The following is a 72,089-nucleotide window of genomic DNA, read 5'->3' on the forward strand; positions in this document are numbered from 1 at the left end:
GGAAAAAAATGTAGTCAACGTAGTCCAAGTGATGCCTAGTAGCCCATCAGAGAGCGAAGCGATTGTTCCCATCAAGTGATGCCTAGTAGCCCATCAGAGAGCACGAACCGATTGTTCCAATCAAGGTAATAACTAGAGCCCATGCAAAGAAAAAGAAACACAATTCCTATGATGATTCGGAGAACACAAAAGTTTCTTCTCAAAGAATCAAAAGGAGTAGAAGCAAAAGATATGAGATGAGAAAACAAAAACAACGGGTTGAAAACGAAGAGAAAGCAAAAATTCTAGCCCAGGATAAGTTGAAAGAAACTGGCAGTGAATTCAAGGAAACAACCGTGAAATCTGGAGGATCCATTCTGGTTGATAAAATTTTTGAGCCTATCAATGCTGCCTTGGAAGCCTACCAAGTAGGACTTAAAGCAGGCCAAAACATGGAAAACAAATGGAAAAACTATCCATCCCCAAGCATGGAAGCGGCTAAGCTAGAAGCTTATCAAAATTTGGTAAGAATCACACAGGAAATGCTGGATAAACAGAAACCCAAGCTTGAAAGTATTGCAAAACTGGAAGAGCTTGTGGTAGAAGAAATGAAAGCAAAATCCGATGTGGTGGCAGAACCCCACCTTGAAACAAATGAACCATAGCTCATAGTGTCGAGCAGTGAAGATGCTTTAGATGGAATTCCATTCCTGGAGGAAGACTGGCCAGGACACTTATGGGAAAAGGTAAGGGAGATCAATGATGGGAGCCTAACTTTAAAGTCAGCTCCTATAGAGGAAGTCTAGTTGGATAACCTACCATCTGATATAAACATGGATATACAATCCTTATACGGGGATTGCGGATCAAAGGCTTCAGGGATGTCTAAACCAATGACATTAAAAACATTACCTTCTTACTTGGGAGATAATGAAGATGAATCTATCATTTGCAAAACCACTCAAGTCAAAAGAGCCAAACAGACCCTAACAACATTCATTCAATCATGTCTACACCTATCCAATGCACTCTTACTTTGGGAGAACTATTGAAACTCAGGCCATACTTATGGAATGATTTACAGAAAACCCTAGAGAAGGTGGGTATAACGGGGTTAATCTCTAAGAGCCTAGGAAACTTGAAAAATGAAACGGAAAACAAAGAGATACGATCAGTTCCTATGAACAAGGTCGGAGAATATTATGAAGGGGAAGAAGGAAACACTACCCTCCTAGTGAAATATAATGACATTGAAACCATGGCAATACTGGATAGTGGAGCGGGCATAGCCATAGCAACTAAAACAGTATGGGAATCTTGGGGACAGCCAGCCATTAGACAAACGCGAATGAAATTACATTTGGCTGATGGACACATTGAAATACCATTAGGGCTACTAGAAAAAGTGATAGTCAACTCCTGTGGAATTGAATATCAACACACTTTTGCCATAGTAGACTTTGGAAAAAAACTCAACTATGAAATCATATTGGAAAGACCTTTCATGCGACGGGTACAGCTTATCCAAGATTGGGGAAACGACTATCTGTACTTAAAGCAGGTGGGATCTATAACAAGGGTCAATCTAAAGGACCACACCTATAGAGATGTCTTGAAAACACCCATCCAGGAGTTTGATTTAGTCTCTTTGGCTGAAACTAAACTTCCATCTTGGCTAAACAAAGACACTCCTATTTGGATGTGCGGAGCTTCAGAAAATGGAAGCTTGAGATGAGAGGAATGTATCCTAGAAAGGGACTGTACAGACGAAGCCTACATACCAGAACCCTTCCCAGAGCATTTATTCGAACCATTCGAGTGGACTCAAATCTTAGCGACAATGGATGTATGTGTGAATACGTCTATGCCTACTCAATTTTGCAATGAGGATGGCTACAACATAATTCCCATCCAAATGATGTCCGTCATTAACATTGAAAATAAGGATGAGGAAACAAAGTACTTGATGAAATCTCAACAAGTCTTTTCTGACCTCTATTACGATGCAATTGATGAGTTGGATGAACACTCAGCTCCCTCCGAAGATTCGGGATCCGAAAAAGAACATACGAGAGCTCAACTACTCTTAAGGGGAAGGGAGGAAATTTTTTTTGACTTTACAAACCACAAATCAAGAAGACAAAAATGGTATAGAAGAAAGAGGGACACTAAAATTGTGAGCACGACCTATGCCATCAGTCTCCAGTAAAACACGATTCTTGATGCAGATAGATGCTAATGATTGTGTCAAGGACAAATTAACTGGCAGATATCCTTCAAACGGAGACTCAAAATGTATCAGACATAGAGAAAAACAAGGAAGGGTACTCAAGAAGAACATCAGGATAAAAAACCACTCATGACCAGAGTTGAGCGGAAAAAGAAATATCAAGAGTTGAAAAAAGCTCTAAAGGAGATATACACCACCAAAATGGAAACCACGGAAGAGGATGGGAAGGATGTAATGCATGTTCCATCCCACTACAGAAAGTATACTCTCCAAGATCGGAAAATCATAATCGAACAACCTGTTAGGGAACTACGGAAACAAGGAGAGTCTTACGAAGGACCTGAAAACGCTAAAAGGGTAGACTTGGCTGAACCAGAGCCTAGACCGGCCTACATTGCAAATGACCTAACAGAAGAAGAAGAGAAGATTTTGCTAAGATTGTTAAAGGAATACCGGGATATCTTTGCTTGGTCTTACAAGGATCTCAAGGGTGTTGATCCAAAAATCTGTCAACATACTATACCCATGAGAGATGATGCAAAACCAAGTAGACAGAGACCATACACTTATAACGAAACATTTGCCAGGAAGATCAAACAAGAGATTGAAAAACTAAAGGAATATGAATTCATTTACGAAATTGAACACACTGATTGGGTGTCCCCAATTGTGGTAGTACCTAAGAAGAATGGGAAATTACGAGTGTGCGTAAATCTCAAAAAAGTGAATGCAGCTACCATTAGAGACCACTTTCCTCTTTCGATAACGGAGCACGTTTTAGAACGAGTGGCAGGAAAAGAAGCTTACAGCTTCCTAGATGGTTTTTCGAGATACAATCAACTTTTGGTTGACTCGAAAGATCAGCACAAAACTGATTTTGCAATAGAATGGGGTATATTTGCCTATCGGGTTATGCCATTTGGATTAACTAATGCTCCAACCACATTTCAAAGATTGATGAGCCATGCTTTTAAAGAGTATCTTCGGAAATTCTTGGAAGTATACATGGATGATTCATGCGTACATTCGTCAATCCGAGCTGATAATTTTGAACACCTCAAAAAGGTATTCGAGAAATATAGACTTTACAAGATTTGCTTAAACCCTGAAAAGTGCACATTCATGGGAAGACAAGGCAAAATTCTTGGACATATAGTGTCTAAAAATGGCATAGCTACCGATATTGAAAAGATTCATGTCATTGCTGATTTGCCTAGACCAACAACAGTCAAAGGGGTACAAGACTTCATGGGACATTGTGGATATTACCGACGGTTCATCTACATGTATGCTATAATTGCAAAACCCATGTATAGCTTGATTACGCACTTTGAATGGATTGAGGCATGTGAAGAATCCTTCATGAAGCTTAAGCAAGCCCTCACCTCAGCTCCAATACTGAAAGCACCCGATTGGGCTAAAGATTCCACGAACACGTAGATGCTTCAAACTTTGCTATTGGTTGTATACTAGCCCAACCAGGAGATGGAAAAATTGACTTTCCTATTTCTTATGCTAGCCGACAATTCAGTATAGCAGAAAAGAATTACACCACCACTGAAAGAGAAGTACTAGAAATAATCTATGTCATTAAAAAGTATAGACATTACCTATTGGCCAACAAATTTGTGTTCGTTGTGGACCACCAAGCTTTGTTATATTTGGTCAACAAACCATGCAGCACAGGGAGAATATTGAGATGGTTCATCATTCTTCTCGAATTTGATTTCACTGTGGTTGTTAAAAAAGGCACTACACATCAACGAGCAGATCATTTGTCCAGGATTGTTTCAGGGTAATCACCTAAAGGGGTAGATGATGATCTACCAGATGCCTATTTGTTCTCCATGGAAATGATACCAAGATGGTCGGAAAAAATTGTGTCATTAATGACGATAGCTCAAGTGGATTCACCACTTCCTATCACAGTTGATTTAATCGAGCAATCGGCTACGTATCAATTACAACCTGGGAGGCTATATAAAAGAAATCAAGACGGGATATTGATTTTATGCATTAACCCTGAAGAAAGGGATCAATACCTAAGTCAAGCACATGTTACAATAGTAGGACTTCACTTTGCGGAAGACCAAACTATGCAACGAATCTTAAGACTTGGAGTATTTTGGCCGACTATGAGGATAGATGTTCGATCTTTTGTAAGAGATTGCCCTCAATGTCAGAAACAACAACCCATTCCTCATGTAACATTGTTTCAAATGTCACCTGTTCTTAAGTGGAGTAACTATCTGGTTACTTACTTATCAAGTCAAACATTTCCTGAGGATATGAGTAAACGCTGTCAACGAGCGTTTACTCATATCAAGAGACTATGCTCTTATTGGGAACCAATTATATGGGCAAGGTAAAGATCAACATTTGCGTCTTTGTGCAAATGAAAACGAGTATATTCCGATTATAGAACAAGCACATGCTGGATTAGCTCGAGGTCACTTTTCTAGTGAGACCACCTCAAGAGCAATCTTGATGGTAGGCATATGGTGGCCAACACTTTTTGCAGATGCCAAAGAATATGTTTGAAGGTGTGATGCTTGTCAATGAGCAAAAATGCCAACACGAGTAGACAGCATGCCCTTAAGACCAATGATGGGAGCCAGAGCCTTCACAAAATGGGGTATAGATTTTGTGGGACCAATACAGCCACTTGCTTATAGAACCCAAGCTCAATATATCATTGTAGCTACGGACTATTTGACCAAATGGACAGAGGCTAAAGCAACTCAAAAGAATGATGTCATAACCACTACTGCATTCTTATATGAGTATGTATTTGTAAGGTATGGACTACCAATAGAGATTGTCAGTGATCGAGGAACTCATTTCCTCAACGAGGTAATAGAGTATCTGCTAAATGTGTTTATGGTTATACATAACAAATCAGCTCCCTATCACCCACAAGCAAACGGACAAGCTAAGCATACGAATAAAATTCTTAGCTCAGTACTGACCAAAGTGGTTAGTTCAGGAAGGACCGACTGGGAAATGAATCTCAATGCTGCTCTATGGGCTTATCGAGTTTCATTCAAAACAGCTTTAAATGCTACACCCTTTAACCTTGTTTATGGTCTTGATGCCATACTGCCAATAGAATTTCTATTGCCGACATTAAGGGTAGCACAGAATCTTGAGTGGACTGGACATGAATTGTCAGAAAGACTTGAAGATTTGGTAAAGCTAGACGAGCAAAGGCTAACTGCTGTAGCTCATATCTATGCACAAAAGCGGAAACAAAAACAGTTTTTTGATTCCCGCTTAATCACCAAAATTTTCAAGAAAGGGGACTTATTTCTAGTCTATTCCCTTAAGCAACACATTCCCAAGTTTAAGAAAAAGGGAAATGGACCATTTATCATTGAAGATGTATCTCCAAGTGGAGCAGTAAGATTGTCAACCTTGGATGGTGAACCAATGGCTAATTGGATTAGTGGATGTCGTTTAAAGAAATACAATTTGCCACTAACCAATGAATTGCTAGAGAGAATGCATGCAGCCAAACAAAGGAAGATGAAGCGATAGCAGGTTATTGAGGAAGCCCAAGAGGAAGCTAGACTTTGGGTACTCAAGCGTAAAGCTGCTCTCAAGAATCAACAGATACCGATTCCCATCAACACCTTGGAACTAGATGATCGACAATGGGAATTACCTAAAGATGCAGTTTCAACAGATGACGGTTGGTTAGATGGAATGGATCTCCACATCAAAGTACAGCTCAACAATCATAGCACCAATGCTTTGGTAGACACAGGAGCTAGAGTGAATGCTGTCAGTTATTCCACATACAAGAAAGCAACAAGTCAAGCATTAACCGCAGGAATAACGACAATCAAAGGATGCAACAAGAATCCGACTCCAAAATTGGGAGTGGTCAACTTGAACGTGGTAGTACATGGATGTTCATGTCCGCATCACTTTGTATGCTTGCTAGATGAACACATGAATGAGACTATGATTCTTGGTATTCCTTGGATGCAAACATACAAAGCAGTACCAGATTGGGATACAAATCAGCTAAAGCTATCACTTAAAGGAGGGCAACTCATTGTTCCCATTGCACCAAGCAAAGAGGAATGGAAAAGGTGCAATCAAAGGACCAATCCACGAAGCAAATCTTCTCCATCCCCTCGACAAACAAATGCTACAAGTAGCATGCAAAGAGTCAGGAAAATTTGGGTACCAAAAGCATAACTTGTGGATAAACCAAATCAGATATGGGTGCCTAAAATTTCACCAAACAAACAGAAGACGGTTCCAAGGATTCGAGCACAAAATCGAGCATCTATAAATAGGAACCTAACATGAAAAAATTTTGGGAACAAAAGGAGCACTTATCTTACCCACACAATGCAAAACCAATCAAACAATGGCGAGTTAAGTCTCGACAGACTCTCAACCACCATGCCCCAGGCAAACCGAGCTACCAATGGCGAGAAAAAGCTCGACAACCGTCTACAGTGCTACCAACAGCTCAAGCAATTAGCGTGCTTAAACACCCTGGTGGTACTATCAAGCAGAGAGCACAAAGGCTACATGATTTTCTCTTTGGAAGACACCAGCAGCAAACCTCAACATCGGAAACCCTTGAGTTATTTACTCAAGACCCAACTCTTGTACAACATATTGAGTTGAATTGCATTGATCTTCATATCATGGTAGAGCCAATCACGGCTATGCATAGACACAATTGTTCAACCCATGCACACAGTCGTCCCGGAGAACGCCATCTAGGGGAGGTGGAAGGGTACTACTAAATATTAAGTAATTAGGGACAATGTTTGAAGAGGGAGGAAAAAGTTTCATGTTAACGTGTGATTTTTTGCAAAATTACCTAATAATGCCCTTATAATTCATTAACTGGGGAAAAGTCACTAATAATATCTTCCCAATGAGTGTAAATAGTGTATATTCTATCAAAAAATCATAAAAATAGTCCTTTTTGGGTATTTTTCATCATTTTTGTAGATAGGAAGGCTTAAAAATGGAGAAATCTGACAAAAAACAATAAAGCTTTGTTTTTCAAGGGATTTTCACTTTCCGTTTTTAGAGCATTTTTCTATTTTCTTTGATTTTTTCAATAAAAATGTCAAACATTAATAATAATTAGCAGGAAAGCTGAGATGGAAAAACGGAAGACACGATGGTGATTAGAAAGACGAGGCGGACAAGCACAAAAAATTTCAACAAAATCAGGAGATGGAAGCGGGAAGCCTAAATTAGGTGGCCAGGCCTACTTCTGCAAAATTTTGCAGAATGAGCTATAGGAATTCGATTTGGGAAATTTTTGAGCCTAACATAGATTTCACGGCCTAATAGGACTAACAGGGGAATCTGGGGAAATTTGGTTCGGGAAGTCCGGGTATAGCTAGCTAGGATAGGTTAAAACCACCTCATTTCCACTTGGAGCTTTGCAGAGAGAGCATTTCGGCTTCTTTCATGCGTCATTTCCAGAGCCCACAGTTGACCTTTTTCAGCGCCGTCTCACACGAGACATAAAGGGTAAGTTCCTTACTAATCAATGATCCATTTTGTATGGCCGGTAGCTAGTCTAAAGCCCTAGAAAAAACCCTAGAAGCCGAGCAGTGCACAAAGACCTACGACCTAAAAGTGACCATAGCGGCCTGCCAGCGTGACCAAATCGGATGGGATTTTTGAACCATAGCATGCCCTAACATAATAGAACTATTCCATACCATCAGATGATCATTCAGTTGGGGTCAAGGGGGTCCTCAGTAGAGAATTAGTGTTTTTTGGGAAAGGCCAGAATTCCAACCTGACTCCACAGACGGCCTGCTAATGAGGTTAATATACAATGTATATGATTGGTTTGGAGGAATCCATCAAGTAAAGCCCTCGAAAAGCGGAAAACGGTTCGAAGGTTACAAAGCGTCAAATTCGACATACAAGGCCAAACTGACTCCAAATGAGCCAGAATTGGACAAGTAGCTTCACGATGATGTTACGGACAAGTCCAAAGCCTCAAAGTTGATTGACCAACCCAACAAACAGAGAAGTCACAAAAAACGGTGATTTCACAGTCAACAAAGCACAAAGTGATGCCGGCATGAACAAACTTGACCAAATTGAATTTAGGACTTGTATTAGGTGTATGAAACATGTTTAGGTCAAAATTTATGTAAAATGCAAAGTTTTTGTCACTGTTGTAAATAATCACGATTATTACTTTTGCAACATTTTTGCATGGAAATTGTCAATCCACCTCACCTATCATGTGTACACACCTATTACATGCCAAAAATCAAGTATGAGCCAAAATGACCACCCATTACTTGCAAAATTGCCAAAAAAATGCACAGAAGTCAATGTAAGCCAAAATTTGGGTTATGGACAACTTTTCTTGATTCAAATCACCTTATAGTTCATACCCAAGGTCTATACCATGCCTAGAACCAGTCTATGTCAAAAAATGTCAATTTTGGAAGAAAAATTAATAATCGCGATTATTTACTTTTTGGCCAAAATGGGGCAATTTGGAAAATTTGTCACCATACATCCAAAGTATATGTTGTGATAAGCCCACTAGCCAATTTTGAGTCAATTTGGATTTCAAAATATCAAATTTCCTTCATATCTATTGTTTCAGAGACATAAAGCCAAAATCTAGTACCATTTTCGCCATGTACATCCAAATGAGCCCATATTTCCCTCAGAGCATGTAATTGGCATATACTTCAAGCCTATAAATCCAAGTTTGCAAAAAAGTTGAAATTTTTCCCAGCTGTAAATAATCGCGATTATTTACTTTGGTTGCAAATTTTTGTTTTGACCATACAGTTTTGTTCCTTGCATGATTTTATGCATCTTTGCTTGTTCAAAAATTGATTTGAAGCAATTTGGACCAGATTATCAGCATTTCAGTCTAAAAGGACATTCTGGAGAAAAATCTAACAAGTCCGCTAACTTTGCACTCTATTCACTGAACAGGCGCAATGCAAGCCGCGGAGAAGGCAAAGAAGAAGTTAAACCAAAAGGAGAAACTGCAAGAACTGCCCCCGTATCAACTGGACCCCAAGTCAGTAAAGGCAGCAAAGGCATCTTACCTTTCTAAAGAGCAGTTAGAAGAACACCACACCACAGTCTTCAATGGCAGGTTTAAGAGTGAAGAAGGGTATCCAGTGGAGTTGCAGCTCTTGCCTAAAGAGGTTTATGATGTCGCAGCAAAGCCAGAAACCAAAGAGGCTAACCGCAGGTTGGGACTCCGACACTTCTATGAACAAGAGCCCTGCGGAGTAGACTTTCAAAAAGCTTACGAGCTTCTGTCCACCATCAAGGAAGACGGAATTGCCCAAATCTCAGACAACCAAGGAAATAAGGTAGAGGTTGTAATTACAAAGGAAATAGTGGCAGAGGCACTCAGATTGCCCACTGAAGGGATGACCATGTGGGCAAGAGGTTTATGATATCGCAGCAAAGCCAGAAACCAAAGAGGCTAACCGCAGGTTGGGACTTTGACACTTCTATGAACAAGAGCCCTGCGGAGTAGACTTTCAGAAAGATTACGAGCTTCTGTCCACCATCAAGGAAGACGGAATTGCCCAAATCTCAGACAACCAAGGAAATAAGGTAGAGGTTGTAACTACAAAGGAAATAGTGGCAGAGGCACTCAGATTGCCCATTGAAGGGATGACCATGCGGGCAAGAGATAGGAAATAGCGGGCACGTTTACAAAGGAAACAGTTGCGGCTACATTTTCCGATCTCATCCACAAGCAGGTGGAAGAGCCAGCCCGTATGTACCACCAACATTTCCATTTCTTGGCGAAAAGGCCACCAAGGTACACGACACAAAATCACGCCGTAGCCATCACTTTTACACAAGTTCTGAAGTCAACCACCAGAAAACCTGTGGACCACGCGCAGTATGTGTTGAAGACATTGAAGGCCACCAAGAAGGAGGGAAAGATAACATACTTGGGTGCGCCTGAAGTATCGACTAGAATAGCCTATCATGCAATCGGCATGGCCGACAACCTACCGCCTACCCTGGATCAGAACACATGGATCTTGGCAACTCAACCCTCTCCAAGATCTACAAGATCTGATAAGCGATCATTTAAATCAAGTGATGAATCCGATGACAGTTCATCAGAGCAACATAGTAGTGAAAGCTCTGACAACGAAGAAAAAAGATCTAAGAGGGAAGAGATGAAGAGGAAAGCAGTGGCTGCCCACCAAGAGGAGCCAGCTCAAAAGAAAGCAAGATTTGAAAGAGAAAAATAGGCGTATCAGCGCACTAGACAAGAGCTGGAAAAAGACCTAGAAAAGTGGGTACCCACCGGCTTGACGGGACTTCGAACGAAACATCATTCAAGGAAAGAGGCCGAGGATCCCAAGGATCATATGGAAAGAATGTACCAAGAGGCAGAGGCCTTGAAGCTGAAAGAGGAGGAAGAAGCGGCCAAGAAAGCTGAGGAAGCAGCAACTCAAGAGCAAGGCCAGGCATCTCCCTGACCCACCTCACCGCCGCCGGAACGACAGGACCAACCCATGCCCACTCCACCATCATCACCGCCAGGCCAAGAGACCACTGAAGAGGTCGAGATCGACAAGGAAAAAGAGTCTGATTTCACCCACCAAACAGAAGCTACACAACAAACTGACCACGCCGAGCAACATGAAGAAAAGGAAGCTGAACCAGCACCAGAACAGACAGTCAAGGACACTCACAAGGAAGCGGATGAAACTAATAAAGACCAAGATACAGAAAAAGAGTAAACCATTACACATGAGGAAGAAACCGAGACTGAAAAGGCAGAAAGGCCTATAACTGAAGAAACTGTAAGGGTTGAGACCACACAGCTTGTTTCCACTCAGCCAGCAGTTGCCGAGGTTTCAAAACCTCAGGATGGCCAAGGAAAATCAACCATCTCTATAGAAACACCAGCAATAACAACACACCAAGAAGCGACACAAGAGCCTGCCGGCACATCTCAACTTGCAAGACAGGAGGAGTGGCAGTCCAATGATGAAGTCATTCTACAAGTGAATGAGTATGCAAGGCAGATGCAAATCATGATGGAGAAACTCTGCTCAGCAGCCTTTAACTGCAATACTAAAGCCAAAGAATTAGAAATGGTCATCGATGCTCTTCAAGGCGAGCTCGACGATCGAATGGCTACTATCACTGATCTACAAAGTCAAGTACAAGAGCTAAAGACTGAAGCCGAACGACATCAGATAGCCAGGGACAGCCAACAGAAGGAAATGGAAGAGTTGGGTGACCTCCTGACTAAGTTATCTGATGCATGCAAAGTGAAAGATGAGCAGTTGACAGAGGTGACAAATGAACTTCTTACTACCTCTCTGTCCGCCCATAAGATTCAAGTACATTTAGATGTAGCAAATGCATCTCTGCAGTATTCGGAACAAAGAATTAATGATTAGGCCACTTTCTTGCGGCAATTAAGAGAAAATCTAGCCGTGGCCTCGATCAAGGGAACAGATGAGGTGTATAAAGCACTTGAAAAGAAAAACAAAGAATTAGAACTGGAGTTGAAGCTAGAGCAATCACAACGCAGAGACCTGACGCTCATGCGGGTCCAAAGAGAGGAGGAGCTCCTTAAAGAGATTGCAGAATTCAAAAGAGTGAACCAACTCCTCATAGATGGAAGGCCGGATATATAGGAAGAGGGAGGCACTTCAGAGCCGCCCCAAGTGGAAATCCCCTCGATCTCATTTGCTGACTTTCAGACGCAATCTATAGCAGAGCCGAGTGGAGGATAAGATTTTCAAGTCCAAATCACAGAGGAAGACACAGTGCCGATGGTCCAGCTCTCAAAGGCTGAAGAAGATGCACTAAAGGACAAGATCGCCTTGGAGGTAGATGAGCAGTGGAAGGCAGTTATGGATTGGGAGTTGAGAGTTTTACACTCTATCAATGTCACACAGCTCACTCCCAATCAAATCAATACTCAATGGCACCAACAATCCCTGCCATACCCTCTCATCAAGGTTGAACTCTTACAGGTAAAGGAAATATTATACAAGGATATGCAAGAAGATGGCGCAGATCAAGACCACCCTAAGTGGAGGCTAAGCTGTCTGAACAAGAATCCAAGATATTTGATTCTATTCACAAGAGCACCTGCGGCGACCATACAGAAAGATCCCTCATTTTGTCATGTACCGCGAGTAAGGACGTGGCAGCACACGAAGCATTGCAGAAGAAGAGGCCAACATGGCTAAATTTTCCTAGGCTGCAAGCTCCAAAGAGAGGCCAAGCAACAGAAGAATACATGGTGAAAACCCTAACGGGCGCCATGACATTCTTCAAAAGTCTACCAGATCTCTCCTGCGCAATGCTATACAAAATCTGCCAGATGCTACTTACTTGCATACAGGTCTTCAATGATCTTGAGCAGACAGGAGCCCCATGGCTCTCATTTTTGGAAGGAAACAAAGGCCTCTGCTATGATCTAAGTGGGCAACCCTCGGAAGAAGTTCTTTATGGCTTTTACGCTCGATGCATGTTTCTGCCATCACACAATATGCTAGCTTTTGAGGAAGCATTCTACACTGGCTTTTTCACCTGGCGAATGAAGATATTTGCACCGGTGATAAGCAACCTCACAGCAAGATTTGTAGGATACTCGGTAGTGGAACTAAAAAACAAAGTCACCATGCAGTTTTTGCAAGTGCCAGACAAAGAATGCAAAATCAGATATGAAAAAGCACTGGAAGCCCTGAAAGACCGCCTCGCCCACCGTCAACCCGAAGATTACTTCATCCCATAAAGCTATGTCAAGGGACGACACGGGCGAGGAGGGGGGGAATGTTAGCAGTAAGCTAACACAGACACCATTTTTCGGAGTTCTCCTTGTAAAAATAATTATTATTTTGATAAATCGGGAATATTATAACTCCTGTTTTCTTGATAAACCTTGTAATTAATGAGCTGGGGCTACAAGCTTCCAGATTGTATCATCCATTTGATTCCCAGCTTTGGTAGAACTCTAGATTATTACTTTTGACCACCCAAAAACCTTGGTTAAGGTATAAAAGCCAATTTTTGTAAGTTTTTTATAAGTTTTTGGATAAGAAATACACAGCGTGAACTAACGGCGCTCACTTATCTCCTTCTCGCGCTTCCCACTCCCTCTCCGGTTGTCACATTGCGAATGCGTTTGTTGCATTGCAACCGCAGGTAAGAGCTCTACGCATTGACGTAAGCCATTCACAATATTTTGTAGCTTTTGGCGTCGCCGACCCGCGGCCTAATTTCATCATAATTAGGAATTTACACTTTTAAATTGAAAACTAAGCATAGGCGGGGTATTGGGGCATCATTGCTAAGCATTTAGATACATTCTAAGTCGAAAACGACTAGATCAAAAATCCACTGGCTACTGTTAATAATCGCGATTTTGGAACTTGACCTAAAGTGGGGTTTGAGGCCATAGGCCTGTGTGCTTAGGTCTTATAAACTTGTCCTAGAAGTTTTGTTACGTTTGGATGTCATTTAATGCTGTAACGGATGTGAGTTGCTTGCCGATGAGCGATTGGCTTTTGGTGATTTCAATCACTTGAGTGTAGCCTGAGTTAGATGCGAGTTGTTAGTTGTTTTCCAAGAGATTGACGACCTCTTGTAGCCTCTATGCACTAGTCGAGTCAGCTTCGTCCCATGGTTTGACAAATTAATCGTGGTTCTCGCTAATACTGCAATAAGATAGGATGGTGAGGTTAGACATGCGTCCCACAATTACCTTTGCGTACTATCCATGAACCATTGCCAAATGTGGTGTTGTAGCCCAAATCATCAAGCTGACCAATAGAAATCAAGCTTTTAGTCAACTTGGGCACATGTCTGACATTACATAAAGTAAAGTGCGTGCCATTCCTTAGATGCAATTTGACATTTCCGACACCTTCAATGTCTAGTTCATAAGCATCACCAAGTCTCACTTTGCCACAAGAGTGAGAAGAAGTAGAGAACCACTCTCTATGTGGTGTCACATGGAAACTCGCACCAGAATCTACTATCCAATTATGTGCATACTACGCATCTTCTTTAACAAGAGCCTCGACAGGTAGATCTGCTGTGAAGACCAATACGTCAGAGGTAAGTGGCATAACAACCGCTGGAAGAGTCTCTACAATAGGAGCATTTGAAGACTCTAGCACATTGATCTCCTCTAACTTTGATTTGCCCTTGTTTGAATCATCGGACTTAGAAGTTTCACCGAATTGTTTATCCTTCTTGCTTTGCTACCATTTCCTCCAATCCTTCTTCACATGCCCTTTTTTATTGCAGTGATAGCACCATTACGCATAGGACCCCGAGACTTACTGCGTGAGCCCCCATGTTCCTTGCTTTTGGCACGACTTTGAGTGCGACCCCTTTGTCTATCACTAGCAACATACGCATCACCATCCTTCTTGCCTTCGAGATATTTCCTGCGAATCTCCTCGGTAAACAAACTCCCAAGGTCGTCATTGTACACTAGACCGATACCAGGTGCTGAGTTGCTAATCGCAGTACAAAACGTATCCCAAGATGAGGATAAACTGCATAGCAAGAATGTACATTTGATTTCCTCATCGAAGACCAAACCCTGAGTGGTCAACTGAGTGAAAATGATATTGAACTCATTAATGTGAGTAGAAATAGTGCCCTCTTCCTTCATACGAAGGTCAAACAGCTTCTTCATCAACAAAACCTTATTAGTGGCACTTTTGTTCTCATAACTCGAACACAACTTGTCCCATACATCTCTAGCAGTCCTTTCTCCAACTATAGTAAAGTACACAGATTCGGCCAAACACAAACAGAGGGTAGATGTGGCCTTAGCATCAAGGTTCTCCCACTCAGCATGTGTATACTCTCCCTCTGGGCGCTCCATGATAGGATCCAACTGGCCTTTTTATATAAGAACATCTTGAATCTGCTCTTTCTAGATAGCAAAATTCGTCCCATGAAATTTTCGGATATTGTAAATATCCTTTTCACCACTAGATGACATGGTTGCAAGCTAAAGATAATATGGCGATAAACACTGGTAATTCTGAGAAAAATTTGGCAGAGTTTCCCTAGAAAAACTGATAGAATCTCAAACCAAGACTGTCACAAGAGATCAGTAACGCATCAAAAGAAATGCTCTTAGAGCATAAGACAGGCGCATCAACCATTAACTGTGCATAAAAAGTCAAAAGCTGACCAAGACTGCCAACACGACATCAAATGCACCCAGCCCTCTCTATACATGTCCTATGGCAAGGCCACAAAAAAGGGGTACTGCAGCAACCTGTATCACCGAAAGGATCTCAACATTCGAGAATCCCCCAGCTCATGAAAACCTCACGCTATCGACCCTCACAAAAGATTATGCAGACAAGAAAACAGCCCAGTCTCAGAAAGGGCCTCCGAACCGAGTCTCAAAAACAGTCGGAACTGCCAAAAACAAGCCAAATCGGCTCCACAAAAGGTACAAATGGCAGTTTCTGCAACTCAACGTACATACACTATCAACAATACTGCAAGGTGCAATATACGCGCTCAAACAGGCGCCAAACAAAATGTGCAAGCAATAAACAAATCCCTGCGAGGAGTAAAACCGCTCTCAAAAGAGCTCAAGCACTATCAAAAGTGCCAAAACGATGCATATCCGCATCAAATACTCCCACTGAAATCTATGTTGATGCTAAACACTGCAACCTGTAAGAAACCTGGATGTCCTGCATGTATGCAAGAACCTGTGAGGAGATGGATGCCTGAAAAACCCAAGACAATGTCGATGCCAAAAAGTGCTCATAATCATCCCATAAACACCGTCTCAATAGCACATAATAGCCATAAAATGGCTATATACAATCCCAAAATAGTCTCTGAACAACCTGCACATGTGTCCTGTACCTGTAGCTGTAGCTGAAGCAAAAGTGGAGTTGAAAAAATACAACTCCTAAAGCGTAGCTCTAATGAAGCTTTCAATTGCACGAACAACTTTGAAAGGGGGGTAAAACTCTCTCAGAACGCTGAATTTGCCGATGCCAAAATCAAAAACCTGTTTGCACTTTTGAAAGTGCGCGTGTGCGGACACGAAAACGGCCTGCACAAACCCTGCTCTGATACCAGTTGAAGGTGCCGCGGGAAGCATGTGCGAGAACAGAGAAAGAGAGAGAGAGACATGCTTTGGGTGGAGCGCACAGCAACGCTATCCTGTTTGCAGCTCCTTATTCTATTGTATTAAAGAATAAGTGTATACATGGTTAAGTTAGTAGATGGGTTAGTAGTAAGTGGGATGTTCGGCCAGTTGGCCTGAATCCCAACAGCAACACCTCTTCTTGGTCCTTGATCTCTGGTGGGTCTTCAATAGTTGGTTCTTGAGGTGGATCTCCTTTGTAAGGCTTTAGTAGACTCACATGGAAATCATTGTGTATGAGCCAATGGCTGGGCAACTTGAGTTGATAGGCCATCTCATTGATTGGCTTAAGAATCTGGAAGGGACCATAGTACCTTTTTGCTAGCTTAGCATAGTACTTTTGTTGTCCTATAGGATTCTTGCACGTCGTGTGCCTTAATCGATCCTTGGGAAATTTGAGAGACCCAATCATTTTCTTTGAAGGCTTGGGCTCTTCTGTGCTTGTCAGCAGTAGTCTTTTGCCTTTGCTCTGAGATAGAGATAGCATCCTTAATCTTTTGGAAAGATTCTTGTAGGTCTCGGCTATACTCATCTGCAGCGAAGATCTTCCCGTGTACCTTAAGTAGCTGGGGACTTTTTTATCTTCCCTCAATTACCTCAAAAGGTGCTTTTCCCATGGAAGTATATACAGTGTTATTGTAGGCATACTCCACTAAAGGTAAGTACTTCTCCCATTGGGATCTTTGATCTACTTCCGTTACATAGGCTTTTAGTAGATCAAGGATTGTTAGGTTAGCTATTTCACTTTGGCCATCCGTTTGTGGGTGATAGGCCGAAGAGAAGTTTAGCCTTGTCCCTAAATTCTCAAAGAGACCCTTCCAAAAATCACTGGTCATTCTAGGATCTCTATCCGACACTATGGACATTGGCAAGCCATGGTACTTGAAGATTTGTGAAATGAAGAGGGTTGCCATTTGATGGGCTTTGATAGTCGTTTTGACAGGTATAAAATGAGCTTGTTTACTGAACTTGTCTATTATCGTCCATATTCCCATATTCCCATGGATAGACTTAGGCAATCCAAAGATAAAATCCATGGATATTCTCTCCCATGGTGAATTAGGGATTGGCAAAGGTTGAAGCAATCTAGGTTGCTTCCCTCTATCAAACTTTGTCTTTTGGCATACCACACATTTAGAAACATACTCTTGTATGTTTGCTTTCATGGTAGGCCAATAGAAATATGTTTCAATTCCCTTTAGGGTAGACTGAATCCCTCTATGCCCCTCATAAGGAGGAGCATGAGATTCATACATTCCTTTCTAACGTAGTGAGTTAGTAACACATAGTCTATTGCCATAGAGAAGATAACCATCTTGTAAGGTAAATGGTTCCTCTTTCTTCCCTAATGCAAGGGCTGAAATCACATCTCTAAAATTGGGATCAATAGCATACTCATCTATCATAGAAGATAGATCATTGTGAGTTGCTATGGAAACTGCATTCACTCTCGGCCGTCTTGAGAGTGCATCGGCTACTTGATTATGCTTGCTAGTAATGTGAACAATATGAAAAGGAAATTTTCCCACCTCATTTGTTTGTTGGAGAGCTTGGTCTGCGTCATGAAGTACTTAAGACTTTGGTGATCCGTTCGCAGAATGAAAGGAGTCCCCAATAAATAGTGCTTACATGAGTCTAAGGCATGTAGAACTGCAAGGAGTTCCTTTTCATATATGCCTAGAGCTTTCTCAACGAGGTCAAGCCTTCGACTTTCATAGGCTATGGCGTGCCCTTCTTGGAGAAAAACAGCTCCAAGGCAATCACCACAAGCGTCACATTGGACCTCAAATGGCATTGAGAGATCCAATAGTGTAAGCACAGGTTGAGAGATAAGCTTTTTGAAAGCATTGTTCTCCTTGGCAGACCATGTATATCTAATGTTTTTCTTTGTTAGGTCATGTAATGGTCCTGCAATTTGTGAGAACTTTTCTATGAAGCGTCTATAGTATGTACACATACCTATAAGATAATGTGACCTAAAAACTGAATCTCTTGCAAGAAAAATTCACTTTTCTTTTGATTACATAAAGTTTATTCTCTCTTAAAACTTGAAATATTACCTGGAGGTGTTGCTTGTGTTCATCTCATGAATTAGAGTAGATAATGATATCATCAAAGAACACTCCAGTAAAGGTTCGATGAGGCCTGAATTGGTAGGAAATAAGATGTAGCTAAATAGATTTTTGAGTAGATTACTTAATGGAGAGAGATAGATTTCCCACACAAGAGATTATAGAGTAGAGAGAGAGAGAGAGAGTACACACGATATACGTGGTTCACCCAATGTGGGCTACATCCACGGGAAAGCAACCACTCAATGGCTTTAGCACTTCAAAAGAAGAAGTAGTTTACAAAGGGATTAAACCCTTGATAGAGCTCCCGCCTTGCTTCACTCTCACCACCTCACACTCACCTTGTTGCATCAACTTCACACTATGAAATGTGTGTAGAAATGGCCTCCTTTTATAGGCCAAAAGGGCTGCCCTCTCTTATGAGAGGCAGCCATGTGTAGCCGCCCTTGTGCGAATAAGTCCAAATCGGACCCTCCAATCCGCCCATGTGTGGCCGCCCTTGAGAAGACAAGTCCGCTTTTGAATTGAATTCGGCCATTGACTTCCGACCACCGGCCACCGGCCAACCAACCGGTTGTTTTCTGACCACTTTCCGGCCGCCGTCCGGCCATAATATTCCGGCGAAAAAAAAAGTCTCGGGGGCCTCCGCCCCCGAGGCCTCTAAAGTTTCCCTTGATTCTTGTCCGTGAAAATTTTGGTTTCCGTTGAGTGATTTTCCTTCACGCACGATGGCTTCTCCTCATAATGCGGGCCTTACAAATGTGCGCTTTTACCACAGAAAATTACAAGGCTAAATCACGCTCCATACTTAACAATCTCCCACTTGGAGACTGATCTCCAAACCAAACCTGTGACTGCTTTCCATCCTAGCTTCTTATCCTTGAATGCCGATTGAAGATGAGAAAAAGCTCAACTTCTCCTTGTTGAACACCTTTGTAAACATGTCTACAGGATTTTCACTTGTATGCACCTTTCCTAGCTTTAGTTGTCTCTCTTCCAAAAGAGTGCGTATGAAGTGATATCTCACCCCAATGTGCTTTGTCCTTGAATGAAAGGCTGAGTTCTTTGCAAGATGGATAGCACTTTGACTATCACTGTACAAGACACAATTATCTTGTTTGAATCCAAGCTCTTCTAAGAATCTATGAAGCCATAGAATTTCTTTGCTTGCCTCCATCATTGCTACATACTCTGCTTCAGTGGTAGAAAGTGAAACCACTTTCTGCAGCTTTGAAGCCCAGCTTACTGATGTGCCTCCAACCGTGAACACATAACCAGTAGTGCTCCTTCGAGTATCTTTGTCACCTGCCATATCTGCATCAGCATACCCTTCTAGAAAAATATCAGTTCCTCCAAAATACAAAGCATTTGTTGTTGTCCCTTTTAGATACCTAAGTATCCACTTCACAGCTTGCCAATGCTCTTTACCTGGGTTGTACATGAACCTACTCACAACTCCCAATGCATGTGCAATGCCTGGCCTTGTCCAGACCATAGCATACATTAGAGAACCTACCGCTGCAGCATATGGAACTTTAGACATATAGGCTATCTCCTCTTGTGTCTTTGGACACATATCCTTCGTTAGTTTAAAATGACCAGCCAAAGGTGTAGAAACTGGTTTTGCATTTTGCATTGCAAACCTTTCTAGTACCTTCTTGATGTAATCTTCTTGAGATAGCTTTATTGTCTTCTTCGTCCTGTCCCTTGATATTTTCATACCAAGTATCCTCTTTGCAGCACCTAAATCTTTCATTGAAAAAGATTTGGACAGCTCCTCTTTTAGGTCTTTGATGTCCTACATGTTAGCACTTGCAATCAGCATGTCATCAACATACAACATTAGGATGATGAACTTCCCATCTCCCAAATGGTTCGTGTAGACGCAATGATCTGAGTTGCATCTTTTGAATCCATGATATAACATCCATCGCGATCGAACTTCAAGTACCATTGTCTTGATGCTTGCTTTAATCCGTACAAGCTTTTCTTTAATCTGCAAACCATTTTCTCCTTACCTTTTACTTCATACCCCTTTGGTTGAAGCATGTAAATTTCCTCCTCTAAGTCACCATGAGGGAATGATGTATTTACATCCATTTGCTCAAGATTTAGATCATGAGCAGCCCACAAGGCTTAAGACAAGCCTAATTGAGTTCATTTTTACAACAGGAGAAAATATTTCATTGAAGTCAATACCTTTCTGTTGAGAAAACCCTTTTACCACAAGCCTAGACTTGTACCTTTTCTTCCCACCATTTTCTTCCTTCAGCTTGTACACTCATTTGGTTTGAAGTGCCCGCTTACCTTTAGGCAACTCAACCAACTCCCATGTTTGGTTGCGATGTAGTGAGTCCATCTCCACTTGCTTGCTCTTCGTCCATTCTTCTTTGGATTCATGTTGCATAGCTTCTTCGTATGATTCCAGCTCTCCAGAATCTGAGATCAAGAGATGGTTGAAGGAAGGAACAAACCTTTCTAGAGGTCTACTTGCTCTTGTAGATCTTCGGGGAATAGGTTGAGGCTCCTCATTTGGTTGACGTTGTTGCACATTGTCACCGTTTGCAGTCCTTGAGTCTTCACCGTCTTCAAGCTCCATGTACTCATCACCTATTTCTTTTGTTTGTTTTCTTTCCAAGTAATCTTTGTACATATTTTGTTCGTTAAAAATTACATCCCTACTCCTTAAGATTTTACCATCTTCAGGATTCCATAGGCGATACCCAAAGTCTCCTTCTCCGTAGCCAATGAAGAAACACTTTTTGGACTTTGCATCTAGCTTTGATCTTAGGCTTCTATCTATGTGCATGAAAGCCTCGCACCCAAACACTTTGAGAAGTGCATAATTCACAGGTTTACCTGTCCATGTCTCTTCTAGAACTCCCCCATCCAATGCTGTTGAGGGTGACCGATTGATTAAGTACACAGACATACTTACAACTTCCGCCCAAAGCTCAAGCGGTAGGCCTGCATGTAGCCGCATGCTTCGTGCTTGTTCCATGATTGTCCTGTTCATCCTTTCCGAAATCCCATTTTGTTGAGGTGTCCTTGGGGTTGTCCTTTGCCTCCGAATGCCATTGCTAGCACAAAAGCTTTCAAAAGCTTGGCTGCAATATTCGCCTCGATTGTCGGATCTGAGGCATTTAACCTTGGTACCTGTTTCATTCTCCACAAAGGCTTTCCACCTTTGAAATATGGAAAATACATCGGATTTATTCTTCATGACATAAACCCATGTTTTTCTAGTCACATCGTCTATGAATGTTACATAGTACAATGAGCCACCAAGTGATGGTGTACTTGCAGGACCCCAAACATCATAATGAACCAACTCAAGTTTTTTATTTTTTCTTTCATTTCCTGATTTTTGAAATTTTACCCTCTTTTGTTTACCATAAACACAATCTTCACACAACTCTAAGTCCACTTCTTTCAAACCTGGTAGAAGCTTCTTTGTTTGAAGGATTTGCATTCCTTTGGCACTCATATGTCCAAGTCGGTAGTGCCACACCGCAGTGTCAACTTCTGTAGTTGCTGCACAAGCTGAAGGTTGCGTGCTAACAATACACAAGTAAAGTGTACCGACTTTTTCTCCCTTGGAAACCACCAAATATCTCTTTGAGATCTTCCACCGTTTGTTTCCGAATGCAATGTTGTGACCTTCATCGTCCAATTGTCCTGTAGAGATTAAATTTTTGCGAAGAGAAGGAACATGCCTAACATCTTTAAGCTTCCATTCATTTCCGTTAGTAGTTTTGACAGAAACTGTACCTTTGCGGACAATCTCACAAGCTTCATCATCTCCCAAGTATACATACCCAAAATTACCTTTGGTTTAGTCTTGGAAATGTTGCTTGTGTGGTGTCACATGGAATGAAGCCCCGGAATCTACTATCCAGGAATTAGACACATTGTCTAATGAGAGAATTAGAGCATCTTTCTCTACTTTACCTACCACATTGGCCTCCGATGTTGGCTTGTTGTCTTGAGACTTTGTCTCCTTCTTCTTCTTGGACTAGCAATCCTTCTTGACGTGGTCCTTCTTGCCACAGTTCCAACATTCAAGAACTAATTTTGTGCGTGACTTGCTCCGCCTTGAGCGATCACGACCCTTTTGGTTTTTGAACCTCTCCTTAGGCCTTCCTCTTGTTTCCACTGATAGAGCAGCACTTGATGATTCTCATGTGCTTCTCCTTCGCATTTCCTCGCTTAGGAGAACACCCACAACATCATCAAACTTAAGAGTATTTGTGCCAGAGATAGAATTACTTACAGCCATCACAAGGCTATCCCAACTATCCGGTAGAGATGATAGTATAAGGAGAGCTCGCACTTCGTCATCGAAATTGATTTTCACTGATCGAAGGTGACTTATATTTGTGTTAAATTCATTTAGGTGTTCTGCAATTGAACCATTCTCTGCCATCTTTAGATTGAACAAGCGCTTCATAAGAAATACCTTATTGGATGCCGATGGTTTCTCGTAGAAGTCGTCGAGTGACTTCATCAAGTCCTCCTTGGTCTTCATCTCCAAAATATTGAAGGCCACCGTTGACGCCAAGCTTAACCGGATTGTTCCCAGTGCCTTTCGATCAAGGACAATCCATGCTTGATCTGCCATTGTTGCGGGCTTCTTCACAAGACCGCCTAGTTGCAAATAGAGGTCCTTCTGGTAGAGATAGTCTTCAATCTGCATCTTCCAATGTTGGTAGTTTTTGCCGTTGAACTTCTCAATCTTGAGCTTCCCTTCCTCCGCCATAAACCCCACTCAATTCAAGGAATCCTTTCCTTGAGATAATTTAGCTACGAGCAAACCTTGCTCTGATACCAGTTGTTAGGAAATAAGACGTAGCTAAATAGATTTTTGAGTAGATTACTTAATGGAGAGAGATAGATTTCACATACAAGAGATTATAGAGTAGAGATAGAGAGAGTACACACGATATACGTGGTTCACCCAATGTGGGCTACGTCCACGGGAAAGCAGCCACTCAATGGCTTTAGCACTTCAAAAGAAGAAGTAGTTTACAAAGGGATTAAACCCTTGATAGAGCTCCCGCCTTGCTTTACTCTCACCACCTCACACTCACCTTGTTGCATCAACTTCACACTATGAAATGTGTGTAGAAATGGCCTCCTTTTATAGGCCAAAAGGGTTGCCCTCTCTTATGAGAGGCAGCCATGTGTAGCCGCCCTTGTGCGAATAAGTCCAAATCGGACCCTCCAATCCGCCCATGTGTGGCCACCCTTGAGAAGACAAGTCCGCTTTTGAATTCGGCCACCGGCCATTGACTTCCGACCACCGGCCATCGGCCATTGACTACCGGCCACCGGCCAACCGACCGGTTGTTTTACGACCACTTTCCGGCCGCCGTCCGGCCATAATATTTTGGCATTGGTCAAGCCAAAAGGCATGACTATATATTCGTAAAGACCAAACGTAGTGCGAAATACGGTCTTTACAATGTCTTGATCAACTATCCTTATTTGATGATAGCCACTTTTTAAGTCAATCCTACTGAAGTAGGTGGATCCTTGTTGCTTATCAAATAGGTCTTCTACCCATGGAACGGGAAACCTATTCTTGACAGTGATCTTATTTAGTGCTCTATACTCGACACACATACGATATGTGCCGTATTTCTTTTGCACTAATAGCACAGGTGAGCAAAACGGAGATGAGCTAGGCCTAACCATGTCCTTCTCAACTAACTCATGCACTTGCCACATAATCTCCTCTTGTTGAGCTTGAGAAACTCTATAAGGAGGTTTGTTTAGGCGGTGAAATTCCTGGAAGAAGTTCAATTGCATGGTCATCATTGCCTCGTTTAGGAGGTAGCTCACAAGGGATGTTGTCAATAAAGACATCTTGAAACCCCTTGAGAAAATTGGATAACTCTAATTCCTTGTGAGTGTGTTTATTTTCTTTTGTTAAAATATTAGGTTCATTTTGAGAATTTTCAACAAAAATCATGTACACGAAAATAGAGCTCTTTATTGACTTATTGAAAGCTTGCGTATGTACAATGGGTATGGTGTTACCCAATTCTTTGGCATCTATGTACATATCTTTTTCCCTAAACCTAAAGTAGATTCTCCTTCCAGAGAATTTAACATTGGCAGCCATGTGATCAAACCATGGTGCCCCTAGGATTACATCCTCATGCTTGAGAGGAGAGATAAAGAACTCCTCTTTGTCCACATAGCTTTGGACATGGAGCCTCAATTTCCCGATTAAGGGAGTGACTGAAGATTCTTGCCCCTTGAAAGCATCGTCTGCGGGTAGGACATCTCCCATCTTGTGAGATTATATATCTAGCTTGGTGGCCAACTCTGTGGATATGAAATTGTGAGTAGAACAAGGGTCAAAGAGAATAAAAGCATCATGTTCTCTTACCTTTCCCCAAGCATGGCATAAAGGAGATCCTTTGTGGTGAGTTTCCTCCTCTTAGATTTCAACCAAGGTAGCTCTAGGAGGCTCATGGCGGGTGTTCTTCTAGGACAAGCACGGTACACATGCCCTTGCTCACCGCACTTGAAATAGCGGTTATCCTTGCTCTTCAGGAGAGTTTATTTTTGCCTTTGTAAAATCCCTTCTCCTTAGCTTTGTTGGAATTTCCCTTAGGAGACTTTTGGACATTGTTGTTCCCCTTAGGCTCATTGGAACCCTTGTTTTCCGTGGGCTTAGAATTTCTCTTAGCCCCTGTTTGGAAATTGATTCGAGAAGCCATCGTAGTATGGTGTACGACCGCCAATATGGTGCGTGGCCTTTGGGAGTTGACATACTCTGCCATTTCTTCAGTTAAGCCCGCACAAAATTTTTGCTTTTGCTCTCCAAAATCCAACTTTTTGAAGACAGTGACTTTGAGTTGTAAGTCCCAAAACTTTTCTACATATTTGTGAATGGATTTGTAGGGAGAGAGCTTCAAGCTTCACCCTTCGATGAGTACTTTGTATTTGGCATCAGTGGCCAAAAACTGCTTCATAATGGAAGCTCTTAAAGCTTTCCATGTTCGTGGAGCTTCACCGTTGGCCCGTAGGCTAGACCACCATTGCCTGGCGGACTTTTGAAAGTGCATAGCTACATGGCGTAGATTAGAGGACTCCGTGAAGCCCTCATCTCCAAATTCTGCATCGAACTGTTGGATAAAGGCCAAGACTTTGTCCGTAGCACCAAAGGTGCCATCGTAGGTAAGGAAAGAGATTCTTTTCCCTCCCTCTTTGAATTTCTTGAGCTTGGACGACCTCTTCCACGCGGCATAGGATTTTCTATGGCCTCGTCTTTTTTATGGTTCAAAAGTTGTACCATCACTTTCTTCAAAAGATGAAGAATTTGAGGAAGATGGAGAGAGGGTAACCTCTTTCTCGCTTTTTTCTTGCCTTGATCTTCTTTGTTTGCACCATCACTTTCATAAGAGAAAGAGGATGAAAAAGATGGAGAAGAGGGTGTCCTCTTTCTCCCCTTTTTCTTCTCTTGCTATTTGTCATCCCTCTTTCAATTATGGTGTGGAGAAGTGTATGATGATCTTCTCCATTTTGGAGGTGATGGAGAGCGTTTAGCCCGCCGTCTTCGTGGATCCATCTCCACCGAGGTGGTAGGAGAATCACTTCTTTCTCGTTCCTTCGGTGGAGGCTCTTGAATTCTCCTTTGGGAAGGAGATGCATCATCAAGAAGAAAATTTTTGAGCCCTTCGTATGGATCCTCTTCTTCTTCCCAAATCAGAGAGAGGCCTCTTTTGGAAGTCTCACAAGGAGGCTTCCTAGGTACTCTCTCGTCATGGTGGGGAGCTTGGAGAATCCCATGAGCACGAAGCTGTCGTTGCACTTGGAGGAATCGATTGCCCATAGCTTGTTGAAGCCTAGAAACAAGGTAGTTAACAAGCATATGGGCATCATTAGTAGCCTGCTCATTAGCAAAATCAAAGTTATCAACATTAATTTCACTCTCTTTACTATTGTCAGCCATTCTAACAAATTTTAGGTGTAAACATTTTAAAGTGTACTTTGGCACTTCAAGCCCTAGTTGCTACTCCTCTTTACCCCTTTAGAAAAAGCACTCAAGCTACTGTACCCGTGGCTCGAATACCATTAATTGCAAAGAATAGAAGAGAGGGTTTTCAACACCAAAACATCACCGGCTCCTGTCAAGCTTCTAATAGCTCAATAGTGGTTAAGCCATAGGCAAGCCCCGTAGGACTCCACTATTAAGACCATAGCTCTCGACGGTGATGCCCAGTTATCTGCACGAAGGTAGGCGCACTGCAAGGCTGAAAAATCCCTATTCTACTTACTCACATGCAATTAATAATACCAACCATTTATAGCTAGCTTGAGGACCTCCCTTCTTGAGCAAGAAAAGAGAAACCTTGTGCTCTGATACCAATGTAACATTTAATGGCCTAGTAACTTGTGGGTAGCTGAAAGTAGCATGAACATAGTGAGCATTTCATTAGAATAGATTCCTAATGAGAATAACAAGAGTGCTTGGGTGGAGAGAGCAACAAAAATTATAACACCTAGTTAGATAGCACGAACAATACTTCAAAAGAGAGAGAAATTAAGCTATTGACAACAGTTGAGGACCGGATTTACATGGAGCCTGTCCCCCCTCCAAAAGTCTTTGTATTATGGTTTCTCCCATCAAGAGGGACATTTTACAATACAATCCTTTGTGTTCCTTCAATACTAGCTAGTGCAATGAAGATGGAAACTTCAAGCACTAAGCAAAACACTTATTAAACACAACATCAATTTCCTCACGGTCTGAGACCCAAGACCTCACACACCTTTGAAGATGGTGAGAGCTAGCGGGGTATGAGAGTAGACCGTGGGTGTACTGGGTGTCCAACTTTTTAGTACCTCTCATGCCTTTCTATTTTGTGTCTATTGGAAACCTGTGTTCCCAAAAAACTTGGACTTCATTGTATTTTGATCGACTAAGGTTGTAAAACCCAATCTACATTCCAAGCTTGCCTTGAAGAAAATCAATAAACTTTGCAAGTTTTAGTGTAAATAATGATAACTCCTCATATTTTAACCGAAAAATCAAAAGAGCTTTATTTGTGCCCTAATTTGTTGAATTAATTCAAATAGTAAAAATAGTATAAGTAGATGAAACATTTCTTATAGTAGAATTGACTCCCTTTTTTTGAAACAATATGTAACTTCTTTTGGAGGGCTGCCAAGTTATTGGGAAAACTCTCTCTCTCTCTCTCTCTCTCTCTCACACACACACACACACACACACACATCTCGGTGTTCTATCTCTCTCTCTCTCTCTCTCTCTCTCTCTCTCTCACACACACACACACACACACACACACACACACACATCTCGGTGTTCCATACGAGGGTGTAATAGATTTTTGATAGGTGCACTCTCCTCTTCACGTGCATAGCTTGTGCTCGAGGTGGCGAGAGAGTAACCATGGATGTACTAAGCGTCCAGGTTTTCAACGCCTCTCATTCCCTTCCATTTTGGGGTTATTAGAGACTTGTGTTTGCAAAACAAAGGGTTAAGTTTTTTTTAAACTGGCTAAAATTTGTAAAACCTAAGGAAGAAAATTGATAAAATTTGTGAGTTTTAGTGTACCGACAATTCTTAAAAATTCAACCTGAAAATTGGAAGGGTTTTATTTATGCTTTTAATTTTTTAATTACTTCAATTAGGAAAAACAATATAAGTAGATGAAACATTTCTTATCGTAAAATTGACTCTCTTTTTTTTTAAACAATATATAATTGCTTTTGGTTTGCTGCCAGGTTGTTGGGAAAACTCTCTCTTTCTCTCTCTCTCTCTCTCTCTCTCTCTCTCTCATGCCAGTGCCCCACGTGAGAATGTAACAAATTTTCGATAGGTGCACCCATCCTTTTGTCAAATACTATCCTTGGGGTGGTGAAAGAGTGACAGTGGATATACTTAACTTCCAACTCTTCTACATCCATCATGCCTTTCCATTTTGGGGCTATTCAAGGCCCATTGTTCACGAAAAACCGAGGTTTAGTGTATTTGTAACTGGATAAATTTACGACAGATGTTGCTATCGGTTATGACAATATGTAAGGGGTCCATGTGAGGCATGGTGACATATTCAAGCCAATAGTGAGGCCAATGCATTTTCATGCAGGCATAAGAGGAAATACATATGGCAAAGTAGGTTTGCGGTAGTTCACTTTTATAATCAAAATGGACTAAAGTGTAGCAAAGCGTGGATGTGCATGGCCATATAGTCATAAAGATTGAGTAAAATATGTCAAATGGATGGTGGCATAGACAAATTCACAAAGGAGAAATGGTGGCAAGATTATAAAATTTGTGTTTGTTGCTTATTAAAGCTACTATATTGAGATCAAGATGTACATAGTGTGAGGAAGGTTTATAATATTATTGGCATTGCAATAACATGCATGAATCAGATAAATTCACAAAGGAGAAATGGTGGCAAGATGATAAAATTTGTGTTTGTTGTTTATTAGAGCTACTATATTGAGATCAAGATGTACATAGTGTGAGGAAGGTTTATAATATTATTGGGATTGCAATAACATGCATGAATCAGATAAGCTGGTGGGAATGTGGGATTTGGATGTTTCACGAAGGATCATAGGTTGTGACTTATTGCATGCTTAAAAAAGAGTAGAACGCTAAACTCTACCACTGACATATGATTCATATAAAACAATATGCTATTCATAGATATTGACAATATAGTAAGATCATGTAACCCTCTAAAAATACCATTTTCTCTTGCACATCTTCTTTCTTTACTATTAAACAACATAGTTGACAAGTCTCATAGTGGTTCTTATAAAAGTACGAGACATGTTTTTTTTTTTTTTGCATTACCCATTGCATTGACCTTATTGCAATGGTGTAAAATGAGAGCATAGGGAAATAGCATGCATTAGCCCCTTGGCATTGACATGATACACACTATCAAAAGCTTACTTGGATACCAAAATATGGCCCCTTTATAAAAAATGTAAAGACTGTACATGCCAAGCAAGGTGCTCACATTGAAGCAGTCACTGCAACACTTTTGGGATGTGTGTGTGTATATGTGTGTGTGTGTGTGAGAGAGAGATTTTATTCTCTCTCAAAAGAGAGAGAGAGAGAGAGAGAGAGAGAGAGAGAGAGAGAGAGAGAGAGATTTTATTCTTTGTTTCAAAGAGATTTAAAATAATGCTCATAATTTGTTATTTTCTATTCTCTCTTTCAAAGAGATTTAAACTAACGTTCATAATTTGTTATTTGCTATTCTTTCTCTCATAGAGATTTAATATCTCATAATCTGTTATTTGCTATTTTCTCTCTCTCTCTCTCTCTCTCTCTCTCTCACACACACACACACACACACACACACACACACACACGGAATGTGGTCAACATACAAAACACTCCTTGGCTAGCTTGACCTCATTGTACACACTACATAAGCAACATTACATAGTGCAAGCCACACCTTTAAGGTGGTGGTTACGAGAGGCACAATTATTAGTAATTAATAATTGTGTCTACTATGCTTTATTTTGAGAAATTCAATGATTGCTGAGCCTACTCCATGGTCGTGCAAAAAGACTAAGTCAAAACTGAACCTGCGCCGCTGCCACATGACGGTTGAGCTCCAACCATGAGCCGATAGTTAGGCTTGGATGCGTGACAAAACATTTGGTCTGCAATTGCCATGGCGGTGTAACCGTCTCTCTCTCTCTCTCTCTCAAAGAGGTGCAGACAACGTCGTCAACATGTGCAAAGATTAGAAAAAGCAAAAAAAAAGGTACAACCAATAGACCTTTGCAACTATGCCGATTTTGGCATACTTACAAGAGCCTTGGCATAGTAGAACTGAGTTGCTTCACTCAGGAGGCTTAGTTATCCGCCCAACTTACTTATAACCGAGCCTCGTGTGACCACGTCCTAAAATTTGCTTTCTATAGTTGTTGCTAATCCATGATGTTAGGGACACCTAGGCCATGGGGCCTTGCCTTTGCTTTTAGAACCACAAAGCCCTTGGGGAACCCACGATTTTGTGACTTCTTTTAAAATTTTATGACCGCAACAATGTGTGGGTCAGATTACTAGTTTACGTAGTTTGGGCTAGATTCCAAGCTCGCCTTGAAATAAATCGGCAAAATTTTGCAAGTTTTACTGTAAATATTTGCAATTTTTCAAATTTTGACCTGAAAGAGAAAAGTTTTTTATTGTGTCCTTATATATTTTCAATTTTTGCATTCAACATTATTTTGAAAAAATATATATTTAGCACCCTATTCAAGACCTCTCTCTCTCTCTCTCACACACACACACACACACACACACAAACACACATAGATGCCCTTCCATTTTGAGGCTATTCAAGTGTGGTGTTTGATATTCGATAAAAATTAGGGTTTAGTGTTTCTTTAATGGACTAAGATTACAAAATCCTAGCTAGATTCGAAGTTTGCCTTGAAATAAACAGGTAAACTTTTGCAAGAGTACATATGAACATGAACAGTTCCCTAAATTTAAAATTTTATGACCATTGGCCTTTAAAAAGAAGTTGAGACACCCTTCAATTGGCTTTCAAAAGGAAAAGTAGAGTCTACCTTTAAAAGAAAAAGTGGAGTCAACTCTATTTTTTTCTAGCTTGTTATGTTGAAAGTTCAAAAGGTTCACATGTCCCAAGCTTCGTTGTAAGATGTATTTTTGAAATGTAGCAATGAATGAGACCTCGAAGCCCTCTCCTTCCTAAAAAATCTTAAGTTGCATCACATATATTATAGACTAGAACGTGACCCGCACTCACTCTCTCTCTCTCTCTCTCTCTCTACTCCTAGCACACACATGCGCGTGCACACGAAGTCATATATAGATAAGTGTATGTGTGAATCTGGATGTCCACTTGTAAAAAGAATGAAATTGTAATCCTTGGAATGGCTCTAGGAAGATAACAATGTCTCCCTTTCTCTCTCTCTCACACACACACACACACACACACATCAAAGTTCTTTTTTGTATTCTTTCAATGTTGTTTAAAATTATGTTCTCTCTCTCTCTCAAACACGTAAAATGGGACACATGAGGGTCTCTCCTTCTTTGAAATTTTAAGTTGCTTTATATGTAATATGAAAATATAGATTTAAATTATATTATATTCTAAAAACATTAAAAAATAATTAAAAAAACACTTGAAAACATTGTAAAAAATTGAGTAAAAAATAAAGTGAAAAAGTATGGAAAAGATTGTGTGTACGATTGCCCCCCAAATCCAGCCCTTTATTAAGGACTTATGTAGTCCAACAACAGTAATATAAAGAGTAATATAAAGGGACCTATTGATAAACTAAAACAAAAGAATATCTTTATGCTTTTATAAGGAAAGGTAAGTTTTATAAGCATAGAAAAATAGAAAAGAATAAAACATCTCAATGAAATGAACCTTTATGAGATCTTTAAATGAAATGACTCTTTCATAAACTTAAATATTGGAAAAATTTTCAATGAGTCAATACTTCACATCATGGATAGAGTCCTATGAATGCACTCCTAAATCCCTTTTCTCTAAAGAAAGAGAGGGAAAGGGGGGGGGGGGGGGTTGGTTTGTGTGTGTGTGTGTGTTATACTCGAGTGGAAGATTTTTTTTTCAAAAGCAAATGGGAGTCCTCATTTCATTTCCTCTACATTGTTACATTGTTTGACTTTCCATATCCTTCAGCAACTCCCCTTTCATCTCCTTGAGACACTTAACTTTCCGCATCCTTAAGTCGATTCAATAGGTGTGTCTAATCCTTTTTGAGGTGCTTTATAAGAAGAATCTACGAAGATTTTGACATAGTGCTAAGGAGGAAAAAGGAGGAGATGCCACAAGAAGGATAGAGAGAGGCAAGGAGGGAGAGAGATGCTAGGTGTGAGACCGAACATAGAGAGAGAGAGAGGTGCACGCATGTCATGCGGACTAGGGAGAGAGACATATTTATTTTTTGTTTTGCTAGGCGGTGCAATTGGGCTCTTGTGAAGAACCAATAAGTTCAAACTAGGTGAATTGTGTGCACCAATGGTGACGCAACAACAATTAGCTCTTGCGAAGAACCGACACATTCAAACTAGGTGAATCGGCAAGTTCAAACTAGGTGTAATGTGTGCGCCAACGATGGATGCCTTTGTGTTTTGAGTGTCATTCGTGACATGCTTGCAAGAGAGAGACATGGAGAGAGAAAGAGACATAAAAAGCGATTACAGGTGCAAATGGTGGATGCCTTTATGTGTTCGGTGGCATCCCTCTGACGTGCTTGCAAGAGAGGCAGAAAGAGACATGTGGCTCAAAGGAAGCAAGAGGAGGAGATGGCAAGTGCGAGCGCAAGTGTAGAGGGGGTGATGGCTAGGTGAGGCTGGGTTGCACAGATGGGAGACTTTTGCCTTGGGAATCTTGCACATGAATTATTGGGTTTACAAATTGTAGACCAGTTAAATGATAGGATATCGAAAGGGTTTCACACGTTGGAGGGTAGTGTTGATCTTATGAAAGTAAATTCTTGCAGAATTGCCGAGTGATCCTTATTGTGGGTTCACATGAGTGAGAGGCATGGATAGAGGGAAGGTTTCACGCTAAGAAAATTAGTAGAGCTTTAGAGCTGAGTCACACCCGGGAAAGGTAGGGTTTGTTGTTGGGGGGGGGGGTTGCCTTGCCTAAAATCAAAGGCCGAAAGCTCAATCTTGAAAATTGAAAGAGTTAGCGCTGGGAGAAATGGAGGGGACACGCTATTTTCTAGCTGAGCGACTTCTCTCCTCATTTGTAGGAAAAGTGTAGCCAATCAAAAAGGGAAAGCCCAACAAGATCAATTGCTATGTTTGCGATGAGCTTTCATCGAGAGAACAGTGCGACCTGGTGTTGAGCTTTATCCTCACTAAACCCACTCGCTTGGGCGACTAAGCGAGTGGCGACTAAGCCCTTAATCTCTAGGTAGAGTTTTGAGATCATCATGCAAAGATCATGAAAACGGTGCGACCTAGTGCTGAGCCTCACTAAACCCGGTCGTTTTGGGGCGATTCAGCTCGTAATCTCTAGGTGGAGTTGTGTGAGTTATCGGACAGGGATTTACCCACACCCTTATCTTCTGCTCATGCAACTCAAGCTCAGTAAAGGTGACTAGATGTCATGCCTTTGGTGCCATCGGAGCGAAGGGTTGGGAGAGAGAGAGAGAGCGAGTCGAGAGTCACTGTAGTCCTTGATAGATTATAAAGTTTGAGCGAGCTATTCCCGCCTGGCCATGCCTACTTATGGAATCAAATGGCGCTCAAATAGCAGTAAGCGACACTTGTCTCCTCTTTTAATCCGGCAACATCCTCGCCGCAGCTCCGCTTCCCATTCCCGTATGTGGAGCTGATGATGTGCACCGCTATGGCGCCCGCCTCTGCACACCCACCGTTTCTAGTTCGCCGCCCTCTTTCTCACTCTTCTGTGCAGTAAATTATTTGGGTTTCCCCAGCTGCAGAGTAATGGCAGGTTCTTCGACTTCTCTCCCATCGCCCCCTTCTTCCTCGTCATGGCTGCGCCGCCTTTGGTATAGCAGATGGTTAGTGTTGGTGAGCGCGTCATGGGTCGAGACCTGCACCGGTCTCAACGTCATGTATGCCACATTCTCGCCTGCCATCAAGTCGTCTCTTTCCTACAACCAGAATCAGATTAGCAGGCTAGGCGTTGCAAAGGATTTTGGAAATGCTGCCGAGATTATTGCGGGTTGCTTAAGCCAGGTGCTTTTCTGTCACTATTGTCTCTTTGTGTCCTTATCAAGAAATTAGGTGTTATTCTCAATTCAGCAATGATTTGCAAGAGTTGTAGGGGCAAGAATTTCTCAATCTCACTAGTGAAGCTGGGAACTACGGCATTTTGGGTGATTTTAAATTTTATTTTTGGGCAGGCTGAATTTTTTCTAATGCTATCAATGTTTTGAAGACAGGTGCTCTCTACTCGAGGTCTTCTCTTTTTGGGGGGCTTCCAGTTCTTGATTGGATATGGCTTGTTGTGGCTTATTGTTGTCAATACGATCCCTGCCCCGCCTTTCTGGACGGTAATGCTCATATTTCATCATCATGTGTTACATTATCCAGGGTTTGTTTCTGTACAGTCATAAACTTGTTCTGTTCATTGGACTTCAATCAAGAGTAGAATAATAGAAACCTGAAACCCTGGTTATTACTTCAGACACTTCCAACATGAAAATGCTTTAGAAACTTCAAGAACCTCTTAATTTTTTTTTCATTAGCAATGGTACAAAAGGGGCCTCGTCTCGCAATTTTGAGTATGTAGGCATTTAGAATTTGCATACCTATACCGCAATTTTGACTTTGTGAGTGGCTGGATATTTATCCAGCATATACATATACATATAATGTGTATAATCATTTGCATATTACCTACAAATAGATAATGCATGCATTTTTCAACACATTTATGTACCAATACAGACATAGTAATATAATTAGGCACATACATTGCACATACATGAGTGTACAGACAAACACCACCTACAGACACTCACGAATAGGTAACAGAAGTCTGAAACCTTCGTTGGAGGCAGATTAGTTCCATCGAAACCTGATACCGTGAAATCCAATACAAATTGTTTCTGATCACTGAGAAGAAGTGTGTCAGAATTCTTGGGTCTATTGCCCCTCAGAATCATGCTTCTTGTGTGTGGTATTTCTCAATATGTTTGTTGCTGCTTTACTATTCTAATATGTAACTGCTTATGGTGGTACTAATGATTCTCTTATGTTTTCTGTCCTTGCTTGTATCTTTTTGAAGCTGGCTCGATTATGCAAGTGTTGTTACAACATTTTTCGATTTGCTTTCAGCCAAGAAATGGGGATGCCTTCTCATTCTGTTGTTTTTCGCAGGTTTTTATTCTCATTTTTATAGGTGCGAATGCACAGAAATATCTTGATATGGCTGCAGTGGTGTCTGCTTTACCGAGCTTTCCAGATAGCAGAGGTTCCCTTTTGGGTGTTCTAAAGGCCTTCAAGGGACTTTCTGGAGCAATATTTTCCCATATATATAGCACCTTTTTCTCTCCACATCGCTCAGCTGCCCTTCTTATAGTTGCGATTGGTCCCGCTCTTGTGGCTTTCATCACGAGCCCAATTGTACGCCCAGTTGGTCGCACACACAGAGAGGATAAGAGGATGGAAAATCGCATGTATGCTACATTGTACACCATATGCTTCCTTATTGCAGGGTACATGGTGTTTCTCCTTTTTTTCCAGAGCAATTTACCAGCAGGTGACCTGAGTAGTATACTCATGATATTGGGTCTGCTAGTACTTATAGCTAGTCCATTGGTCCCCACATTGGTGTTGGCGATTGTTGAAGCGAGAGAAGCTGGCACCATCCTTGAGGGTCCTTTGAATGAAGCTTTGATTCACAGTGAATCTGGTCAACCACGAATTTTACTTGGAGGTTTAGAAGATGATAGTGTGGAGTGGCAGAAGGAAGAGAAACCGCCAACTCTAGCAACAACTGAGCTACCCGTTACCAGAGGGCAAGCTTTCCAGATAGGGGAGGAGGTAACGCTTTCGCAAGCTCTACAAACGCTGGAGTTTTGGTTGCTCTTTTTTGCCCTTTACTGTGGGTTAGGTTCTGGTTCTACTGCTCTTGACAATCTGGGACAAATGGCTCAAGCTCAAGGATATGAAAATACACAGACGTTTGTGTCGATCTTCAGCATTTCAAGCTACTTGGGCCATCTGGTTGGTGGTCACTTGTCGGAGGTGGTGACAAGGTATGCCTAGACAGAATTTTATCCTCGTTCTGTGTAAGTAAAACGTATAGGAGTTGTAAGAAAGGTTTGGCTGTATGCACGGAGTATTGTTGATAACCAATCAAATCATGTGTGTGTGTGCATGAGTCATAATTTTGGTCCTTCAACCTTGGGATGTGCTTACCTCATACTAGCAAACCTGGATACAACCAACTCTATTAGTCATTCATGCATGGTGGCACATTGTGCATTGCCTGTGCCTGTAACATATCATGTTTCCAGTTGAACAAAGAGTCGCTAATGGCTTGTTTTTGTATGCTCTGAAGAGATTTGTGTCACATGCATTCAGCTCACTTCTTTTATTTAACAAGGCATTTCGGCGTAACAGAAGTGGTATACCGAGGCCGACAACACTGATCATAGTGGAGGGGATTATGCTCTTAGCACAATTTCTTTTTGCAATGGCTTGGAAGGGTTCCCTGTACTTTGCCACAATCTGCTTGGGTTTATCTTATGGATCCTTCTCTTCCATCAATCCAGCAATCTCTTCAGAGTTGTTTGGACTGAAGAGCTTTGGGCCCATTTTTGGTTTATTAACGCTCTCTGCACCTGCAAGCTCCACGATTCTAGCTGGGTTTGTCGCAGGAGCGCTCTATGACAGAGAGGCCGAGAAGCAGCAAAGCTCCGAATGCACAGGGCAAGTATGCTTCTATCTTACATGCTGGATCATGGTTGGTGTCTGTGCTTTTGGTATGTTGTTGAGTTCCGCACTCTCGTGGAGAGTCAGAGACCTCTACAAGAGGAAGGCGGAGGCAATGAGAATGGAGCATTCTGTGGAGACTTGGTCTTGAAAAAGGATTATTTTTCATGTAAAGGAGGGATTTTCCCAGTTTCCCTTGTTGATTTTCCAGTCTGTTTCTCTTTGGTGAGGGAAGATGTTGCTGGTGTTGCAACTTTTTTGATACAGTTTTGAACTTTTTCCATTTTGGCATGCTAAAACATGCCTTAGAGAAGAAGAGAGCGAGCTGTGTACATTTGCGTGTATGGGTGTGTGATTTTTTGGCTTGCGAAGGGTTCCTTTGATACTATATGGGTTGTGTGAGGTTCGAATGCCCATGTGGTTCTTCACCTCTAACAAAGGTTAGATGTGTTGCATTAGATTTGGATTAAGCTGTTGTATTAATCAACTTGGACATCCAATGTCTTTATGAAATAATTGCCAAAGCTATAAAAAATATGTAGGGTCTTGCGTGTTGGATTTTTGCTTCATACATCTTTACTCATTGCCTATGGATATAATGCTTGGCATGCCTGTTTTGTATAGTTGTTTTGACATTATCGTTATTTTGATAACTGGGACATCTGTGACATTTGTTACATAGGATCTCTCTCTCTCTCTCTCTCTCTCTCTCTCTCTCTCTCTATAGATGGATGGATGTAACCTTTTGATCTCATTGGTCATCTTGATCTTGGAGTAGATGGAACACATTTAGCACAAACAATTGCCTCTCTACAGCCCAATGTATCCACAACACCCCATTCCTCCAGCAAATGGATATGTAAACCTCGCCTCATAGAGCATAATCTGCACTTCAAAACCATGACTTCAACCAAAACTTGGGTCGCACATGCATTAGCACCATCTTTGCAACATGTTGATACTTTAAGTTAGCATAACATTCTGTTGGTAGTTCTAGTAGATGATCCATAAAGACGAGATTGTAGAGCCCACCGAGCCTCCATAGACAACCTACAAAAAGCTTTGTGTTGCCCCAAAGGAGCACTAAGAGGTGCTTGCTAGTGAGGAACAAGAAATGAATATTTTTGAAATATAAAGGGGATAATTCAATGCTTAGCATTCCAAAAATAAGTTTAGTGTGTCCAACAATACAGAATCACATCTTAGAAGTACCTCCAATGTAGAGGACCTTTGAACCACCCTCTAAATTTTAGTAGGCCTTTTAAGTGAGGAGTGAATTGCTAAAGGAAGTCAACTATACCTTTTCAACTCCAATCCGAAGTTTCTTGTCCATCCATTCTTGAAACACAAATGGGTATTGCCATCTTTGGTTATGGTTATTGTGATTACAAGAAGAGAAGGGGGAGTTTGAAACTGATGCTCGAGGAGGAATTGTAGCGTGGGAAAGTTCGCCATGCCCACTTTGAACCAACCTCTAAATTTTTAAAGGCCTTTTAAGTGAGCAGTGAATTGCTAGAGGAAGTCAACTATACATTTTAACCTCTAACCAAAAGCATCATGCCCATCCCTACTCGAAATATGAAGGAATACACCTTGCCACCTTTGGTAGTGGTGTTGAGATCTCTCAATGGTATAGTCATTGTGATTAAAAGAGAGGAGAGGAAGTTTGAAAGTGATGCTTGAGAAAGAGATCTAGCTAGTCGAAATTGGCCATGCCTACGTTGAGCGGGCTTTGAGCACCCGCTTTCTTACAAACCAATATATAGAAATCAAAGTTGGGAGGAAATTTCTTCAAAGTATTATCTAAAATTGTACTTATGTAAGTTCTATGGTGAGCGAACCAATATAGCATTCATGGTTGGACGCAATAGATAATTAAATAGATTAAAGAGAGTGAACTCAATACACAAATATCGAATAATAACTTGCTTGATTGAGTAGAATTGGAGAGTGAGGTTACAAGCTTTGATAGTGGCCATATATAGGCTCAAGGTGGAGAAGTGAAATCAATGGATGGATGGATATGTTCCACAAATGGTAATGGGTCATGTGAGCTACCACAAGTAGCATGTGGCTATCAAGTGTATAGCATGCATGTGTTTAGGGAATGAGTAGCATGTGTGAGGATTATAGGTTCCACGGGAAAAGTGTGACTATGCATATAAATGGTGCATGCTTGGCTTAAAGCTTTGCTCTTATTGTGAGTGTAAGCAATAGTCTTACCTCAACAACTTAGTGGTTCATAGAAGATGAGGAGTTATCTACTTTGGTAGTACTGATCCTTGAGCCATTTTAATCTTTCAATTATCGAAAGTACAACTAACCATGGATGCTCAATGAAAGGTGTTAAAAGGAAAAGTATATTCCATGTATGTGTTGCTTTTTAAGAAAACAATCATATTTTTTGTGTAGAGCAGGTAATTTGTTATGTGCTCCCATTCAAGGTAAGAATTTGTGTCCCATCTTACATCGCTCATTTTTCGTCTGCCCAAAGCGCTAGGCCATAGTGATGCCTTAAGTTTTTGGCTGAGCCAAAAGTAGTCTTTCGAAGGAAAAAAATGTGATTGGTGAATAAATTAACTTATTGCTTACATGATTACTATAATTAGAGAAGAAGAGAGAGAGGTGTACATTTGCGTGTATGGGTGTGTGTGTGTGTGTGTGTGTGATTTTTTAGCTTGCAAAGGGTTCCTTTGATACTATATGGGTCATGTGAGGTTCAATTGTGTAGGAATGCCGATGTGGTTCTTCACCTCTAACAAAGGTTAGATGTGTTGCATTAGATTTGGATTAAGCTGTTGTATTAATCAACTTGGACATCCAATGTCTTTATGAAATAATTGCTAAAGCCATAAAAAATATGTAGGGTCTTGCGTGTTGGATTTTTGCTTCATACATCTTTACTCATTACCTATGGATATAATGCTTGTCCTGCCTGTTTTGTATAGTTGTTTTGACATTATCGTTATTTTGATAACTGGGACATCTGTGACATTTGTTACATAGGATCTCTCTCTCTCCCTCCCTCTCTCTCTCTCTCTCTCTCTCTCTCTCTCTCTCTCTCTCTCTCTCTGTGGATGGATGTAACCTTTTGGTCTCATTGGTCATCTTGATCTTGGAGTAGATGGAACACATTTAGCACAAACAATTGCCTCTCTACAGCCCAATGTATCCACAACACCCCATTCCTCCAGCAAATATACACCAATCTGCAAATTTCACTCCATACATGCATCCCAACTTACACACCCAATTCTAGTTGCACATCACCATAGCCATAATTCCAAGCTCGCTCTCTCTCTCTCTCTCTCTCTCTCTCTCTCTCTCTCTCTCTCTCTCTCTCTCTCTCTCTCTCACACACACACACACACACACACACACACACACACATTCTCATGAGATACCCTAATGGGACGGGGGGGCAACTTGCGTTATATACTTTGACAAATGGTCCATGGAATGTACATGTGGGACTATAGGGCCACTATGAGGCATCTCCCGAAGACTGCCCCTCTTCGAAACCAAAAACCACTTTTAAGCTTATTCTTTCAATACAGTGAGCTTTTCCTCAAGGCCTGTAACTTTTTCCTGCTAACCCAATTGCCAAGCCATATAAACTGCCTATTGGGCTCGAGGCTTCATCCCGCTTTTGGAAGTCTCTAAGCATTCGGCAAGCCTTTGAAAGTTGAAAAAATCCAAAAATTTTCTACTTGCCTTCATCCACTGCCAACTTCAAGGTATGATGTCCTCTAGCAGAATGATCCGCTCGGCGAGTCGTAAAGACCATCTTGAAGTGCCATGCAGGTACTACCACTAGAAACCTTGGCAAGTGTAACAAAATCTTTGTTGCACGCACTTCAAAGCGGAGCAACTTGCTACAAAGTTGGCACCCAAAAAAACTTGGAGTGCTCATCGCTTCCCCGTTTGAGCTCTGATTTGGGATATGTAACCCTCGCCTTGCAGAGCATGAGATCTGCACTTCAAAACCATGACTTCAACCAAAACTTGGGTCACACATGCATTACACCATCTTTGCAAAATGTTGATACTTTAAGTTAGCATAACATTCTGTTGGTAGCTCTATTAGATGATCCATAAAGACGAGATTGTAGAGCCCAACGAGCCTCCATAGACAACCTAAAAAAAGCTTTGTGTTGCCATTAAGGAGCACTAATAAGTGCCCGCTAGTGAGGAACAAGAAAAGAATATGTTTGTTGAAATATAAAGGGGATAATTCAATGCTTAGCATTAAGTTTAGTGTGTCAAACAATAGAGAAGCACATCTTAGAGGAGCTTTGAACCACCCTCTAAATTTGAGTAGGCCTTTTAAGTGAGGAGTGAATTGCCAAAGAAAGTGAACTATACCTTTTCAACTCCAATCAAAAGTTTCTTGTCCATCCATACAAATGGGTACTGCCATCTTTGGTTATGGTCATTGTGATTACAAGAAGAGAAGGGGGAGTTTGAAACTGATGCTCCAGTAGGAATTGTAGCGTGGGAAAGTTCGTCATGCCCACTTTGAATCACCCTCTAAATTTTAAAAGGCCTTTTAAGTGAGCAGTGAATTGCTAGAGGAAGTCAACTATACATTTTAACCTCCAATCAAAAGCGTCCTTCCCATCCCTACTCGAAATATGAAGGACTACACCTTGCCACCTTTGGCAGTGGTGTTGAGATCTCTCAATGGTATAGTCATTGTGTGATTAAAAGAAAGGAGAGCAAGTTTGAAAGTGATGCTTGAGAAAGAAATCTAGCTAGTCGAAGTTGGCCATGCCTACTTTGAGCGGGCTTTCAGCACCCGCTTTCTTAAAAACCAATAAATAAAAATCAAATTTGGGAGGAAATATCTTCAAATTATTATCTAAAATTGTACATATGTAAGTTCTATGGTGGGTGAACCGATGTAGCATTCATGGTTACACACAATAAATAATTAAATAGGTTAAAGAGAGTAAAACTCAATACACAAATGTCGAATGATAACTTGCTTGACTGATTAGAATTGGAGAGTGAGGTTACAAGATTTGATAGTGGCCATATATAGGCTCAATGTGGAGAAGTGAAATCAATAAATGGATGGATATGCACCACAAATGGTAATGGGTCATGTGAGCTATCACAAGTAGCATATGTGCATGTGTTTAGGGAATGAGTAGCATGTGTGAGGATTATAGGTTCCATGGGAAAAGTGTGACTATGCACATAAATGGTGCATGCTTGGCTTAAAGCTTTGTTCTTATTGTGAGGAGTGTAAGCTATAGTCTTACCTCAACAACTTAGTGGTTCATAGAAGATGAGGAGTTATCTACTTTGGTAGTAGTGAGCCTTGAGCCATTTTAATCTTTCAATTATGGAAAGTACAACTAACCATGGATGCTCAATGAAGGGTGTTAAAAGGGAAAGTATATTCCACGTATGTATGCGCTGCTTTTTAAAAAATAATCATGTTTTTTGTGTAAAGAAGGTAATTTGTTATGTGCTCCCATTCAAGGTAGAATTTGTGTCCATCTTACATCGCTCATTTTTCGTCTGCCCAAAGCGCTAGGCCATAGTGATACCTTAGGTTTTTGGCTGAGCCAAAAGTAGTCTTTCGAAGGAAAAAAATGTGATTGGTGAATAAATTAAGTTATTGCTTACATGATTACTAGGTGCCTCAATCTAGAACTGACGTAAGAGAAAAACTAAAGATTGATTTTGCTAAGTGCGTCAATGTGGAGAAATGTTGATAATTCATAGGTCGTCTCTACTCGATCAATATGGAGGTTATCAAGCTACTACATAAGAGAGGCCCCAATCAAGGTCTTGGCAACTGGTACCCAACAACAATGCTAAATATAGTTTAGACATTTTTTGCCATAGGTATTGACAACAAAGGCTAAACTCAACTAAACAAAAGGCTTCATACAAGGTCGTAAATTAGTGGAAGCAATCATTAAAATTTGGGAAGGTATAAAACATGCGCAAGAATCAAGTTAAGGTTTCTTGTTCACAAAATATACTTTTATAAATCTTGTGATTGATTCTTTGAAAAAAAAAAAGGCATCGGCCCAAATCTTATTGGTTATGTAAAAACCCTATTTGGCAATGCAAGAGCAAGGATAGTGATGAATGGTATACTCTCTCAGACATTAGTGCTACATAGGTTAGTAGATAGGGTTGTCCCTTTGCTCCCCTCTTATTTGCAATAGCTATTGATGGTTCCTAGCTGTGTGTTTTAATTCAAGCACACATGGGCTCCTGATATTCACCCTAAGAAGCAAGTCTTGCTTTGGCATATTATCTAAAAAGTAGTGTGGATATGCATATTTGCAAAAGTTTCTTGAGCGCATCCTCTCCTCCTTTATTCCCTTGCCCCATTTATTTGGTGAGCGTGGGTTTTGAAACCCACCGTGTGAAAGCCCTATAAGCAATGTTGCCAGGGAATTCCCATCAGACCTAGCTTCTCCAGAACTAGAATCAGGCTGGTTACACACTAATGGACGAGCACCAACCCTTGTTTTGGGGTGGGTGGGTATGCTTTGCAGACTTGCCTCACGTAAATATTAAATAAAAACTACAAATTTTAGCAATCTCCGTGGAGTTTATTGGTTGCGTCTGCTATAAGTTGTTGTCACAAAGGGAGTTTCATACCCACGCAATGATGGGTTAGGGGAGTTTGGTTGTCCCTCATTTTGGGCTCTCTTTCTTTGAGTAGCAAATTGCTAGTCACCGCATAGTGTCGACGCCAGTTCACCCAAGTTTGGATAGGCAATGTGTAATGATCCTCACTTGACACTTCTCCATGTCTCTTGAATCTCGAGCTTTCCCATATCACGGTGCCAAACGAAGGAGGTCTGTACCATTATTCCGTTATAAATGGCCACAAAACTAAGAGACCAATAACCTTTTGTTAGACTCGAAAATAAAATCATTAATTTTAGTTAATGAAAAAAAGGGTACTCAATACTATGGGTGGGTTCAGTTGAGCGCACCAGCAACTGTCGCTTTTTGTTCTTCCTCTGCATCGCCTGCTCACACAAGATGGAGATAACACTCTATAGTTAAAAAGTGCACATAGTTGCCAGCTAATGGGAAGCACCACGATAGTAAGACTTTGGTAGCAGCACATGCAATTGTGCTCAAGCTTTTAGAATTTTTGGCCTTGAACATAAAGGTTCCTTGCATTTTTTTGGCTGGTTGTGTTGAGGGCATTTTCTTTCAAGAATTGGTTTTGAAAAATCCCAGTCGGTTATTCTACATGTAACCCCGGTTTTTTTGGACACACTAATTTGGGTCCAAGACTCCAACTGCTTGCTCTCTATTTCTAACCCCAATCTCTAGTTTCAATAAAGGTTTCATTTTAAATGGACTCTCAAACCAAAAGTATTTGAATTTCTCAAGTTTTTTTCATTTAAACAATGTAGGGATCTCATTTTAATTAATATCTAAAAATACTTACACATTCATACATGGTTCTCTCTTTTTGAAAAAGAAAACACCCCACCATGCTCGATGATGGTTATACAAAACATCAAGCATTGGCACAGGCATCATCATGTATACTTGGGGAATACATAGGTATACACTTTTCCATGTGCCACTAATACCAATTAGCAAGGTTGAGAAGGTGGATGTTGCTACCTAAAATATAAAAGATAAAATTTAGTAAAGAAAATGAAGATGGGGAGGGAGAGAGAGAGAGAGAGAGAGAGAGAGAGATTTCTTTGTTTCTTCAAATTAGTTTCATGTTGCACATAAATGTTCAGTAGAACTTAGGTTTCTACAATTATATGTATGTCTAGGGGATAAGGTGGAAAACATGGAAATAGGTAAGCTTTCACCTATACTTTCCGTTGGTATAGCTAGAACCCCCCCCCCCCCCCCCCCCCCCCTATACATACGGTATGAGCATGAGACAACAGGGGGCCACCTGCTATTATATACCCCTTATGTGCAACCTCCCAAAACCCCCCTCTTCTCATGTGGTACCATACGAAAAAACACAGTGAATCCCTCGGGCTTTAAATATGTGCACAAGGCTCAGTCTTTGGCACTCTTCCGGGTGAAAGAGCAAAGCGCGAGTACCGACATTGTACTGAGTTGAAGCAATATAAAAAAATATAAAAAGGAGCACCGAGGTTAGGGGCCAATGCTCTCTTGGGGTGGAACTCTGTCACTCCATGTCTTGTGTGTCATGCATCTCTTTCAGTTCAATTGTTATTTGAAGTGCTTAAAGTTGTTCAGCTTATTCTTTTTCGTTGGCATGTGGTGCTCGTCCCTACTGTGATAGCTGGTAATTATGGGATCATGTAGGGAGGTGGCACATTTGACCCTCTTTGTAGGGGATGCTTTTGGACTTATGTGGAATGCATAATTTCTAAGTTGGCCTTTCACATGGGTGGTTCGTGTACATGTAGATGGGGTATTCATTTCATGGTAGCTAATCATTTTATGGGGTAGCCATTTTATACCAAAGGAGGTTGAAACGAAGGTTACAATCATGGGCTATAAGCCCATTCCCAATAGCTTATACCAACACACTTAGCTAAAAGACCATATTCACAACAACACTTGCATTTATTCCCATGGCAGCAAGTTTTCAAATTCTTAAATTTTGTCTTATTACACGGCTATCCATGTTATACAATGATGGAAATATAGATTTCTAGAAAGAAAGAAAGAAAGTTTTGTTAACGTCTTTGAAGTTATTACACGGCTATCCATGTTGATGTGGAGTTATTCTCTTATAGTGAGGTAAATAGAGATTTTTAGAAAGAAAGAAATAAAGAAAGCTTTATTAACGTCCTTGAAGATCAAGTTTTCCTATGAGACAAATCAATGTAATGCATCGTCTCTCATCCCAAAAAAGGAAAAGTTGAACTACACATTAAAGACTAGTTAAGGATAACTCATAAATTGGTGATTTTTCATCAATTTTGGTTGATCTGCGAGACTGCCACCCATTTGGCCGATAGCCATGGATAGAGATGGATATATGCAAGTGTTGAACACACTAGTATGCTTGCTGATTTTGCAGGAACTGTTTGAGAAGCTACAAGAGATTTTGTTTCCTCTGAAGCTACAGGTGCTTGACCTGTGCAAGATGCCTAGGAGAAGGGAAGCTAGCCAGTGAGCCATTGCCTAGCAAAGGATGCAAAAAAAGGAGGAAGGCTACTGACACCTAGCATTTGGCAAAGCATACAGGGAAAATGGACACTAGGAGAACTCATGCAAGTCAACTGTAGTCCATGCATAGAGGTAGCCATCCCATGCAAGTCAATTTGAGTCCGTGCAAGTTAATTGGACTCCATGCATGGCAGATGCATGCCATGTTGCAGTCCATGCAAAACTTGAGTCCATGCATGGCAAGCGGTAGTCCATGCAAGACAATTAGAGTGCATGCATAGGAGGCTGCAGTTCAAAGATAGCAAGTATAGGAAACCCTAATGAGGTCCAGTTAAAGCATAGCAAGAAATAGAAAAACCTAGAGGATTGCAATTGAATCATGGAAGCTCCAAAAGTTTCTATTTTTAGCCAAGGCACCCACACACACAGATGAGGTACCTGCCACTTGTCCAAAATAGCCCATTAGCGGTTCATACAGAGGAAGAAAGTGCACACATTTGGCACTTGACTTTGTGTAAATACACACACACACACACACACATCTATCTATCTACAGGGATGGTTTAGCCAATTGTAAGGGTTACCATTGGCACACTCTCTATCTATCTTCCCGCTCTCATAAAAGAAAGGTGTCATCTCTTATAAGCATTGTGGGAGAGTATACTCCCCCAAGCTAGCCCCCTCCTTGCTTTGGTCGGACCCCTCTTCTAGCACTAGCTTGCACTTGATTGGATCTCCTCAAACCTTGCCAATCACATGCTTAGTGCATATCAAGCACCAAGGGTAGCATTAGGACAAGTGCTCTTCTTACCCCTTTGAGAGAGAGGACTTGATAAATGCATAAACAATTAATTATATTGACTAAATTATCATTGGACCCCTTGGGAGGCCAACCAATATGCTTTAGGTGCACTATGAGGGCTATATAACCAAGCTTGCCTTGTGTGAGGGTGTTGTGTTCTCTCTCTAGCTCCTACAATGAGGGCTCTCCCCCTCATGAGTAGGGATTTCCTTTGATGTTTTGAACACCTTAACCCCTCAAGCACCTTAATCATGGAGCACCTTATTTATTAAGCACCTCAAGCACCTTAGTCAACAAGCACGACAAGCACCTCGATCTTGGACCGGGTTCCTATCTCAAGCACAGTCCTAGCTTGCCTAAGTGCTTTGACATTTTGAACACCTTAACCCCTCAAGCACCTTAGTCATGGAGCACCTCAAGCACCTTAGTTAGCAAGCACGACAAACACCTCAATCTTGGGCCGGGTTCCCACCTCAAGCACAACCCTAGCTTGCCTAAGGTCAAAGGACTTTTAACACTAACCATTGGAGGTCTTTATTGAAGCTAACCCTAAGGTCTTTAAGCTCCATTATCTAGCCTTTGTCTTTGACAGATCATCTCTCATTTGGACCCCTTTAACCTTGGCCCCGTATTGAGATAGATCCATACGCACATGTCTATATTCTAACCCTTGTTCCCATTTATTCTCCCACATTAAATGATTAGTTTAATATGAGAAAATAATTTGAATTGGTTAGATGTTAGATTTTATGACATTACCTCTTTCTTGAAATCATAGTTGTCCTCGACTATGAGGTAGAAGAGATAAAGCCTTAGTCATTAGTTAATGTTTCTTAGCGGCGGGTACAGGATCCCTTTTTACTCTACGACATCATTCCAAGATGGATGACTAATCCATTTGGTGCTTGGGAAATGTAGGTGCCGTAAGCATGTCTACTCTTTAGTCCATTTCATTCTCCCTAAGTAGAGTGAAAAATTATACTTGGTGTTTGAGAGACGTCGTCATCGCAAACATGATTGAAAGCATGCATACTTTTTAAAGTTGTGCACAATAAAAAGAGAATTAGTCTTACAAGTCATAAAATCTAATATCTAACCAACCCAAATGATTCTCTCATATTAAATTGATCATTTAATGTGGGAGAATAAACGAGAACAAGGGTTAGGATATAGACATGTGCTTGTAGATCTATCTCAACACGGGGCCAATGGTAAAGGGGCCAAATGAGAGATGGTCTATCAAAGAGCAAGGCTAACCAATCTCAACACGGGGCCAATGGTAAAGGGGCCCAAATTAGAGATGGTCTATCAAAGAGCAAGGCTAACCAATGGAGCATAAATACATTAGGGTTAGCTTCATTGGAGACCTCCAATAGTTAGTGTTAACAGTCCTTTGACCTTAGGTAAGCCAGGGCTGTGCTTGAGGTGGGAACCCGGACCAAGATTGAGGATGCCTGATGACTGAGATGCTTGAGATGCTTGAAGTGCTTGATGATTGAGATGCTTGAGGTGTTTGTCATGCTCGAGATGCTAGGAATGTACTTGAGGTGGGAACCCAACCCAAGCTCGAGGGACTTAAGGATCAAGCTTGTGGTGAGAACTAGGCCCAAGGTTGAGGGGCTTGAAGTGGCACTAGTATGCAAATCCAACCAAGCAATAGCCATGCTTCATTGTTTAAGCTTGCCATATTCTCCATCTTCATTACTATGCTAGCAATAAGAGTGATGATAAGTGAGGAACTAGTTTTTTCTCCTATGAAATGTTTCTTCTTCCTCTTCCCTACCCTCATTCCATGCTAGCTCTCTCCACCTTCGAAGGTGTTTGAGGTCTTGGGACTGAGGCTTGGGATAATGCTTTCCACAAAGTTTATGTTATGCTCGTGATGCATGAAGCTTTCCATCTTCATTACATCACCTAGGTCACAAGGAACACAAAGATTGTATTGTAGCAAGTCTCTCTTGATGGGAGAAACTATAATACAAATACCTATTGGAGGGGGGACCGGCTCCACATAAATCCAGTCCTCAACTGTTGTCATGTTCTCTAAATTCTCTCTCTTGCAAAAGTATTGTTCATGCCAAGTTAACTAGATGCTATGTTTATGTTGCTACCTTCAATTATTTTCACCCGCTATGCTCACAAAGTAATTTCACAAAAGTACTCTCTTTAATTTCCGCTACTCTCAAGTAAATAGGCCAATTCCATTACATTGGTATTAGAGCATTTGGTTTCTCTTTTCTTGATTAAGAAGAGAGGTCCTTAAGTAGCCTGTAAATGGTTGATTTTGTTAATTATATTAGGGTAAGTGGGACTGGGATCTATTATCGATCTTGTTGAGCCCACTATGTGGGATATGGTGCACACCTCGGGAGCTTTGGACTTAATAATGGGGTCTTTTTAGACTTGCCTACGGCTTTACCATTATTGAGCAAGAAGAAGTCCGAAAGAAGCTATCCATCAGCAATTCTGCAATATTAGACCCACTCCACTACTCTCTATAATCTTGAGCTTTTGTGATCTTCGCCATGCAGGGTATGATTTACGATGTCCTCCCCTCTTGTATTCTCTAGGAGAATAGCCATAGCTTTCGTCGGAAGAGAAGGAAGGTGAAGAATAAGGAGAAGAGAGTGACCTCTTTCTTGCCCTTTTCTTCCTTTGTTTCCTCTCTTCCCTTTCAGAATGACGAGGAGAAGGACTGTGTGTTGATCTTTTCCTCTTGGGAGGAGTTGGTTATCATCCAGACCGCCGTCTTTATGGAGCCACATCTTCAGAGAAACTTAAATTTCATTGCTTTCTTGCTCTTTGGATTCCTCCTCTCGTATGGGAGAGAGTCTTCTTTTGGGGGTCTCTTCAAAAGGCCTCCAAAGCTCTCTCTCCTCTTGGGGAGGAAGGGAACTCCCATAAGCACGAAGTTGTTAACATTGGCTTGCAAAGTAGGGTTGACCATAGCTTATTGCAACGTAGTAACGAGATAATTGACAAACATGGGAGCATCATCATTAGCACCTTCATGTGCAAAATAAAATCTATCAATGTTCATTCTACTATCTTGGTTATTATCAGCCATGTAAAACAAAATTTGTGTACGTACTTAGTGTATACTTTGGCAATTCAAAACTTTAGTTGCCACTCCTCTTAGCCTTTGAAAATTGGCTCTTTCTACACCCACGACTCGAAGTGGTTTAGGGGGCACACTAGACTAAGGTGTGGGGCCGCTCGGTGTAGGGACCACACTAGTCCCGGGCATAGGGTCAGTCATAGTAGGTCTAGAGGGACCTACTGCCCAAAGGTGATGTGCCATCACGATCTGCTCTGGTGTGAACTGAGACAAAAACGAGCCCATTTGTTCAGGTGATGCCGGCCGGAGTGACAGGAAAGCTAAAACTAGGAGATTATGGCTCATCGTCATCGGCCATGGCTATTCATACACAAACAACACCCACAAAATATGTTAGTTTATAAAAGAAATGTTGCGGCGTAGTGACGTCTCCCTCTTATTCGTGGCGAGGAATCCTCCATGACAGCAAGCATGAGCGGTGAGTGACACACCATTGTCTTCTTTGAGCTTACTAGTTTAGGCTAGTTGCGTGCTTAGAGCCATCTGTGGCTCGCACACAGTGTATTGGCAAGTTCCTTGCATTGACATGTGCGACATACGCACACAGTTTTGGCACCGGTGTCGGGGAAATGCCATACACTAAGCTTGAGTGGCACTCTGTGCTTCTTTGTGGTGCAATTTCAATTGTAGGAAAGGTAGGGAAGGAAGGTGTGTGTGTTAAGAAAAAGGATTTTGTTTTGCTACTATGCATTTCTTTGTTAATGAGGTTTTGAAAGGTACTGTGTTTTCTCTGTGATAAGGTGTTAGTATTAAGGTTGTTAGTTTTGTGTAATGTAAAGTATAGTAAGTAGGAATTAGATCTGTTAGAGCTAATGAATTGTGTTAGTACGTAACAGTAGGTGTATTAGTTGTAAGTAGGTAGGTAGAGTGTGGTGTGCTCGCGCGCAGGCCATGGCGACCTTATCCAAAAAAATAAAAAATAAAAAAAATTTAAAAAATAATTTAAAGGTAGGACCGGGATCCGGAATATCTCCCAGACCCAAGCCATGACCCAAGCCCAAGCTCACGCTCAGGCTCAGGCCTCAGTTGCCCTTTAAAATTATGTATTTTAGCTTCACACATAGCTAAAAATTGACTTTTTTGAAGACCAACGGAGCTTCGGGTAATCGAACGTTGTGTTGTAAAGCACACCGCGACCCTCTGAGTGATACGCTCGTTTTGAGCTATCACACACTTTAATAAAAAAACCAAACATTAAAAAACATTAGAAAACATAAAAAACGAGTGAAAACGGACGCCTAAAAAAGTAAGCGGTTAACCTTCGAGGTTATTCGCCGACGCTTGTAGGGTGCCAAAGGCACAAGCATCTGCACTCTGGTCATGTGCTAGAGACGGAGCAACTAGAGAGAATTTTGACTTATGCAAGTTTTCATTATCCACCTACCTTAGGTTCCGGACCCTCGAGGACGGGGACCCAAGGTAGTACAAACCAAGACCTAAACATAGCGGGTAGTGACTCTTCCTCTGACTACGACATCATGGAAGGTTTCCCAATGCCTAATCCCGATAGCTCAATCCAAGACATACATGCCATGGGCCCGCGGTCCGGGCCGAGCACGCTTAGCCGCTTGAAGGAAACCTTTAGTAGAGCCACTCGCTCCGAACATGGAGCTAATGATGTAAATGAGGGGGGCGGGGAAGTAATTTCGCCATTCATGACCAACGTAGACCCTATGCCCTTAGAGAGTGTGCACGTGAATACTTCATTCACTGCACCCCCTGACTCTTTAGAGCTATTCCCCTCCGAGGTCATATTACCCGATGGTAGAAGCCTTGCCGAAGTGCAAGAGGTTGAGCGATATATCATTGCGGCTAGGGAAAAGGAAATCGAGAGCTTACACAAGGCGGAGCAACGAAGAGAGTTAAAAGTGAAATCCCCTATGTCAATATCTTTGCTAGGAGAGCAATCGAGTGCTCCTGAACTAGCAACCACTAAGGGTCGACCCATAGAGAGCAACATTGCATAAAGCTCAAAGGACACCCCTAGCACCTCAATCCTAGATTGAGCATTCTTAAATGAGAACTGGGAGTACAAACTACAAATGAAAACTCTAACCAACCTATACATAGGTCACACCTATTACGTGGGTTGGTTAGATGTCCTACAATCCACAATGGGTGCTACTAGTGTGGAGGATCAACAACAAAGAGTTTGTGAGGTCATCCATAGGGTCATTGAGTTAGAGAGACAGAACAAGGGGATCAACATGCCTTCAACGTGTCTCATGAGATTCTTGGATATAGGAAAGGCTAAAATACCGACCTTATCGCAAATGGAGACCCCCTCGGTAAGTTCGATGGATCCCCCATATGTTGTTTTGCCAGGGGTCTCGGTGCAATCTGAGCCCACAAGTGATAGCTTTACCTTTCCAAGTCTAGCTCATCTTTCCCTTGATGACACCACGGCTACCATGCCTACCCCAATGATGGGCATGCCAAGAAACACTCCATGGACCTCATTTGTTAGTAAAGCACCACTACACAGTAGCTCAATGCCTGCAACAGTACCTACAAGTGTGTACAAATCGTATACACCCATGGGTCCTCGTACTCATGTAGTTCCTACCCCTCCCATTGTTTCAACAACCTATGCTCCACAACCACAACACCCAAGTTCTTATTTCCATGGGACTATACCAGCTAGCATTAGCATGTCACATCCGACGTCTGCTATGCGTAGGGCCACACATGAACTTTGGCACAACACCGTACCAAACGTGGAACCCAAGGGCTTCCTATACGCCAAGCCCAATGCCAATACCTACTCCACATGTAGTCTCTGGAGCACCTTCACCCACGGTTCCTGCTCACTTAGGTGACTTGGCAACATTTTCTCAAGCTATTGGTCGATCTATTGCTGAGAATATGCGTAACACGCCTGATAGAGAGCCTAGAAGTAAGGCAATACAAATAGCCAAGCTAACACAAAAATTTAGTGGAAACGGGGATGTGAGAAAGCATATCAAAGTGTTTGAACAAATATGCGATTCTCTAGGAGAACACAATGACCTGCATAAGAGTAATGCTTTAAGCCTAACCTTAAGAGGAAAGGAAAGGGATTGGTATAGAACCCTAAGGGTGGAAGAAAAAACGGTTTACCCTACTCTTAGGAGATTGTCCTTGAAAGAATACATACAAGAGGGAATACTTTGGGGTGTAGTCTCTCAGCTCCAGAAAGCCCAACGAGAGGAAGGAGAGTCGGTGAGAGACTTTATTAGTCTCTTAAAGAATTTGAATTCTCGTTGTAATCCAAATGAGCGCTTCAATAATATTCAATTGCTTGATAGATTCATTAGGGGGTTACGACATGAGGATATCTACAATGGCCTAGTCATTAGAGGTTCACCACTTGGGCAGTGGTCACCACCAATGTGATCCAATTGGAGGATAATTTAATGATTCAAGGAGAAAGAGTGTCTGTTGAGCCTAAATCTATTAGCTCGCAAGCATCGGGGCATCAGACAATGACCCTAAAGCCTATTGCTAAGGAGCCAAAGATATATGAGATGACTTTAGTAGATCTCACCAAGGCCATTCAAGAGAGTCTTAGAGACAATCATGCTCCACAAAACAATCATATGTATCCAAGAAGGGAGCAACAATGGTGCTCAGTATGCTATGGACCGCATAGTACCAGTGAATGCCCTACTTTTAGAGTAAAATTCAAAAGGAACTACAATGCCTGTGGGAGGTATGGTCATCAAGCTAAGGATTTCATAGTATTTAAGCGCGCGATGGCCAATAGACCAACCTTAGCATGGACTGACACACCTCGAGTGCCTACATTGATGTTGGCCCCACCTCTTGAACAAACAGCACAACACATGGTTCCTAGGGCCCAAAATGTTGTTCAAACAACACCCTTACCACCTCAAGTGCTAGGACCGAAACCACCACATCCGAGAATCACTTATGTGAATCAAGTGGGTTGTGAGTCATCTATTGCTTGTTTGGAAGACTGTGAGGAAGACATGTACCCTAATATTTCCTATGGGATGGATGTGCTTGAAGAAAGTCCACAATACTACATGGAGGACTATTGGAGACAAGTCAAACCTGTATATCAAGTAGCTGCTCTTGCGACAAGAGGCCAAAATTTACACTGCTAAGAGACCATCTCTTCAATGCTATGAGTGTGGAGGTCCACATCGTGTAGCCGAGTGTCCTAGTAGGCTACAAAAGAACACCACACTAATGCAAACCAATCAAGTGATCATGTCTACAATGCTCATACTCATGTGTAATCAATGTGGCATAGATCATTTGATTGTCCAATGTCCAAATAATTCAAATGCACCGAAGATCACGCCATTAAACTTGTTTGAAGTTACCAAGGAGCCATCACAAAGTACACCTATGGTACCAGTAAACGTACTCACACATCGATGCTCCAAAAACAAAATTATATTCTTGAGGAAAGAGACACGGCATCGATTGCCCAATCTCAAAAAAAGAAGAAAACACGAAGGAAGAGATCGCAAAAAGCAGCGAAGTCAGACCCCAATTCAAAGACCAACATAGGGACTGGTGAGACCCCGTATATATGAACAACACTGAAGAGGATTCTGATTCAGGTGAAACCATGGAGACCAAAACGACCATGAAGATAGAAACCAACAAGGAAGATCTTCATGAGCCACAATGGCCAAGATCCAAGAAGAAGATAGGAACTTACCCAAACCCTACAAAGAAGATCGGGCGCGTCAAGCAATTAAGGAGTTTGGTAGAAGATACCCAAAGGGATCTAGAACCAGCACCTAGGAAGATTCATATTATAGGCACCATGTTCCCTACGCAACAACAACCACACCAAGTCCATTGACCCTTGGCCATACCTAGTGTCATCCAAGAAGAAAGTGACTTAAGGTCACGGGAAAGTGGGAGTACTCACTTCTTGATGGAAAGAATGTTTACAGAGGGACTACCTGATCCTATCGAAGAAAAAAGAGATCCCATCTTCCCCACGTCAAGGGACTAAAGCCCAAAAGGTGCCGTTAAACATTACCAAATTGATGGATTTCATGTCTTCAAAAGTTAGAACCACCATCATGTCCAAACTATATAAAGACCCTGAGCTAGTCTCAGCTCTTCGAGCCTTCCTCAATGGAGAACTAAAGTTTGGGCTATCACAATTTTCACAGATGGATGGAGCTGGGGAGATGCCAATAGAGGAGGAACACTTAGATCCAAAACCCAACCTAGATGAGAACCTTGTTATAGAAATACATGTTAACAAGTTGGGACAATACTTTGAGGGTGATGAATCCAATGCGACCATACCAATCACTACTAAGGGACTAACTGTGAAGGGAATCCTTGATGTTGGCGCTGGGGTTAGCATTGTGACTAAAAATTGTTGGGAAACTATGGAAAGACCTCACCTTGCGACCACAACCATAGTAGTGAATATGGCCAATGGGTCTATTGTTAAACCTATTGGGATGCTAGAAGATCTCAAGATCAAGGTCTTTGGACATAAAATAAGGATTACCTTCATTGTTATGGATTTCTCCAAACACACTATGGCATCGGAGATGATCTTAGGACGTCCTTTCATGAGGGAAGCAACAATGGTGCATGACTGGTCTAAAAACCATGTCTACTTGCAGTTCCAAGATTCTGTCATTCGGGTGGATCTTGTGGCTGGTCGAGCACATCCTCTAGGAAATAGGTTTATAATTGATCATAGATCTGACACCACAGTTTACTCGCCCCCATTGCAGTATTGTTACACGTGGAAAGCGGACACTGATGTTGGGGAAGATTCTCCTTATATGGATGTACTACCTGGGATGACTGAGTCGGACAATGTGGATTGGGTCCACCTAGCAGCAACCATAGACACTTGGGGAAATAGGGGACGACCTGGGTAACACCTGAGGGGGATGAAATGCCACCACTCGTACCCTTAAATATGATAGAAGCAATGCATATAGCTTCTGATGACCTATAAGATGAAAGTTTGACTGGCATTGGAACCAGTAGCGCATCACAAGACTATAGCCCACACGATTTGGGGTCAGAATCATCAATTGAAATTGACTCTGAGGACGAATAATCTGAGTTAAATCTTAGTGCAAATGTGGGGACAAACCATTCAGGGCCCAGTGGTACCCCAGATGACAATCTATCCAAGGGAGCAGAAGACACAAGAAGCGATTCATCTAGTGACTCTTCACTAGAGATCTGTTGTAATCGAAAATTAGACAAGAAGAGTAAGAGATATAAGAGGCAACGATATCGAGCAAATGTGCATGCTAGAATAAATAAAAAGAAATCTACCGCAAAATGGCTTAATTATATAGGGGCATGTGATGCTCATCAAAAGTTGGTAGATAACTGGGGTGAATACCTTCAAAGCGTTATGTGGTGTAGCCCATAGTCCATTGACATCGCACAATTAGACGCTACAGAGAAGCCAAAGTTAGGCCGTACCATAAGGAGACGACAAAATCGAGAGTTAGCTCAACAACAAAAGGAATCGGAAGTGAAATCACAGTCTACAGAACAGCAGGACCCCACAAACTTACACCCTGCACCTGAACATTTCAAATCCTATACCACAGAGGAACGTAAGGTTGTGTATACAAAGGCTCAAATAAAACCTATCAATGGGAGCAATGGAGTCTATGACGGTCCAACGATACTTAAGGAAATAGAGTTACTAGACCCACCCAAGAGAAGAGTCTAAACCTGTTTTCATTGCCCAAGATCTGACAGAGATTGAGGAGTGTGTACTTAAAGAACTTCTCAAGGAATTCAGGGATATATTTGCATGGACATATCATGATAAGAAAGGTGTTCCACCTTCCGTGGTGCAACACACAATCCCCATGAATACCATGGCTAAGCCAGTTCAGCAACGACCCTACCCAATGAATCCTAAATATGCAAAAATTGTTCAAGAAGAGATTGAAAATCTTGTGGAATGCGGATTCATACACCCTATTGAGCACTCAGAATGGGTGTCTCCAATAGTGATTGTGCCAAAAAATAATGGGAAATTCAGAGTGTGCGTGGATCTCAAGAAGGTCAATGCCGCCACTAGGAGGGACCATTACCCCTTTTCATATTCAGAACATGTGCTTGAAAGAGTTGCAGGGAAGGAAGCTTATAGCTTTTTAGATGGTACTCTGGCTACAATCAAATCACAATTGCGTTGGAGGACCAAGCTAAAACAGCCTTTATAACCGAATTTGGAGTGTTCGCATTTTGTGTTATGGCTTTTGGCTTAAACAATGCCCCTGCTACCTTTCAAATATTAATAAACACTGCTTTTAGAGAATATTTGAGGGAGTTTTCTTAGATGAGCTTTTTGTTTATTCCTCTTGGAAAGAACATGTATCATGCTTACGAAAAGTGTTTGAGAAGTGTAGATTGTATCACATCTCCTTAAACCCTTTCAAATGCCAATTTTGGGTTAAACATGGAGTCATTTTAGGGCATATAGTGTCCAAAAATGGGATTTCCATAGATGAGAGCAAAATTAAAGCCAATACTTAATTGCCACCACCTACAAACTATGAAGGAGTTCAAAGGTTCATGGGCCATGTTGGTTATTACCGACGATTTATTTTAAACTTTATCGAGATAGCTCGTTCTTTGTACAAGCTTCTTATTGAGTTCCAATGGACTGCGGAGTGTGAACATGCTTATGAGTCATTGAAAAAGACCTTGACTAGTACTCCTATTCTACGAGTGCTTGATTGGAATGTAATTTTCCATGTGCATATTGATACATCAAACTTTGCTATTGGGTGTGTTCTAGCTCAACCAGGAGAACATAAACTGGACTACCCCATTAGCTTTGCAAGTCATCAATTGAATGATGCTGAGAGAAACTACACCACTACAGATCGAGAAGGTTTAGGTATGATTTATGCAGTGAAGAAATTTTGCTACTACCTTTTGGCCAACAAGTTTGTGTTCTATGTTGATCATCAAGCCTTGTTGTATCTAGTAAATAAACCTTGTTCCACGGGAAGAATTACACGATGTTTGTTAATTCTCCTTGAGTTTGATTTTACCGTTGTGGTGAGACCTGGTAAAAGACATGTTATGGTGGATCATTTGTCTCGCATACCCAATGGTGAAGCCCCTACTGGAGTCGATGATGAGTTGCCCGATACTTCTCTATTCCTAGTCAAAACCATACTTGAATGAAGTGAGAAGATTGTGAACTTTCTAGTTAATGGTTTTCCACCGAAAGAGCTTGGTAAAGACATAGCTCGAAAACTATTAAAAGAATGTGAACCTTACTCTCTCATTGCAGAAACTCTCTACAGGCTAGGGAAGGATGATGTTAGACGTCGTGCCCTTGAGGATGAGTATTTATACATACTGCAAGAAGCCCACATGGGTATAGCCGGAGGACATTTTTCAGGGGAACTAACATCTAGAAAGGTGTTGCAATTAGGCTATTGGTGGCCTACCTTATTCAAGGATGCATCACTTTTTGCAAAAGGATGTGATGAATGCCAACGTTACAAGATCACACAATGAAAGGATAGGATGCCCTTACATCCTGTTAAAGTGACTCAACCATTTGAAAAATGGGGTTTGGACTTTGTAGGCCCAATTAGTCCGGCAGCTCGTAGCACTCAATCTCGATATATTATCGTTGCCACTGACTATGTGACAAAGTGGGCGAAAGCCAAGGCAACACGTAAGGACGATGCGAGGTCAACTGCCAAGTTTCTCTTTGAGAACATTATTACAATATTTGGTTGTCCCTTTGAGATTGTGAGTGACAATGGTACTCATTTTATAAATGGAATAATAAAAGAACTCACTACTAACTTTATGATAGCTCACCATAAGTCCACACCTTATTATCCACAAGCAAATGGCCAAGCTAAGAGCACCAACAAGACCTTAATCTCTATCTTGACCAAAACGGTGGAAGCTCATCACACAGATTGGGATTTAAAGCTTACATCAGCTCTATGGGCTTATCGTATTGCATACAAAGTTTCCATTAACTGCACACCATTTAAGATGGTGTATGGCCAAGAAGCGGTTATGCCATGGGAGTTTGTCGTTCCTAGTCTTCGAGTAGCTTTTCAAGAAAGCTAAGAGCACCAACAAGACCTTAATCTCTGTCTTGACCAAAACGGTGGAAGCTCATCACACAGATTGGGATTTAAAGCTTACATCAGCTCTATGGGCTTATCGTACTGCGTACAAAGTTGCCATTAACTGCACACCATTTAAGATGGTGTATGGCCAAGAAGTGGTTATGCCATGGGATTTTTTCGTTCCTAGTCTTCGAGTAGCTTTTCAAGAAGGTTGGGATGGTAACCCCTTAGTTGAGCGATTATATATCCTTGAAAGGCTAGATGAAGAGAGACAATTAGCTATGCAAAATGCACTTGTGGAGAAAGATAGGAGGAAGAAATGGTTTGACCATCATCTAAAGAACAAAGATATCAATGTTGGTGATAAAGTCCTTATGTATGGAGTGCGTAACAAAAAGAAAAAGTTGAAATATGTGGGAAAAGGACCATATAGAATATGTGAGATCACCCCACAAGGAACCATTCGTGTGGAGACTCTTGATGGAGTTTAAACCATTGGATTCCTCAATGGGATAAAAAAGATACTGTGATTCTTTAAGCCAAGAGGAGCTACATGCCATCCATACAAAAAAGGCAGCCAAGGCACAAACAGAATTGAAGAAGATACAAGCTCAAGCTGAGGCTAAGGAGCGACAACAATGCATAAGACAAAAACGAGAGGCTAACCTTGGAGTCACACATGCATTCCACGTTGAAATCTACGAGGATTGATTGGAATCTGACACACCTCTACGATACCCTATTGAGCTAAACAACACCTATGGAAAAGTGCTATATAACGCCTTATTGGACACGGGTGCTAAATATAATCTGCTATCATATGGGGTGTGGTGTCAGTTAGGAAAGCCACCTCTATCTGAGAGTATTATCCAAGTCAAGGGTGCCAACAAGAAAAAAACTGCGGTTTTTGGAATTTGGCACACTTCTGTCAGTTATGACAATGGGGTTGTAGCTCAAGATTTTTTGGTCATGCCTGTTGGAACTATGGAGGGTAATATAAACATAGGATGCATGTGGATGATAGCCACCAAATGCACTATTTATTGGGGGGCAGGGGGGTGTCACAATACAGAAACCAACTCTTAGCCCTTCCACTCAAGCCATAGTCCCTGAGATATTGCCTCTTAAGGAAATAAAACCCAAAACATTGCATGTCCAAGAGGTTGAACCATATGTCCCCATAGCCCAACTCTCTAGAGCTTCAATTGATGTAGTTGAAATAAATCTTGAGATACACAAGACCCATCCCAATATAACAAAGAAAACATACAAGTGGGTCCCTAAAGCTTCTTTAGCAACCATAGCCAGTGCTAAAAGACAAGAGCCTGGTAAGAGACGTCCCATTTGCCCCAAGAAATGTAAAAAAACGTTGCGTTGGATTCCTAAAAAACTATTGGAATCCCAAGGCTACTATGAAGAAAATGATCAAATCTGGGTGCCAAAACGTAAATTGTTCTCTTACTTGTCACCGGTCCCATGTGAGCTCAATCATGTGGCTCCAAAACAAACTGAAGATCGCGAAAAGGAAAAAATCACGGAATGCTACACACTTGCTCCAGAGCTAGTTTGGGTACCGAAGAAAGAACGATTTGTTCCACCTAGCTCAAGAACATGGAAATCAAATGAAACTTCTTGCTCTTTGTGTAGTTCCTATACGGAAATAGAAGCTTCGACACAACCTCCACCTACCATTGTACATATCCATACAAGTAAGAAAGAGTTTGCACCTCCTATTGTAAGTTCACCACCTACAACAGTGTTGCAAATAAAATCATGGGAGAGTACCTTACCACCCTTGCAACTAGATGAAATGCATAGGGCGGTCGAAAACTATTGGTTATAGCCTTCACCTATAACAACTTGGAACAACTGGTTTCAAAGGGTGACGACATCATTCCAAAAGGCATGATCTACCCAAGGAAGGGGGGAGTGTTTGCTGACATCCATCATTCACTTGCTTCTCTCTCAACCTTCCTCCCTGACCTCTCAATCTCCAATCTTAGGAAATGTATATAGCCTTATACTCACAAAAACAAGATAAAAAAGTAAAAGAGCAAGATCCATAACACAAAATCAGAAAAACACATTATGCACAAGAACACGACCCTTGTAATATTTGCACTCTAACTATCATTTATTTGTGTATACAGATATGGTTAGTATGCTAGAGTCATCCACTCCTGCCTTGGGTGAGAGGTACCCTTGTTACTTTTCACAAATGTTTCACATGGTCTTTCCGGTGCTTGCCGTGAATGGGATTTGGTAGGTACGCTAGCATGTTGGAATTTCGAGGAGTTAGAATGGCTGATATGTCTCTTGACTACGACTGATCTATACTTAGTAGAGAGCGTATCTCCGATTGCACAAGCCTATCCTTTTGACCAAGATGACGATAGACGTCTAGTGACCTTCTTAGTAAACATTGGTGCCTTTGATGATGATGAAGATTTACATGATTATATGGATGGCACATATGGTCTCACGGATGATGACTTTGTTTTTCTCGACGACGAGGATAGGGGTTTAGCCTTAGGGTTTCTCCCCAATCTACAATATCCTATTCCCTTGACTCTCTAGAGGGAGTGCAAATAATTAGGTTCCTTATGTTTTTTGTTGTGTTCAATAAGTGTTGGTACCTTTTCCCACTGATGTGCCTCCTAGAGGTATTCTTTGTGTTTCCTAGTGTGTACAAGAATGTGTTGCTGTTGTTAGGATTTGGACCTTCATGGAATCTTTCTCTCGTTCACACTTCAAATCAAGCACGACCATCAACACAAACAGGTGTTTCTTGTCCATTAGCATTGCCCCTTATCTTTTTGCATCCATGTTTGTCTGCTTTAATTGTGATTGGTAGCATAATATTCAACACATTTGCTTAGTATCAAACATTAAATTCAATGTAATTTTTTGTCATAATCGCTTGTCTAGGTTTAAAAATCAAGCAGTCTAACTAAGCTAGTTTGACCAAGCTAGGCGTTAGAGATCTTCTCTTAATACCATGGGGAATGCCTTCCTAATTATCAATGGTTACTTAGGTTCTTAATCCGATTTAGGCAGCATTGTGTGAAATGTACTAAGGCTTTCTAGTGGGCTTAGTCCCTATTGACCTTTAGCTTAAGTATTATAAAGGGAGTTTACAAATGTGATGAGCGTGGGGAGGGTAACAATGTTATATGACCCCCTAAAGTTACAAAATTAAAATGCTGAAAACGTACAAACAAAAAAAATCAAAGTGTCACAATGTAAAATCTTAAGCTGGAAGAGAAACCTCAACTTGATTTGGTACTCCACTCACATGTATTGCCTATGCTACTAGAGCCCTAGAGGTTCCCAGTGTGGGCGCTTTTCCTTGAAAAGAAAAAAACCCAAGGCATACAAAATAAGCACACACATTAAAATTGAAACAATGTGAAAAGATTTAGGGGGATCAAAGAAAAGGAAATAAGTCAGGCGATGATTTCATGAGCAATTCCGTTTATCGTAGCTTAACTACAAGGTCTTCTAGGTATAGCCTCTAGTCAGCCCTCGGACATGAAATACTTGGCTCTCGCGATTAAACAACTTAATTGAACAAAGAAAATTGAGAAGCTTGCCCATGGTATTAATAGTCGATCTTTAGTGCCTTTTGATCGTTAAATTAGCGACCCCAGACTTGTTTAATTTTTTACCTTTACAATTGTTTATGCGTTTTATTATATTGGAATTTAATGTTTATTACTGACAAACAATTTAAAATTCAATCAAATTGTCAGCCTACAACTGCATATGCTTTTTAATTGTATATGAGAATGCAATTACTGTGCCAATGTTGTTACATTTTGCGATAGTAACTGAAGAAGGCTAAGGACATTCATCTCAAATGCTCTACCACCTCAATGAACGAGCTTCAACTCAATAGCTTCCAAGGATGGAATCTACATCAGGAAGGGGGCATGTTAACCCTCATGCATATTCCTATCACCTAAGACGGACGCCGTATTATTTATTTGGTAGAGTCAGGTACTTGTCGGTCCAATAGGAAAAGGGTAAGAGTGATCGCCGATGAGAGGTGAACTCTAACTGGAACATTCAAGGGATTAGTTGGCTAAGCATGGGCGCCCAAGTGTGAATGGAGCTTGCTCATATAAAAGTCAACTAAAACTAAAATTCATTGATTCTCTCATTTGTGCAATTGAAGAGTGCTCTTGCTCCATCTCCATCTTCTTCTTCTTCATCTCCTTGTGTGTGTGTGTGTATACGTGAGAGAGAGAGAGTGTGTGTGTGTGTGTGCGCGATCGAGCATTGCGGTGGCATGACGGCAGCAAGGCGGTTGACCGCGGCATAGTGGCATCTCCCTCTTCTTCGCGGCAAGGAATCCTCCACGACAGCAAGCGTAGAGCGGTGAGTGACATAATCACTCATATTAGCATAGAATAGCTTAGTAATTAGAATGGTAGAGGAGATGATCATGCATTGAAGCTTGGATCTTGGTTGGATTTGCATCCCAAAGCCAAGAGCTTTTGGTTTAGGCCTCCCTTCTCACAAGCTTGGAGTAGGTGATAACTTGAGAAGGAGAGAGAGAGAGTCTTGTTGCTTCACACATGATCCTGTGTGAGTGTGTGTGGAATAATGCTTAACAAATTCAGACCCCTCTCTCTCTCTTGGTCGACCCCTCTTGGATTTTACTCATGTTGACACCCCATTGGACCTCTCCCAGCCTAGCCAATGAAAATTAAGCAGCATAAGTGATAGCCTTCTGACATGTGTCCCCCTTTCCCCTTTTGTGAGAGCTTTAGGTAATTAATTAATGCAACTAAACTCTCATTGGACCCCTTTGTCTCCTGGCCAATAGGAATCAGATAAGCCATTGAGCTGGTGAATGCTCATTGGACCCCTTGGGAGACTGTCCAATAGTCTTCTAGAGAGCTTAACTCTTATTGGTTCTTTTATTAAGTGTTTTTAAATTAATTAAACTAGATTTACTCTAGATTAATTCTCATTGGTCCACCTCCATGGCCATCCAATAGGATTTGTGTACACCTTATGGGCATCTGGGCTAGGGAGTTGACATGTGTCCCTCATTCCCTTTGTGTAAAGGAAGCTTGTGAGTGTGTGTGTGTGTTTCTCTCTCATCCCCTACTTCCAAGGATCGCCCCCTCCTATGTAGGACTCATTGAAGACTTTTTGTACACACACAAAGCATCCAATTTTCCTAAGCTTTGACCTTTGGACACAACCTTTGAAATTTGGAACCTTAGCATTTTGGAAGCCTTAATGGGCTTAACCTTAGGGTCTTTAAAGCCCATTGTTGCACATTGCTCTTTTGTAGATGGACCCCCCTTTGGATCCCTATTTTTTCTCTTGTGGATCGCTACTGAGGCCCATCTGCTAGCTTAAGCAATATTCTAGCTTTTTCTCCCCTGGCACTTCCCCATATTAAATGATCAGTTTAACATGAGAAAATCATTTAGGAGAATTAGATATTAGTTATTATGACATCTTCAATGAAGCTAGCCCTAAGTTCTTTATGCTCCATTGGTTAGCCTTGCTCTTTAATAGACCATCTCTCATTTGGGCCCCTTTACCATTGGCCCTGTGTTGAGATTGGTTAGCCTTGCTCGTTGATAGACCATCTCGCATTTGGGCCCCTTTACCATTGCCCCGTGTTGAGATAGTCTACAAGCACATGTCTATATCCTAACCCTTGTTCCCGCTTAGTCTCCCACATTAAATGATCAGATTAATATGAGAAAATAATTTGGATTGGTTAAATATTAGGTTTTATGATATTACCTCTCTCTTGAAATCATAGTCGTCCTCGACTATGAGGTAGAAGAGATAAAGCCTTAGTCATTAGTCAATCTTACTTAGTGGGTAGAGGATCCCTTTTTAGCCTACGACATCTTTCTAAGATGGATGACTAATCCATTTGGTGCTTGGGAGACATAGCTGCCGCAAGCATGTCTGCTCTTTAGTCCATTCCATTCTCCCAAGTAGAGTGACAAATTCTAGTTGGTGTTTGAGAGACGTCGTCATCACAAACACGATTCTAAGCATGCATAGTATTTAAATTTGTGCACACTAAAAAGAGAACTAGTCTTATAAGACAAAAACATTGGTCATTTAAAAGAAATTTGTACATGTGCTTACTCTAATGTAGCATTGTAAGCATTGACAAGGTTAATACTATCCTTAAGATGTATTCCTTGCATCCATCTAGCATCTTCAAAAGGATAGTTTTTGAACTTAATAAGATATTGTCGGATAATCTTACCATGTTGTAGTACCTTGTCTTCATGCCAAAGAATAGCTTTGGGTTGTAGCACCTCTTCTTGGTCTTCAACTTCGGGAGGGTCTTCAATAATTGGTTCACTTGGTGGCTCTCCTTTGTACGGTTTGAATAGGCTCACATGAAAAGCATTGTGTATGAGCCAATGGTTGGGAAAATTGAGTTGGTAAGCCGCCTCATTGATAGGCTTCAAGATTTGGAAAGGACCATAGTATCTTTTTGCTAGCTTAACATAATACTTTTGATGGCCTGTAGGATTTTTGCCCGTCGTTTGCCTTAATCGAGCCTTAGGAAACCTAAGTAACACCAAATGATTTTCTTTGAACGTTAAGGCCCTTTTGTGCTTGTCAGTAGCAGCAGCTTTTTACCTTTGTTGAGAGATGGATATAGCCTCCTTAATCTTTTGAAAATATTCTTGTAGGTCACGGCTATACTCATCGGCAGCGAAGATCTCCCCATGTACTTTGAGTAGCAAGGGACTTTTAGGTCTTCCCTCAAAGATCCTCAAAAGGTGCTTTTTTCGTAGAAGTATGTATTGTATTATTGTATGCATACTCTACAAGAGGTAAATGCTTTCCCCATTGTGAGCGTTGATCTACTTCTATAACATAATTCTTTAGTAGATCGAGTATCATAAGGTTGGCTATCTCACTTTGGCCATCCGTTTGTGGGTAGTAGGCCGAAGAGAAATTCAATCTTGTTCCTAGATTTTCAAAGAGACCTTTCCAAAAATTACTGGTCATTCTATGATCTGATGGATGTTGGTAATCCATGGTGTTTGAAAATCTGTGATATGAAGAGAGTTGCCATTTGGTGTGCCTTAATAGTCTGCTTGCTTGCTAAACCTATCGATTATTGTCCATATTCCCGTATTCCCATGGATAGACTTGGGTAATCCAAAGATGAAATCCATGGATATACTCTCCCATGCTAAATTTTGGATAGGCAATGGCTGGAGTAATCCAGGTTGCTTCCCTCTATCATACTTGGTCTTTTGGCATACTACACATTTTGAAACATACTCTTGTATGTCCACTTTCATGGTAGGCCAATAGAAATACGTCTCTACTCCTCGGAGAGTAGGTTGAATTCCTCTATGTCCCGCATAGGGAGGAGAATGGGATTCATAAATAACTTTCTCACGAAGGGAATGGGTAACACATAGCCTATTGCCGTGGAGAAGATAACCATCATGCAAGGTGAATGGCTTCTGTTTCTTCCCCAAAGCAAGGGCTGACATTATGTCTCTAAAGTCAGGGTTAGTCGCATACTCATCTATCATAAAAGATAGGTCATTGTGAGTAGCTATAGACACCGCATTAACTTTTGGTCATCATGAAAGTGCATCCGCCACTTGATTGTGCTTACTAGCAATGTGAGCATCATGGAATTTAAATTGTAAAAGAAAATTTTCCCACCTCATTTGTTTGCCGGAAAGCTTGCTTTGCATCATGAAATACTTGAGACTTTGGTGGTCAATTTGTAGAATAAATGGAGTCCCCAATAAGTAGTGCTTCCATCTGTCTAGGGCATGTAGAACAGCTAAAAGCTCTTTCTTATGAATGCCCAAGAGTAGTTCATCCATATTGAGCCATCAGCTCTCATATGTTATGGCATGCCCTTCTTGTAGCAAAACTGCTCCAAGGCAATTACCACAAGCATCACATTGGACCTCAAATGGCTTTGAGAGATCCGAAAGCATGAGGACTTGTTGGGAAGTAAGCTTCTCTTTGAGCTTATCAAAATAATTTTTCATGTTAGCAGTCCATACATACTTAACGTTCTTGTTAGTTAAGTCATGTAGTGGTCCTGCTATTTGAGAGAATTTTGCTATGAAGCATCTATAGTATGTGCACATACCAATAAATCTTCTTAGCTCATGTAGATTCCTTGGATTATGCCATGCTTTTATTACCCTAACTTTGATGTATCCATACGGATACCATCTTGAGAGATAATAAGACCTAGGTATTGAATCTCTTGAAGGAAAAATTCATTTTTCTTTTGGTTGTGAAAAAGTTTGTTCTCCCTCAATGCTTGAAAAATCACTTGGAGATGTTGCTTATGTTCCTCCAAAGTCTTGGAGTAGATGATGATATCATCAAAGAACACTCTAGTGAATTTGCAGTAGGGTCTAAAAATTTTCTCCATTAGACGATTAAATGTGGTCGGTGTATTAGTCAAGCCAAAAGGCATGACTAGATATTTATAAAGACCAAACGTGTGTGAAACGTGGTCTTTAGGATATCTTCATCCACTATCCTTATTTGATGATAGCCACTGAAGATATCTTCATCCACTATTCTTATTTGATGATAGCCACTTTTAAGGTCAATCCTACTGAAGTAGGTAGAGACTTGTAGCTTATCAAACAGATCTTCTACCCGAGGCACAATAAATCTTTTTTTGATAGTGATATGATTTAGTGCTTGATAGTCCACACACATACGGTATGTACCATCTTTCTTTTGCACTAAAAGGACTAGAGAAAAAAATGGAGAGGAGCTAGGTCTCACCATCCCTTTGTCAACCAATTCTTGTACTTGTCTCATGATCTCTTCTTGTTGAGCTTGAGAAACTCGATAGGGAGGCTTGTTAGGCGGTGAGTTTCCTAGAAGGAGCTCAATGCGATGGTCATCATCCCCTCGTTTTGGAGGTAAGTCCATAGGGATATCATTGATGAACACATCTTGGAATACTTTTAGAAAATTAGACAACTCTACGTCTTCTTGATTCCTACCATTTACATTTGATGAAACATTAGGATCTTTTAGAGACTCTTTGACAAAAATCATGTACGCAAAAACAGAGCTCTTCATTGATTTATCAAAAACAGGAGGATTTACAAGTGGTATAGTACGACCACACTCACTAGCATCTATATACATGTTCTATCCTCTGTAGGTGAAGTAAATTCTCCTTTCAAGGAACTTCATGTTGGCAGCCATGCGATCAAACCATGGCGCCCCTAGGATAGCATCCTTATGTTGGAGAGGAGAGATGAAAAAGTCTTTTTTGTTGACATAGCTTTGGACATGAAGCCTCAACTTCCCAATCAAGGGAGTAACGGAGGCTTGCTATCCTTTGAAAGCTATAGCAGTCGCGCCGTTACAATATCTCCCATCTCAAAGGCTTGACTGCCCAACTTGGTGGCCAACTCCGTTGATATGAAGTTGTGAGTAGAGCCAGTGTCAAACAAGATGAAGGAATCATGCTCCCTTACCTTTCCCCAAGCATAGGAGAGAAAGGTTCTATAGTGGAAGCTTCTATAGTGGAAGCCCTAGGAGTCTCATTTTGCGAATATTTTTCTTGGGGCATGAACGATAGCCATGTCCTTGTTCCCCACATTTAAAACACTTATGGTCCTTGCAAAAGGCTTCAAGTTCTTCATGAGAGAGTTTGTTTTTGCCTTTGTAAACTCCCTTCTCCTTGGACCGATTGTTGTTGTTGTTGTTGGAACTACCTTGGGAAGAATTTTGGGCATTGGTTTTCCCCTTTGCATCTGTGGGACATGTGTCTAACCTCACCATCCTATCTTATTGCAGTTTTAGCGAGAATCACGATTAATTTGTCAATCCATGGGATGAAGCTGACTCGAATAGTGCATAGAGGCTACAAGAGTTTGTTAATCTCTTGAAAAGAAACTAACAACTTGCATCTAACTCAAGCTACACTCAAGTGACTGAATCACCAAAAGCCAATCGCTCAATCGGCAAACAAATCACATTCGTTACAGCATCAAATGACATCCAAATGTAACAAAACTTCTAGTACATGTTTATAAGACCTAAGCACACATGCTTATGGTCTCAAACTCCACTTTAGGTCAAGTGCCAAAATCGTGAATATTAACAGCAGTGGATTTTTGACCTAGTCGTTTTCAACCCAAAATGCGTCTAAATGCTTAGCAATGCTGCCCCAATACCCCGCCTATGCTTAGTTTTTTTATTTTGAAGTGTAAATTCTAACTTATGATGAAATTAAGCCGCTGGTCAACGATGCCAAAAGCTATGAAATACTGTGATGTGTTTACGTCAATGCATAGAGCTCTTATCTGCAATTGCAATGCAACAAACACGACTACAATGTGACAACCGGGGAGAGAGTAGGAAGCGCAAGAAGGAGAGAAGTGAGCGCCGTTAGCTCACGCATTAGGAAAAATATGAACCCTCTAGGGGCCCTTTGGGATTAAGGTTAATTAGAGGCCAGCCAATAGGAAGAGGGTGGTGGACACACTCTATACCCTCAAAAAGGTAGGGGGACAAGGTAGCCTTACACCTCTTAATGGCCTCTTACCTAGTGAGAAGGTAAGGGAGGTGGCTAGGGGAAAGGAAGGGGGTGGGAGGGGGGGGGGGGACCACTTTGACCTTTTTTCCCCCACTTTTTGGCCCGGATTTAAAAATACACTAAAAATTTCAATTTTCAAGTTTTCCCTCCTTAAAAGGTCCCCTAACCTATTTCATGGTCAAAAAAGTATTTTTGACCTCCAAAAGTAAAAAACGTGCACTAAAAAATTCCAAAAAATTAAATGTTTTCAAAAAAATTCAAAACATCATTTTCCATCCTCCAAAGTCTTTCCAAACCTATTCTATAGCTAAAAAGTGATTTTCTCTCTCTACAAACCCTTTTCCAAGCTCTCCATGGCTGCAACAACCACATGCACCCCCTATAGTCCAACATTATCTCTCTGCTATTTTTCTTCCATCTCCATTGTAGCACCAAGCAAGCTTCTCCCCCATCTCTTTCCCTTGCCCACCACATAGTTCCACACCAAGCTAGCTCTTCTCCCTTCTCTCACCTCCATTACAACATGAAACAAGATTCTCCTCCTTCTACTTTCATTCACTCGCACTACATGGAAACCTCTACTCTCGAAGGTGGAAAAAGCATCAACTCACATGACTTGCATACCACAAGAACAGGAGGTGTGAATAGTGCATGGGCATTGCAAGGATTCATCTCCAACATAAAGATAGAATGGTGAGAAAACTACCCTTGTAGCTTACATTCAAAGCTTAAGATCATCTCCATCTTTAAGTTTATCATGCTGGAGGGAATTAACCTCTTTATGGATTTCAATGTTTAGGCTTCACACCTCATAACATTGGGTGGTGCTATTTTGTTGATAGCTTTGGTGCGCCATCTATAGTTTTGTAGCATGTGATTGAGTCTCACAATGTAAGTAAATTGTGTTATCTATGGAGATTCATCAAAGATTTTTCTTATAATTTATTCTTTGTATAGTTGTCATTAGATTATTAGAATGATATCATTTTGTACTTTATAACTTTGTGCTCACATAATCTGTTGTTTACTTACAGAGTCAACTTGTTTTGGGAGAACATGAGCAAGCAACCATGTGCAGAGATGGAAATCACCCTATTTTTGTTCCGTGAGGAACCTTTCACTACCGTGTTAAAAGATTTTGATAAGAATAGTAGGATTTTTGTAGAATTTTGAACCAATAGGTACTCTCTAGGAGCTCTTAGAAAAGCCATCCCTATAGTACTACTATCTTCCCTAGTGTCATAGACACACAAATACTCGTGTATATGAATCTCTAGATGAAAAAGACAAATACTCGTAAGAGAAACCTAACAGCAACAACATTGTCTCCATTTGTAATTATTTTTATGAGGCTGGATTCCTCTATAAATGCAATATAAATATTTTTTTTGTTAAATGGTGTCGCACTGAGTAAGAGTATTTAATTTAGATTACTGGAGTTTCATACAGATTTGAGAAATATTGTTGATTTTTATGGATATTCTGATTTGCCTGTAAGATGTTTGAAGTTTCAAGTCTTAATCATTCCACCATGAAGAAATTCATGCAATATTTTGATTTCAGTTTAATCACTAATGGTTATTCTTATTAAGTGGATCATAACCTTTGTCAAGATGTCCTCATTTGGGGATGCTGAATATATATCAATAGCAACATTTCAAAAGTTGAGAAAGCTAAATTCTTGCTTTCCAAAATGTTATTGTTTCCATACTATGCCTATGCCGAGCTTGACTTAGAGAAATGACAACTTGAGATGGAGGTGTAGATATATAGGGGTGACTTATTATTGATTCTTGTTTCATCATATATATTATAAATCCTTTGAGTTTCCACCTTTTTAAGTAGTGTTGAGAAGTTTTTGGTATCAAACCTTCTTAAATATCCTTATTCGTTTGCTATTGGTAGCTATTCATTTGGTATTGGTAAAGATCATACCAATAGCTATCACCTTGTTTCATCATATATATTATAAAGCCTTTGAGTTTCCACCTTTTTGAGTAGTGTTGAGAAGTTTTTGGTATCAAACCTTCTTAAATATCCCTATTCGTTCGCTATTGGTAGCTATTTATTTGGTATTGATAAAGATCATACCAATAAATAGCTATTGGTAGCTATTTATTTGGTATTGCTAAAGATCATACCAATAGCTATCACCTTGTGAACTTAATTTTTGAATTGCGGATTTGATTTTTACTATGTAGCTCATTTGGATAGAGAAAGTGTAAATATAAATTATAGATACATACATTGTTAACATAGAAGATATGTATCACTCGAACCTATATAACTGCTAATCAAGAAACCTTTGGTTGGATACTATAACAATAGAGGTCACATGTGGTTTTAAATACCAAAGAAATGGCTTAACCAAAACATTCCCAAGAACACGAGGTGAACACAAGGAAGTAAAAATTGGCTCCTTGTTTCAAGGGCGCGCAAACTGGCCATCCAGCAATTGAGGGGCCAGTTTGCTCGCCCTTGTGGCCCCTCTTGTTGAGGGTCCCTGGGGCCCTAAAAATTTGGATGGCCAATTTGCGCGCCC

The 72,089-nt window shown here is 41.1% G+C and overlaps 1 protein-coding gene across 1 annotated transcript; it reads left to right on the forward strand.

Annotated features, from left to right (window-relative positions):
• Nucleotides 1-33,609: 33,609 nt before the first annotated feature.
• Nucleotides 33,610-37,448, forward strand: LOC147445149 (protein NUCLEAR FUSION DEFECTIVE 4-like). The gene is made up of 4 exons (XM_086527606.1): nucleotides 33,610-34,184; nucleotides 34,391-34,501; nucleotides 35,331-36,211; nucleotides 36,579-37,448. Exons 1-4 carry the CDS (start codon nucleotides 33,930-33,932, stop codon nucleotides 37,039-37,041), a joined length of 1,710 nt encoding a protein of 569 aa, XP_086383732.1. The 5' UTR covers nucleotides 33,610-33,929; the 3' UTR covers nucleotides 37,042-37,448.
• The last annotated feature ends 34,641 nt before the right edge of the window (nucleotides 37,449-72,089 follow it).

The sequence above is a fragment of the Adiantum capillus-veneris genome, chromosome 13 (assembly GCF_014529385.1).
Source record: "Adiantum capillus-veneris isolate H3 chromosome 13, ASM1452938v2, whole genome shotgun sequence".
Classification (NCBI taxonomy): Eukaryota; Viridiplantae; Streptophyta; class Polypodiopsida; order Polypodiales; family Pteridaceae; genus Adiantum; species Adiantum capillus-veneris.

Bases quoted from the DNA above. Each gene is read 5' to 3' on its own strand.
- LOC147445149 (XM_086527606.1), top strand. From the start codon at position 33,930: ATGGCAGGTTCTTCGACTTCTCTCCCATCGCCCCCTTCTTCCTCGTCA. The intron at 34,502-35,330 runs GTAATGCTCATA...TGTTTTTCGCAG, and splicing joins CTGCCCCGCCTTTCTGGACG to GTTTTTATTCTCATTTTTAT. The intron at 36,212-36,578 runs GTATGCCTAGAC...TCGGCGTAACAG, and splicing joins TTGTCGGAGGTGGTGACAAG to AAGTGGTATACCGAGGCCGA.